Source organism: Lissotriton vulgaris, chromosome 3_1 (genome assembly GCF_964263255.1).
Source record: "Lissotriton vulgaris chromosome 3_1, aLisVul1.2, whole genome shotgun sequence".
Classification (NCBI taxonomy): Eukaryota; Metazoa; Chordata; class Amphibia; order Caudata; family Salamandridae; genus Lissotriton; species Lissotriton vulgaris.
In genome coordinates this window covers 481,278,991-481,351,079 of record NC_141689.1, presented here as the reverse complement: position 1 = coordinate 481,351,079, position 72,089 = coordinate 481,278,991, and positions in this window count along the sequence as shown.

Below are 72,089 nucleotides of genomic sequence, written 5' to 3'. Positions count from 1 at the left end.
AGGTATGTAGCCTTTCAATTTTGAGTTTTCTCTACTAATACTTTCCATTGCAACCACTGGCAGCAAAGGGTTGAAAAAATGTTTACAAATATGCTTCCGATATATAAAATTAAGACCAGGGAAATCTGTTCTTAAACAGACGAAACAAGACAAAATGCATTATTTCTCGCCATATTTGCTGTTTCCATGAGTGCTGCGTTGTGCATTGATTGTTTATGTGCAGGAAGGTGTCCCTTACTGCACATAAACAATGACGTTTTGCAGCATCTATGTATGTTGCATTAAGCAGCACACACAGAAGTTACAAAGTGCCATTACTGATTGTTTATGTGCATGAAGGGACACCTTCTTGCACATAAACAATCATTCCCCTGCAAAGCAGACACCCTTGCAATAGTGCAAGGGTGCCTGCCTTGGCTCTAGGCAGCTAAATTAGCACCAGGGCAGGGGGAAATGCAGGGCTGCACCGTATTCTTGTAAATAAGGTACAGCCCTGCTTTTCAGAAGTGGAGGAGCTCGGCGTTCAGCCAAGGAGTCTAACGCCACACTTCACCACTTTTCTCCTAAATATGCCGCTAAAATCCATTTAGCATACTATTGGTGCTAGACAATAAATTATAGTTCCAACTTCAAAACGAAATGGATACATCAAAGCTTGTATGGACTGTTTTTTTTTGGTGTAGGGGTTGTTTAGCTGGCGAGCTTTTCAGCTGCTTTTGGGCACCCCCATTTCATAAAAAGTTGTACCCATTCCTTGCCTGAGACCCAAAGATCATTAGGCTGGAACCGCTCTGTCCTCGTGTTTGGAGGTTTCACTAAACGTTCGAGTGGTGGCACGTTGAGTTCCCCAGGAACTTCTGTTCTTTTCATTTGGCCTCAGCTCAGGGCAGATGCCCCTGCCACGCATCCACTTCAGCGGGAATGTGGAAATATTCCACGGTCTTGAACTATGTGAGCTATAGTCTTGGAATGATCCAGCGGGGAAAAAAAATAAACAGCAGCCTCTCGTTAAAAGTGCCAGGGATCCGATTGCCAGTGTTCACATTGTGTCAATGGCTTTTGGTGAGTGTCTCGTGTTCGTGTAAGCTCTTGCACAAACGGCACCCCTGGTGTCGTGCAGGGGGCCGGCAGCGCTCCTGGACCACAGCAGAGCTTCACCAGAGGACAGTGGAAAATGGTCATTCAGCCTCTGGTGATATATGATGCTGCAGACGTTTTTACTGCGTTTACTTTTGACGCAGCATCGCGGAACATATTTTGGAATGCGGAGATGCCTACATTCGATGCATTCTGGCACTTCTGTTAAAAAGTCAAGCAGCGTTCCGGGAAAGAGCAGGGCTTTTGAAAGCCTCATGTCCGGGAAACCTAAACTTGCACGTCTGTTGTGAAAATGATGTCATACAGGGCCGGACTGGGAACCAAAACCGACCCTGGCAAAGTGCTTGGCTGCCCCCCCTCCCCACTCGGGGTGGGTGGGGGAGATGGGGTAGGGGGGGTCGGAGGTGCGGCCGAGCGCTTTGCTAGAGCCGGGTTTCGGCCTATTTTGTTGCAGGGCCAATTTTGCAGCTATGCTGCAAAAAAGGCCCTGTAACAAAATCGGCCCCCAGGGGCACAAAACCGGCCCCCACCCTTGCGGCGCACCGGGGGATTGCCCGGTGGCCGCTATGGCCAGTCCTGGCCTGATGTCATAGTATAGTAGGTCACAGGGAGGGAGAGATTGGATCGCGCAATAAATCCACTCCACTCTGTATGTTTAGCGTAAAAGGCCATTTATTAGGACAAGGTTGTCAACACAGTATTTAACCAACATCATTGAAGGTGTAATGTAAGTGTGTGTGTGAGCTAGCGGCTTTCGGTTTATGGATTACAGTGTTGTCTTTACTGCTGATCAGGGGAAGATGTGTCCTGGGGATTATTGGGGGAGTGGTGAAGTCCAGGTGACTGCTGGCCTATTTGTGGGCTGTTCTACCGTTATAGGTACTCCAAGGTATGTAGCCGGCCATTTTATGCTCTCCCGGCACCATTTTTGATTAGTGACCCATAGGTTGAAGCTGTAGGCAGTGAAGTTGTGGAAGATTTGGTGTTCAGGTGGATTTGCAGCAAGTTGCGATGGCGGATGAGCGCGCAATGCAAGCAATGGGCTTGGTGCAGGAGGCGGGGAGGATGGGTCTGACCTGAATGAGTTATGGCACGTCTGGCACACTGGGCATCCAAAGGGGTTTGCGCAGTAGTTTTGCAGTGCTCGCCACGGCGCCGGAAACCTGTCAATGGGAAGAAAGTGCATGTAGGGGAAAGGGGCCCGCTCCAGGCTACAGCAGGTGACCACCTTGTCATTGTGCAGAGCTTGTGGCACGGATTCCTGCACTGCAATTTGTGGAGGCGAGAGAGGTGACAAGAGGGCAGGTCACTCTGCATGGGCCAGCTCAGTGGAAGCGGGTGGCAAAGCGAGTCAGGGGGAGGAGGGAAAGGCTTCGCCCCATTCCATGAGCAGCGCTGTCAGGCCTACGGGTTCAGGGGGCAAAAAACGACAAGCACTGACATAACCAAACTTGAGGGGGGCCCCTGCAAGGTACATGGAGGGTCCACCTCTGGACTCAATCTGGCCAGAGTACTGTGCTGAGGAGGCCGCCTGGAGCTTTGGCCCCCGCACAACGGGGCTGCAGGGGCCTGTGTCATGCCACTGACCACTGGTAGACTTATGTGGGAGGGTAGAGGGCCGACAGGTGAGCCATGAGGCATCGGGGTAGGTTGCCTGGTGAGAGTGAAGCGGGAGGATCACAGTCAGGGGCTACCTCTGACAGGAGGCTATTTTAGGTATTGCAGCAAAAGAGAAAAGTGCAGAGCCCACAGACCAGAGTTAATTCACAAAATTCCTAAAAGTAAGCCAGGGCGGGTAACTACACTCCGCCAATGGAGTTTACATAGTTTTGCATACTCCGTGTTCTGTTGCAAACATGGAGTTTAGGCACAACTACGGCACCGTGGTGGAGCGTAGTTGGCTGGCACCTTCACCCTTCCAAGGTAATTATAAAGTAAGAAAAAAGGAACTTACCAGCCGTGGCTGCCGCCTCCTCACCATGGCCGCTCTCCTTCCTCGTCCTCATCGTCCTTCTTCTTTGATAACCCCTACATTGTACATCCTGAGAGTGCGCATGCAGAGGAGGCAATGGAGGGGGGGGTGAAGAAACCTGCATATATTGATAAGGGCAGGAGAAAGCATGAATTTCATTTGGGAGTAGCCTGAGGTTGCAGCCTCCGAGTGTTGACTGCTACTCTTGGCATTTTCTTTGCAACCCCTGGCCTCGGAAATTCAAAAATTTGCTTCCTCTGGGTTTTGGGGGGCAACTGTCCAGAGGGAGATGCACCCCCCAGGGTTATTAGGGTAGTGATGCAGTTTAGGTGACTGCTGGGCTATTTGTGGGCTATACTACCATTAACGGCAGCTCAAGGTATATACCTGGCAATTTTGTGCCCCCAGCACCAATTTGGGATTGGGAACCCAAAGGTTGGAACTGTAGGCAGCACATTTTCGCTCCTATTCTTCCCCTTTCCATTAGTCTGGATCCCATTTGATTTCCTTTTCCTTGCCTTCGTCTGGCTTTCATTGGATCCAGGTGCACAGGGTTTGGATATGTTATATCTCTTTAGCTTGAAGCAGGTGCACGGTGGTTGGCTGATAAGTTTGCATGGGTTTGGATAAGGGTATTGCTGTTGCCAACTGTGAACCAATTAAAAGGGAGGGTGTCAACAAGTTCACATTTGGATGAGGCAGTAAGTTAAAAGTTATGTTGTTGGAAATTAAGTTAGCTAGATGTTAATAGATGCAGAGTAAGTGGCAGGGGAAGTTAAAGGTCACAATTTCAGAAGTGCAGCGGGTAGGTGTTGGACATTTGCAGGATAACTATGTGGGGTGGGCACAACCTTTAGGGGTGAGGGGTCAGTAACCGTAAGCAGCACATTGTATAGTGAGGCTTTAGTTTTGTAAGGCGGAGGCTGAGCGATTTTTAATGATGTGCACCTGTAAAGTGGGATTTTTCACACAAAAATGCAGCAGTGGTCTGTGCTGCTACCCTCTCACCAAAATGAGAGTCCTGAACAGAGAAGGCCCTGGCAGACCTACAGATGAGACTCCACAATTAGCAATAGAGAAGCAGCTCACAAGCACATACATTCGATACAGGAAGAAAACTCCTGAAAATATGACATTAGGCGGAAAAAAACAAAAACACTAACAGCGTAACATCACACACTGCTTGCAGCATGGGTCATATACGATAAAAATGAAAAAATCATAAAGTTTATTAACTATGAAAAAAGAACCATGCTTCACTGTACGCAGATCATACTAGGCACAATGCTTAATTTGAGCCGGTGGCTGACAGTGGGGGCCACCAGCACTTATTTTTGGAGATCTGCATTTATTTCCCCGCATCAGATATTTACTGAGTGCAAGATGGTGACAAACACACAAATCCGAAATCGGAGGAAGAGAAAGGTGGCAAAACTGTCACAAAGAGAGAAAGCAGGATCCTGCAAGCATGAGAAAAAGAAGCATTGTGGATTAAAGACTACCAGCTTTGGTATTCTGTGCCAATGTCAGTCGTCTGCTTTTGAGCAAAGCTTTGGGCACCGGCACTCTAGCTTTCACAAATTAAGCACCTACTAGGCATTCTGGGAAAACAATTAATACAAATACAAATCATGTATTTTTAGAAGAGGCTTCCAATTGAAGCAGAGGCTTCAGCAAGTAAATCATCAGTTCAACCATGTACGGTTAACATTGGTTCTCTTCCACACTTACAGGAGCACAGTATTTAATCTGTTTCATCCCTCAACTACCAGCTACCATCCTTCTTACATTCATATCGCAATTACTGTTCTACCATAGAACCTACCCCACAGTCTAACTTTTACCAAATACAATGTATACAAACACACCACTACTTTATTCTACGTCAGAGACAGGGATACTGAGCATAAGACCTTTATTTAAGGCCAAGAATTAAATGTACACTGCGGCTGGCAGGTAAGTTTCTACAAAGAAGTGAACTAGAAGATGAAGCAAAATGATTACACTCAATCTGTACCACATTGAAAGTGCATTAATCTAGGGGAACTTAAAAGACTCACCAATTTAAGCATGAATTTCTAAAGCAATTAAAGGCAATGGAAGAAGTAAAAGTTCAGAAGATAGAATGTGGTTGTAACAGAAATAGCCCCAATCCTCAGAGAAAAAAGAATTCAGAACACACTAAAATGACAGTTTAAATGCAATGAGTGCAACTTAAACAATCCAAACAAGGCAAACATAGTTGAATGCTTACAATCTTTATTAAAGTATTGACATTAGTCCACACATTCACCTATCTGACAAATAAACACCGGAGTAATTCTGCAGCAAAATAGAAGGGTCGCAAATATGAAAGATCCAGCACAGTCGCCCACTTAACTACAAATGATATAAAACATAGCAGAAAGCGATGGATAAAAACCTTCAACAACCAACAGAACAAAAAGAAAATTCGGGCCCGATTCACAAAGGTAAACTTAGACGTTTGGTCTAAACTTAGACCAAGTGTCTAAGTTTACGACTTTTGAAATTGGCAAAGGGCATTTACGAGTACTGTCTTTATGTTAACATTCGGGCCGGATCTCCACCCGAGTGCGGACGCAAAGATAGTACTTGTAAATGCCCTTTATGAATTCCTAAAGCCGTAAACTTAAACGTTTGGTCTAAGTTTAGGTCAATATTTTAAGTTTACCTTAGTGAATCAGGCCCTTGATGTTTATTTATTAACAAATGCATGCAAGCACTAGAGCTAACCAGTATGGACTTTACAACCATGTTAAAGAAAGTTGCCAACCTGTTGATAACCACAAAATGCCTACAAAAATAGAAACAAGAAACCTCAAAATACATTAACACGTATTCACAAAACCATCTGAAGTACATCAACGTGTACTACTTTACATACCTTGAAATTAGATTCATTTACCTTTGGATGAAGGTATCTGCCTACACTTCTCCTATCTTTCTAAACAGAGATCTCAGCGCACACAGAAATAGTTTTTGTAGTAAATGTGGGAGGGACAAGGGGCAGTTGTGGGAAAATGGGGATTAATGACTAGAAATGGGTTTTTGGATAATTTAAGGAGGGGTGTAAGATGGGACATGTAAATACAAAACATACTTACAAAATAGGAAGAAAGTGTTAATCACAAAATAAACTTCTATTTCTACTACTGATAAAACAGGCACAAATGTACTCCAGACAAGCGTTGAAGTAAGTAAAGCAGCACACATAGCCAATCACTGGTACTAAAACACACTCTGATGGTAATTAGTGAAGACGAGAATCAACATCATATGGAAACATAGGAACATGTTTTTAAACAGCTTCACCATATTTTATTAAAATATTCATCAATGTATAGTTTTCACATAACCACACACCTGCTAATGAAAGGCAGGAGGAGTGAATAGTCAGGACTCTGCCACCCATTCACAGGTGTAACTCTTTACAATAGAAACCAACCACATGCAGGATGACAACATAAGAAATTAAGCAAAATACCAAAAACATTATGACTCACTATGTCGGTAAATTTATTTGTAACTTTGACCCTCATTTTGAGGATCAATTAATAGAGGAGGAGGGAGATAGTTTATGGATAAAATCTGTGGCATGTCCAAAGAAGGAGCCGTTACCAGATACTGCTTCTCACTAGAATTGATTCTTGACTTGGTGCAGACTAGAAGAAGGAGCTTGCAACAGGTCCGGAGATGAGTCAGTAGTAGAATGCACCAGTTTATTCCAGTGGGTGGCAATGGTGTTCACAATGCCATTGCAGATTTCCATCAGGCATTAGGTGCCACTGATTGCACCCAGGTGAAACCTCAGAAACCCCAATACAACTAGCACAATTTCAGCAAAAAATACTGCTGCTGCTTTTCTGTCAAGGTACAAGTTGTCTGTGATATAAGCAGTGGATTCACTCATGTGTAGACTGCCTTTCATGAAAGCACACCACATCTACCATGTACATTTCTTGCATGTCAGATGGTTGCTGGAGGCTTTGGTGACATGTGGCTAATTTGAAAGTTATAACAACTGTGAGAAATTCGGTTTCTGGTTGGCAGAGGTAGGCAATCTATCCAAGCAGAAACCACAATCCTAGTTAGGGTAAGTCAGGGTAAGTCACAACGCACCCTAATTCATCCTGTGCTCACACTCTGGTAGCTTGGCACAGAGAAGTCAGTCTTAACTTAAAAGGCAAAGTAAAAAGAATTTATTTGCGCAACACTTCAAACAGTGACACAGTGAAAACAAAAATATTTGAAGCCAGTTTAGAAATATAGAGTTTAATTTTATTAAGAAAACAAGACCAAAGGACAGAAACCCATCAAGCAGAAGTAGATATATTTTTAAACAACCAATGTAGAGTAGCGCTTACAAGCAATAAGCGCTTAAAGGGGGTTATTTGGTCGCATTGGACGGAAGCAAAGGTCAAAGTTCAGGCATACTGCGATGGCGTGCGAGCCAGGTACAGGGACCCACCTATCCCTGCTGAACCAATGTACCTTGATCCCTGGTTGCTTCGGCATAGTAGAAGATGTGAGGTGCAGCCATAGTGATGCGTCGGTGTCGAACCACGAAGTGAGCGAGATGCATCGACTTTCTACAAGCAATGGTGATAATACGTTGGTTTCAAGTGTGAGGCACCAGTAGATGCATTGATTCCAAAGACAATGTGCTAGTTCCAGGTACGATGCACCATCTCCATTCCCTGCTTCAATGAGGATACGTCGATTCCGACACATGCAAGGCGAAGATGCACTGGCTTCAATCCATGCAAAGGCGAAGATGTGCAGATTCTGATGAGGATGCATGGGTTCTAGTTGTAGGAGCACCTTAGGCCTCACCTCCAAGGATCAAAGACTGGGATGGCACCACTTGGCAGGGCAAACTCACAGCTTGTAGAGTCTAGATGCAGGTAGAGAAGTCTTTGATATCCCTGGGACTTAGAATGGAAGGCTAGCCAGCAAGCCCTTGGAGTCACTCTGGGTTCAAGTGATGCAGGTCCATTCTTCTCACCCAGGCAGGAGAACGCAGGCAGCAGGGCAGCTCAGCAAGGAAAGAGCACAGCAAGGCAAGAGCACAGCAAAGCAAAAGTCCAGCAAAGCAGCAGTTCAGCACAGTGGCGGTCTGTTCAGCAGAACAGAAGTTCTTCTTCCTGGCAGCGTGGTTACAGGCCCCAAAGTGTTCTAAAGATATGGTGGCAGAGGTCCAGTACCTATACCCAGTTGTGCCTTTGAGGTGGGGGAGACTTCAAAGAATGCGTTGAAGTGCAGAGAAGTCCTCCCTTCCTGCTCTGTCTCCAGACTCACTACAGGGAGGTATGCAGCCCTTTGTGTATGGGCAGGGCACAGCCTAATCAGGTGCAAGCTCCTCCCTCCCATCTCCAAGGAAGGTCGATGAAGACACACACACCCTTTGTGAGCGGCTGTCTAGAGGCAATACACAAAGCCCAGCTGTCACCCAACCCAGACTGAACAGAAACATGCAGCAGGCACCAAATGGCAAAAGTAAGTAACTTTATAAAACCATTCGTAAGGGAGGGTCCGAGGGAGGTGTTTAGTGACAAAACAGGCTAATACCCCCTGTGTGAACTACTTATATAACAACAAAGCCTGTAAGTCAATTGTGCTGAGGTATGATGGTTAACACTGGTGATGTTGTATAAAAAGTGAATCAAGAGAACGACTAGCAACAATGGCTGATTAAGTCCTATCAGCCCACCAGATGGCGGAGCCTCATCATGTAGGACTCCGATACCAAGGAAGGAGTGCAGTCGCCCAGTTGTAAATTGGCGACGCAACCCCAAACCATGGTATGGTCACCAGAGTTGTAAGACCAAAATTGAGGCTGATATGTGCAGTGCAAAAAACTAAATAAGGTGAAGTGTATTAAAATGGCTATCAAGGCAAACAAAGACCTTTATTCGCGTTTGCCTGGACGTCAGGTAAAAATAGTGAATTAACAGTGTGAAAGAATCACTGTTTGGCTTGCTTAGTAGAAGACAAAGTGATATATATAGAGGGCCAACATGTTTCTGCCATAACGTGAGAAGTCACTGGCATTCGTCAGGGCCTATGTCAAAAAAACTGCTACTGCAAGAACACTATGATATGTGCAAAACTTATAAGAAATTAAATTACAGGACCATCCTACCACATCTTCTCAGTATTTGTTCAGGTGATGCGGTAGGTCTTTCCCAGCTGTGTGTGGGAAGTGAACCTCACCTCACCCGGCAACTGCTCGGACGGATAAGGCACCGCTCTGTCCGTCGGTACCTTGAGGCTCGATCTCAAGGTACCGACGGACAGAGCGGTGCCTTATCCGTCCGAGCAGTTGCCGGGTGAGGTGAGGTTCACTTCCCACACACAGCTGGGAAAGACCTACCGCATCACCTGAACAAATACTGAGAAGATGTGGTAGGATGGTCCTGTAATTTAATTTCTTATAAGTTTTGCACATATCATAGTGTTCTTGCAGTAGCAGTTTTTTTGACATAGGCCCTGACGAATGCCAGTGACTTCTCACGTTATGGCAGAAACATGTTGGCCCTCTATATATATCACTTTGTCTTCTACTAAGCAAGCCAAACAGTGATTCTTTCACACTGTTAATTCACTATTTTTACCTGACGTCCAGGCAAACGCGAATAAAGGTCTTTGTTTGCCTTGATAGCCATTTTAATACACTTCACCTTATTTAGTTTTTTGCACTGCACATATCAGCCTCAATTTTGGTCTTACAACTCTGGTGACCATACCATGGTTTGGGGTTGCGTCGCCAATTTACAACTGGGCGACTGCACTCCTTCCTTGGTATCGGAGTCCTACATGATGAGGCTCCGCCATCTGGTGGGCTGATAGGACTTAATCAGCCATTGTTGCTAGTCGTTCTCTTGATTCACTTTTTATACAACATCACCAGTGTTAACCATCATACCTCAGCACAATTGACTTACAGGCTTTGTTGTTATATAAAAAGTAAGTAACTACCAACTTTCTAAAACTGGCATCTTCTAAACTGCAATTTAAAATCCAACTTTTCCAGAAGTTGTGATTTTAAATTGGGAGTCCAGTGACGCCAAACTTGAAAAGTCTATCTCTTCACAATTGTGAATTATACCTAAATTGTGAATTATGCCTAAAAGAAGTAATTAGACAATCCCAATGAGAGACACAGGCCTTACAGTAGAGAAAAAAAAATTGGGAGTTTTTCACTACCAAGACATTTTACACTTAAAATGCATGTCTTGCCTTTTAAATATATTGCTTCCTACCCTGTGGTTAGTCAGGGCCTACCTTAGGGATGACATATATGTATAAAAAAGGAAGGTTTATGCTTGGAAAAAAGATAATCTTTCCAGGTCGAAGTGGCAGTGTAAACTGCTCATACAGGCTTTTTAGTGGCATATAAAAACTTCCACAATGACACTATTGTCACCAACAAAACATCAACGGATGAACAAATATAGCGTAAAATGCTGTAAAATACCTTTTTTTCTAACACACATTTTCGAACACATAGCAGGTATTGATATGGGGGCTACGTTTTTTGTTTGAAAGATTTAGCAAACTCATATGATAATTAAAGGGGTCCATTATGATGTCGGGCGGATTGCCTCCGCCAGGCTGGCGGTAGCCACCGCCGGCCTGGCGGGGGCAATCCGCCCGACATCCATTGCCAAATGCCCCCCCGCCATATTAGGATGGCGGGGGAGACCGCTGCGGTAAAAAACACAGCCCGGCTGTTTTCCGCCCCGGTCGCCTTGCGGCCGGGGCGGAATATGTTCAATATGATGGCGGTGTCTGTGAGACACCGCCAGCCATATTACAATTGGCATTCTAAGGAGCCTTTCCGTGGCGGCAATGCCGCCACGGAAAGGCAGGCGGTCCTAGGTTTGGGGGCCCACTGTGGGCCCCCTGGTGATGGCCGAGGTGTACCGTGCAATGGGGGGGTACCTATGGTACCCCCCCGCATTTGCATACACCAAGCAGCAGGCACCGCAGGGTGCCTGCCGATTCGTGTATGCAAATGCGTGCATTTGCTGTGCAGATTGTGGCGGGCGGTGTAGTGAGCACCGCCCGCCACAATGATAAAATGAGGATTGCGCCCGCCACTGTGGCGGGCGCATCCTAATGCACATTTCGGGACCCCCGCCCTCGAGGCGGGCGGTCCCGTTTCCCGATAGGGTGGTGGGCGGGCAAAGCCCGCCCGCCATCCTAATGGCCCCCTTAGTGTCACACTGGTAAAGCAAGCAAAATTTGTAAAACAAAACATTTTTTAGGTCTTACCTAGGCATTGCATGCACGCTGTCTCTTCTAAACATGCTGTATCTATGATATGGGATACAAGTACCAAACATCTTTTTAATTGGTCCCTTTTACTGTTGTTCGTAAATTCCTGCTTTTGTTTGGTAAATATGCTTAGCAGTCCCTCCGTTTTTACTTTTGTAATCTCCCATGAGCACTGACTGCCCCTGTTACATGTGCTGTTACTCTTCATGTTATTTATTAGAGTTGGTGAGTGCTCTTTTTAAAAAAAATGTGCTTGCATTGGCTCATGCTCAGTTGGATTGTTGAGTACAAGTTTTTGCCACAGCTTCCCAAATGTACAAAATACTTATTTGCATTTCTAATTTTTTTTCCTTTTACTAATGATTGTCATGTATTTACATTCTATTTTTTTTGGAAGGCACAGTTTTACCGATGCTGAGATCGAACCCATTTCACCAGTTCCAAAGTCAGCAGCTCTGGAGATTATGCCACAGCCTCTCTCCTGCTGGGCACAGGCTTCAGTGCCTTTGCCTTGGACTTTCGTAATTTATTTTGTACTCACTTGTTGAAAAAGATGTTATTAATGTTTTCATATCCATGATTTTACTCCGGAAATGGAAGACAGGCTAGAATGACAACCCGCTTTCTGCATTGCATAAACATGATGGACATTTAATGAGATTGTCAATGGCTGTGTATAGTTAGAACTCCTTGCTATAGCCTCGATATTAGTGAACTAGCACGAAGATGAGGCTAACCTGTAGGCTAGTGCTGTCGTGGGTCAAGCAATGCGAGCTAGAGAGCGTGAGAATACTGAACTGCTAGGGCAGCCCATTGAGCGACATCTTCTCAAGTTCTGTGCTTCGGCATTGAAAAATGTGGCTAGGATAAAACTGCCTTCCGCTATATTTATATTATAAATTATAAAATAAATATACACTTTTCACACTTATACTAACATATAAAACACTAAAAAAAAATGATATTATTAAAAATTCGATATATTTCATACCTATATTATATACTTCGATATTTTGACTTTCTATATTTATGAAAATCGGTATTAAATTACCTTATTGTTGTTGACTATATTCTGTCCATTCGATATTTTGTCCATTCTATATTTTCACTTCTATATTTTTCTATATTTTTGATTCGATATTTTGTCTGTATACCATATGTAAATATCGAATGGACAGAATATAGTCAACAACAATAAGGTAATTTAATATCAATTTTCATAAATATAGAAAGTCAAAATATCAAAGTATATAATATAGGTATTAAATATATCGAATTTTTAATAATATAATTTTTTTTAGTGTTTTAAATGTTAGTATATGTGTGAAAAGTGCATATTTATTTTATAATTTATTTTAAGTAATAAATTTTATGTTATTTAATTTTTGCGTAATTAAATTCTGTAGCGGGGTGTGGGTTTATTGGGGAATAGGGTGGGAAGTAATTTAATTATAATTAATTAAATATTTAAATGTATTTATTGGTATTTATTTTGAATTAATTGTTAATTAATTTTTAAATGGTAAATAATTAAATTTTAATTGGCAATTAATTTTACTTAATTGATTAATTGATTATTATGTTAAATTAATTTCCGTAGTGGGTTGTGGGTTTATAGGGGAATAGGGTGGGAAGTAATTTAGTTATAATTAATTAAATATTTAAATTTATTAATTGGTATTTATCTTGAATTAATAGTAAAATAATTTTTAATTGGTAATTAATTAAATTTTAATTAGTAATGAATGCATTAATATATGATTAATTGATAATTATGTTAATTTTATAAATTTATTTCCCATAGCGGTTGTGGGTTTATAGGGGAATAGGGTGGGAAGTCATTTAATTGTAATTAATTCAATATTTTAATTTATTTATTGGTATTTATTTTGAATTAATGTTTGATTAATTTTTAATTGCTAATTAATTAATTGTTAATTGCTAATTAATTTGTATTAATAGGTAATGAATTTTAATAATTAATTTTTCTTCGTATTTTTAATTGATTAATTATTATATCATATTAAATTGGTAATTACTTTTAATACATTTTTTATTGGTATCAATATTTAATTTATTTTTATTAATATATGAAGTATTTACTTTCCCTACTGTTGCACTCACTGCTTTCCCTACTCTCTGGAGTGGGAATAGTCATTTTTACCCCTACGCTATCCAACGCTTTCCCTACTGTTGCACTCTCTATAGTGGGAATAGTAATTTTTACCCCTGCGCTATCCAACGCTTTCCCTAAGATTGCACTCTCTGGAGTGGGAATAGTAATTTTTACCCTCCCATTATCCAACGCTTTCCCTACTGTTGAACTCTCTGGAGTGGGAACAGTAATTTTTACCCTGTCGTTATCTAACACTTTCCCCACTGTTGCACTTTCTGGAGTGGGAATAGTAATTTTTACCCCTACGCTATCCAACGCTTTCCCTACTATTTACTGTCTGGAGTGGCAATAGTAATTTTTACCCCTACGCTATCCAATGCTTTCCCTACTGTTGCACTCACTGGAGTGGGAATAGTAATTTTTACCCCTACGCTATCCAATGCTTTCCCTACTGTTGCCCTCTCTGGAGTGGGAATAGTATTTTTTACCCTCCCATTATCGAACACTTTCCCCACTGTTGCACTTTCTGGATTGGGAATAGTAATTTCTACCCCTACGCTATCCAACGCTTTCCCTACTGTTTACTGTCTGGAGTGGGAATAGTAATTTTAACCCTACGCTATCCAACGCTCTCCCTACTGTTGCACTCACTGGAGTGGGAATAGTAATTTTTACCCCTACGCTATCCAACGCTTTCCCTACTGTTGCACTCACTGGAGTGGGAATAGTAAATTTTACCCCTACGCTATCCAACGTTTTCCCTACTGTTGCACTCACTGGAGTGGGAATAGTAATATTTACCCCTACGCTATCCAACGTTTACCCTACTGTTGCAGTTGCTGGAGTGGTAATAGTACTTTTTACCCTCCCGCTATCCTACAGTAAAAATATTGTATATTATTAATTAATAATATGTTAATATATATATATATGTGTTAAAAAATTAAATTGTATGTTTATTTAACTTAAATTAATTATTTAATACTTTTAAAATAATGTAAGTATTTTTAAGTTTTTTTTGTTAATTATAGTTATTATTTCATTAATTTTAAATTACTTTTAAGACATTTAAAAAAAATCGATATTTTGACTAACTATATATATTTTTTTGCTATTTTTGATTCAATATTTTTGTACTTACCTGTTTGTAGATAGGACTTCGATATTTTTGCTTTCTATATTTTTATTTCGATATTTTTTGTATTCTATATTTTTGTATTCTATATTTTGTCAGTGATCCGCAAGCAGAGTATATTTTTGAATGGTGGGCGGGGAGTGATACTAAGCCTGTATACTGAATGAAATGTACGACGGGTGCCTCAGTGTCACCACAACACAGTTCCTGAGGCATCCCTCTTTCACCTTCTGTAGTCCCCCCTTCTCGTCCTCCAGAAGCCAATTTGCCAATAAGAGCCATTGGGCGCTACTGACATAATCATCACTAATATGTGTCACAAACAATCTATTTAAATAAGGAGTTTCCTAACTTACGAATTCCAGCGCCCACGTGGAATTCTAAACTTTTTATCTTGTTGTAAACATTTCATCTTTTTGTTCTGGAAGGTGTGGTAGGACTTGTAGGTGTTAGGCGGCTGGTGAAGCTGCATCCACGGCAGGTGAAGGGTCCGTGGGTGAGCTTTGGTGTGGCCTGGAAGCAGTTGGGTGATTGTCCGGCATTGAGTGCGTGGAGGTAGTTGGCATCGTAGTGGCGTCGGGAGTTGTGACTCTCGCAAGGGCCAGGGTTTCTGGTGCTGCGCGCGGTCCAGGTGCAGATGGGCCCATACGGGCTTGCCTCAGGCGCGCCCGCTGTTCGCGTATGCTGCGTGACTGAGCAGCGGTCACCATAAGTAGGGGAGGGGGCCGGAGCGGGGCTCTGACGGCTTGGGAGAGGCCGCAGGGGCAGCAGCAGCAGGTAAACCTACAGGAAAGGGGGAAGAGGGATCAGCAGTAGTAAAGGCACAATAAGGGCACTACAATCGGTGCAACAAAAACAAAACAGTAGCTGAAGGCACAATAAGGGCACAACAATCAGGCACACCACTCTAAGACGCAGTTAATGGATACCAGCAGAGGTAGCGAGGGCAGCAGGAGTCTCCTGGAGACTGGCAGGAGACTGGCGGTCCGCAGGCACTAACCCTGAGCTGTGGATGACTCGAGGCTGCGGTAGTGAGGCAGAGCTGTTGGGGAGAGTGTTACCTGGACCGGAGCAGCAGACAGACACTAGGGGATAATCAACATATGCCAGATTCTGAGCGCTGTCTGAGGTGGTGCTGAGTGATGCTGAGGTGGTGCTGAGGTGGTGGTGTGCTGGTGCAGAGGTGATGCTCATGTGACATTGAATGATACTCAGGTGGTGCTGCATGATGCTGAGGTTGTGCTCAGGTGGTGGTGTGCACCTCAGATGCATACTACTCAACACCTGCTCCATCCACAAGCATGCACTCGAACTCTGGGACCTGCTCGACTCAGCCTCCCCGGACGTCGTCTTCCTAACAGAGACCTGGATGAAGTCCTCCTCGGCACCCGACATCGCAATAGCCCTCCCTGATGGATACAATATGCACCAGAAGGGAGCGCACCAACAAACCAGGGGGAGGAATCGCCATTTTCTACAGAAACACCCTTAGAGTCTCGACCAGCACAACAGACACCTCCAAGACCATCGAACACCTGTACTTCCAGATCCACACGGACCCCAACACCACCCTCAGAGGAACACTTGTCTACAGTCCTGCAGGACCCCGACCACAGTTCATTGACGCCGTCGCCGACATCGTCAGCACACACGCTCTTGCCTCCACAGACTATATTCTCCTTGGAGACCTGAATTTCCCCCTCGAGATCACCAACGACAGCAACTCCGTCACTCTGCTCGACAACCTCGGACTCAAACAGCTCATCATGACCCCCACCCACACAGTCGGACACACGCTCGACCCCATCCTCTCCGCCTGCAACCATGTCTCCTTCTGCAAAACCACCAAACTCCACTGGGCCGACCATCACTGCGTCCACTTCATCTTCAAAATACCCTGTCGCTCCACCAACCACAAAAAATCCCCTACCGCAGCTGGAACAAGATCCCTGAAGAACAACTCATCACCACCCTCGCCCAATACCCACCAACGGACACCACTGACACCAACGCAGCCGCCCACAACCTCAGGCAATGGATCGAAGACTGCGCCAACACCCTCGCCCTGAACAAAAAATCCTTAAACAGACACACACCTCCAGGAATCCAAGCGGATCCGCCCAAGAATCGCTGAACAACGCAGTCCTAAAGAACGCCAACAGCAAGCACCACCAACTCATTCGAGCCACCAAAAGGACCTCCTTCAAGGAACGCATTGACAACAACGCACACAACAGCAAAGAGCTCTTCAACATCGTGAAGGAACTCTCCAACCCCAACTCCAATGACATGCTGCTGTCACAAGACCTCTGCGACTCCCTAGCCACTTATTTTCACTGCAAGATTGCTGACATCCACAACTGCTTCAACGCCCAGACCCTCCCTGCTGTCACCGACACTGCAGAATCACCGCCCCTCAGCCTCACCAGCTGCCTGCTCTCCTGGACACACATCAATGACGACAACACCATCAAGACCATGAACACCATCCACGCCGGCTCACCATCTGACCCCTGCCTTCAGCACATCTTCAACAAAGCAAACCACATCATCGCACCCCAACAGCAAGCACCACCAACTCATTTGAGCCACCAAAAGGACATCCTTCAAGGAACGCATTGACAACAACGCACACAACAGCAAAGAGCTCTTCAACATTGTGAAGGAACTCTCCAACCCCAGCTCCAATGACATCCTGTTGTCACAAGACCTCTGCGACTCCCTAGCCACTTATTTTCACCGCAAGATTTCTGACATCCACAACTGCTTCAACGCGCAGACCCTCCCTGCTGTCGCCTACACTGCAGAATCACCGCCCCTTAGCCTCACCAGCTGCCTGCTCTCCTGGACGCCCATCAATGACGACGACACCATCAAGACCATGAACACCATCCACGCCGGCTCACCATCTGACCCCTGCCTTCACCACATCTTCAACAAAGAAAACCACATCATCGCACCCCAACTCCGAAAGGTCATCACACCCTATGCACATGCCTACACGACGCAGGAATACATGACAAAGTCCTGAACTGGACCACCTCTTTCCTCACCAACAGAACTCAGAGGGCTTGCCTCCCCTGTTCCATTCCAACGCCACCAAGATCATCTGGGGTGTACCCCAATGCCCATCCCTCAGCCTGACCCTTTTCAACATCTACATGGCACCGTTCGCCAACATCGTCCACGCACACAACCTCAACATAGTCTCCTATGCCGACGACACCCAGCTGATCCTCTCACTCATCAAGAACCCCGCCACCGCCAAAACCAACCTCCGTGAAGGAATGAAGGCAATCTCCCACTGGATGCAGATCAGCCGCCTGAAACTCAACTAAGACAAGACAGAGGTCCTCATCCTGGACTCCCCCCCTCCGCCTGGGCCGACTCATGTTGGCCAGCAGTCCTGGGAGCCGCACCCACCCCCACCAACCACGCACGCAACCTGGGGGTCACCCAGCTCATCGCTCTCAATGGCCCAGCAAGTCAACGCCGTCTCCACCTCTGCTTCAACACCCTTCACATGCTCCACAAGATCTACAGAGGGATCCCCATCAGAACTAGAAGAACGGTCACTCAGGCCCTCGTCAGCAGCAGCCTGGACTACGGCAACGCCCTCTATGCAGGAACCACGGTCAAACTCCAGAAAAGACTCCAGCGCATACAAAACACCTCCGCACGCCTCATCCTCGACATACCCCGCGACACCCACATCACTGCCCACCTGAAAGATCTGCACTGGCTTCCTGTCACCAAAAGGATCCCCTTCAAGCTCCTCACCCACCCTAACAAAGCACTCCACAATGCCAGACCAGCATACCTCAACAAACGTCTCACCTTCTACAACCCGAACCGCCAGCTCCGTTTGGCCAACCTCGCCCTTTCTGCAGTCCCAAGCATCCACAGGACCTCCACCGGCGGCAGATCCTTCTCCTACCTCGCCGCCAAGACATGGAACACCCTACCCACACAGCTGCACCAGACCCAGGACCTGCTGACCTTCAGGAGACTCCTCAAGGCCTGGCTTTTCAAGCAGTAGCTGCACACCCCCCACCCTCAGCTCCTTGAGACTCTTAAGGGTGAATAGTGCGCTTAACTAATGCTTGATTGATTGATTGATTTATTGTAATTTAGGAACTATTTCCCCAACTCCACTTTCATGTTATTTTCTTGGTTACATATAAGGTAACAAAAATGCTTAGAACACTTTTTTATTACACCGTTTTAAAATGTCGCGCAGCAGCCACAATGCTCTACAACATAGTTTAAAAACATTGGCAAAACCCAATAGTTCTGGCTAAACACATATAAGGTCCCAAAGGTGGGACCTACAGGCTATGCCAATGCTTGTTTACTTCATGTACGAAAGACAGACCATATTAGTCTCTACATCTTAAAGATACTTTTAAAATGGTTTGTGTATGACACAGAAATCCTGCTCCTTTACATTTATAAATTAAAAAATACCAAGTCATTTACAGTGCTTAGCAACAACAGAAAGGTGATATATAGTTGTATGTATTAAACTTTTAATTTCCTATAGATGTATCATGAGTGGAATGCCATGCTAACATCAAAACCAGAATGCTAAAACTTCCCAGTCCAGTTTAAGATGAAACAAAAATCCTATGTTTAGTGATCAAACTGCATTGAAAATGTGGTTTACCTTGCATGCTGAGGTCGAAGATGGTGGGCAGTAGTACTGCTAATGTGTTCTTTAGCCTATGATTGGGGTACTGGGATCAGCCCAGCACCAAAAAGATTTCCAACGGTTTTGTTTGGCTGTGGAGCTTAGCATAGTTTTTTGTCCCATCTTTCCGCTTGAAGTCGATGGTGAGTGCTGGGCTGAGCGTATTCCCGGTGAAAGTGCAGATGGCGTGCAGACATTGTATAAAAAAACCTAGCCAACAAGCACGGTTGAAATGCATGGAGACAAGGGGATATTGATTTAGTAAACAAGCGCCCTACAAGTGCTGTGCAGGGGAGAATGTTGGCCAAAAAAAAAACCAACAACAAACATGCTTGGAATGCGTGCAACCAGGGGAGTATTATTAAGAAAACGCTGTGCAGGGGTGAATATTTAAACAAGCACAGCGCAAGTGCTGTGCAGGGAAAACATTTTAAAAAAAGCAGATGGAAATAATACTTGGGCGATGGAACACTGACAAGAGAAGCACACGATGAAGAACACAACGAAGACCAGGAATCATCATGCTACAGCCAATAGAAACAGAGGAAAAGTAAGTGGCAAGCAAATGAGCCAATAAAAAATAAAGGGGCAGGATGTTAACTTCTTTTAAGATTTTTATTGAATACAATAGATTTCACAAGCACAGCACAAGCTCTCTGCAGGCGTAATCTAAAAATATCTGTTTGTTTATGCCAACATTGAACACATTTTCAACATCCTCTCATATGGAATTCATTTTTGCCAATATAAATAATTCATGTAAAACTGGCACTGTATCCATTATTTTCCCAATATTACATACAATGGTGGGGCTCTGCTTTAGTTAGCAACATATCAATTAAAGCACACACAAGTGAACAGTAGGTGCTATCAAGTTTAATTCACAAAGATGCTTACAGGAAAGAGCATTAAAATAGATGATTTGTGAATGATGATTATATAATGATTGCAAAATGTGTCTTGAAGTGAGTAAGGGGCTGTGAGAGAACTGTAGTGATTCCTGGACTGATGTTAACATCCCTTGAGGGATGAAAGGTACCATTTTATTCATGAGAAATGTGGAATAGCTGGGTGAAAGGTAGTTTGTGGATGCCAAGAATGCTGAAACCTTTCCCCACAGATATCTCTGATTTTATCCAACCTTTGAGGTATGTAGGGAATCCTGGGTAAGAAAATCTAACAAGATCCATGCATCTTTCACTGCCCTGGACTGCCCTGTAAGTCTAGTTTCCAGAAATGTCTAGCGTTAGCCAAACGCTTGATGCCTCCGCATTGCATTTTGAGTCCTTCCCTATCTTGGGTGCTTCGCCCAGTCACACAGGTGGGAAACCGTTTCAAAGTTTTAGGTTTGCTCATCACTCTGGACTATTTTATGTATCTAATTTTCAGAAAGGTATGGGTTTTGTAGTTTTTCAGGGTGGCTACCGTGCCTGACCTCAAGCAATGAACACTGCCAAAATGGGCCACTTTTCAAGATAAAATGTTGATATCTCATCGATTTGGGGCCTAGGTACAGCCACACAAGTGGAGTAACAGTTTTATAGGGAGAAATGTGGAAATTCTCGATGGTAGGATTTGTGTGGCTCCTTGCAGATTCCTGAAGTTACCCCCACAGGAATGTGAAGCAAATGCACAATTTTACCCATTTAATTTGCAGGGAATTCTGGGTAAGAAAAGGTAGTTGGATTTTTTAGGCATGTCTGGATTTGGTAGCTTTCCTTGGAAGGGAGCCAAGCCGAAACCCAAATACTACAGCTACCTACATCACCAAAATGGGCCACTTGTACAGACAAAAGCTTGATGCCTTTCCATTGTATGCTGGTGCTTTTTCTGTCACAGACACTGGGCCCAACCATACATGCGGGTACTCTTCGATCATGAAAAAAATTGGTATGCTGGGTTGTAGAACTTCTGTGGATACTCAGGTTTCAGGAACTTTCCCAAAATATGTGAGGAAAATGTGTGATTTCAGCCAAAGTTTAAAGTTTTCAGGACATCCTGGATAGGAAAACATTGAGGGATCCACTTAAGTCACTCCACCATGGACTGTCCGGGCTATCTAGTTTTCTGAGTTGTCAAGGTTTGGCAGGTTTCTGTTGCATTTAGACTCCTTCTAGTCTTTCTCACGAGACACATGGCATGAAGCAATGATCTGCGCTGAGTGTGTTGAAGAGATTTGAAAAGCAACGGAGTGAGGTTATGGCCGGTTGAAGAGATGGCTGTCAGCTCCTTCCTGAGGTTTGCATTAATAATAAAACTACTCACATGCTTATCGTGATCCGGTGCATCTTTACAATGGCGACAAGATTGGCTATATCAGGAGGAGAGCACCCTCAGGGGCCAGCAGAATAGGATGGGTTGGTGCTGATAAACAGGAAAAAAAAGTCACTTCATCACAGCATTGAAATTTCAGTGGTGAATAAAGTAACTTTTACTTCTGAGGATTTAGTTGTGCTCTGTTACTGGTAGAGTGTGATTTGGCACAAAAACAACGTTGTATTTGCACATGAGCTGGAGGCACAGGCTAGTGCGCTGACTGATTTGCTACAGCAGCTTTTTTGGAAGGTCTTCAGTTGTTGGCTTGGCATAAAACAAGCCCTATGCGCACAGGAAAAGGCATGCACGGCACATTAGGTGGCCATTTTGAAAGGTTGAAAAGATTCCCATTTAAAATCAGTAAAGATGTGGTCCCATTTTGAGTGGATTGCTGTGTCTTATTAAAGTAACTGCTGGAGTGCGGTGCTTGTTACATTTTACGGTGACAGGCACCCCTGATACTTTTTATTGAGTTTTGCGGGTTTGGTATATTAGATGCTTATTTTGGCATTATGGTGTCAAGCACACCTGAAGCTGGATATTTATATTGGCCTGTCCACTGCACTTCACCTGGTCATACTGACAGAATTACCTGGATTTCAGTGACAGGTACACTATTGGCATGCTTTATAAAAAATAATTGAGGGAAAATAATACATATACAACATGTGCCATTAAGATGTGCTCATCTGCGGTGATTCACACACCTCTTCTTTAAGTTGTTTTCTTTTAACCAATGTTATCCTTATATTGGTGTGTAGGGTTCTAGGAAGGGGGTAAATCTTTGCTATGAATGAAGGATTAATGACACCATCGTCAATTCTGAACTTACCTGGAGAACTGAATGCCATTTGGGATGATTGGAAGGGGTTGTCAAGCGTATGTGGAGACTTTATCGCATCATGGAAATTGGCCATGCTCAAAATGGCCTGGGGACGGAAGGACGAAGCATTTTAAAATACTTGCCTTCTTTACCTGATGAAGGTGATGAAGATTTAGAAGAAGATGACTATCAGGTGACAATGCAGAAGTTACATCTACACACTGGAAGAAAAAGAATGAGGTGGTGGAGGTGTGTTGATTTAAAAATAAACACAGTTGACAGGAGAGTCAGTAGACAAACGAGTTGCAGTACTTAGGATGTTGGCAACTACAAGGAGTTTCTGGATGAAATGTTGAGAGACCAGTTAGTATAGAAGTTGAGAGACAAGAGAGTTCAAGAGAGGTTATTGAACACAGTGAGTTTGAGTTTACAGAAAGCTATTGAAATAGCAAAAAAGACTGAGAGAACGGAAGAAGGGATAAAGGAGATGGTGACAGGTAATGTGAAGAAAATGGATGGTGTTCAAGATGTAGTGTATAAAACATCCGGAAAAAAGAAGTAAGCAACGGATTCCCCCAATGAAAAACGCTTGGGGTGGGCAGAAAAACGATTTGCTACAAATACGAATGGAGGGGGCATGTAGCAACTGATCCTACTTGCCCAGCTGTGGGTCAAGTGTGCAGGACATTTAAAATGAAGGGACATTTTGCACGAGTGTGTAAAGGAAAGGGGTTTCAGGCCAATTCATCTACAGACAAGAAAAGTATTAATGTGTTTCATCATGAGAAAAAAGTGCAGGATATGCAGGAAAAATTTCTGCTGGAAGTGAATGATGTTGGAGACTTTGGGGTGAGAGATCATCTCTTTTGTGGTATCACCATCGATGTAGTGAAAGTGCGCATGATGGCAGATTCGGAGGCACGCTACAAATTAGTTGGGGAAGAGTGGGGTAGAAAATTTCCTGGAAAATAATTTTCTGCTCCCAACATCAAGTTAGTGGCATATGGGAAAACGCCCATTGACCTGGTTGGTTATTGGGTGGGTACACTGGAGTTTAAAGTTACAAAGACATTCTCTGAAATGTATGAGTTAAATTTGTTGGGGTGTCCAAAGCAGAGAGAACTCAAAATCAGATTGGACCCAATCATCCTGATCAAGTGTTGGGGGCATTGACCGATGTGAATGCAGTTGGGGGGACCAAGTGGGAAAGTGAATTTCCGGGGGTCTTCCGGGAGAAACTAGGCTTGTTAAAGGGAATGCACACAAACTTATTTTGTTTCAGAATCTTTTAATTTAATTTTATATCAATACAAGAAAAACATGGCAGACATATTCAGTACAACAACCAGGTCAAGTGTTACAGATGGCTACCAGGTATAAACAGCTTGTTAACGAGGACTCAACCCAATCTAAACCTTCAGCATTACCTGGTGTTTCCCTTGTTCAATTGCCCTGTTACGGGACCTCCGCTCAGGTGTACTGAAGTGTCATGTCTGAACTGTGAGCCCAAAGCTGGGATTTAAAAGAAGACCAGCTAGAAAACCAGAAATGAAAAATAGAAAAATAAGAAAGAGAAAAGGAAGAAAACAGAATAGCTAAGAATAAACCAAACAGGTGTACCATGGTGAGTGTATTCCAGTGGGGGAATCTGTGTAGGATGGTCGTGTGGCCTGGGGCCAGGGATGGGCGCCCCCTCGTCTATGTATCCCTGTTGGGCTCTCAATTTGGTTAAATATGGAATAGGTGGAATGCCTGCAGGCTAGGGCTACATGCAAATAGGGGTAACCCCTATGACAGATATTCCACCAACGGTGACCAGATATAGTCAAACTTCTTCCTTGTACCCTTTGTAGTATCCGTCAAGCGTTTCAGCGCTAATGCTCGCCAAAGTCTAGCGTGCCATGGTCTTTGTCCAGGCCACTGCGATGGCCATCTTGGCAGCACCTAGGCACAGCTACATGATGGCTTGGTCGCCAGATGTTTGTCTTTTCAGTTGCGGGTCTCGAAGCCCCAGGAGGGTGTATTTGATGGTCTACAGGATAGAGTACCCTAGTATCTGTTTTATCTGCGAGAGAATTTCTTTCCAAAATGGCTTGATCAAGGGGCAGACCATCATATATTTTGGAAGTCTCCCAACAGTGCAACCCCTCCAGCATCTGTTAGGGAATATTTTATGGAGTTATGTGGGTACAAGTACCAATTGTTCATTATTTTATAGTGAGCCTCTCTTAGGTGCATGGAACGGTTGTGTTTGGCAATGTCTTGGTGTAAACGGCTCCATTGCTTCTTCTCCACTGGTCTAGCTAGGGTAGAGTCCAAAAAAACCCTGTGCCTCGGCAGCGCTTGTGGGCATACCGCAGTAATGAGGGAGTAGAGAACGGAGACAGATCCCTTGATGCATATCAAGTCTTCTGTCTATATTCCTCATAGCAATGGGCATGTGGAAAGGTGGAATAGAACTTTAAAAGAGGGCTTACCACTGGTGTTGAGCCAGGGTCATCAGTGGGAAAGGGCAGTGGAGAAGTTTGTGTGGGCTCATTGCACCACGCCCAACAATGTTACTGGAGAGGTGCCATTCATAGTTATGCGAGGAAGAAAAGTGAGGGGGTTGATGTCCAAAGGAGTGGAAATATAGAAATGGGTTGAGAAGGTTGAAGGACTGGGAAAGGGTTTAAAAATTGGAAGGAAAATTGTTGCCTGTAAGGAAAGGACGTAAAGAGGTTAAAGACTAGGCTACATTTTTTGACCCCTTAAAGGTTAGGAAGATGTATCTGTACACCATATTGCTGAGTGATGAAAATTGCAGACTGTTTGTTGAAAGGCAAAACGGAAGATGGTATTGATGAAGATTAAAAACTTTTCGTGCAGAATGAGGGAAGGCAAATAGGAAGGAATTACAGAGTGACTGTGAACTTACTCATACATGTAGAGGAAGGGGTGGAAGCTTATTTTCATTTTCATTTTCATTTATAAAGTTTTATATAGCGCGAACTTGATCCCGAAGTATATCAGAGCACTTTACAGTTAGACGAAGGAAAAAGATTACAACAAGACTAAAATGGTGAAACAATATGCATAGAAACATATGGTGCAAACATGACAGATCCTATCTAATTCAGGATTAACGCAGAGTGGGCTAGTCAATGATAAGATGACATCAAGGGAGTGATGATACATGATGATGTAAGGGGGCGAATACAATTGTAATAAACAGAATTATTAGCCAATGCTGTAGTATTTACAGAGCGATTGGGGTCCATCGTGTTAAGGTAAGAACTTGTTCATGAGGAATCTTTTTGCTTCCACTTTGAAGGCAACCTTGGAGGAGATTCTACGAATTTCGGGTGGAAGAAAGTTCCAAATTTTTGGTGCAGCGCCAGAGAAGGCTTGTTGGCATATTCTCTTTTTGCGGAAGATCTGAGGTAGAGGAGGGAGTTAGCACTCCTAGATGGTCTAGCCCCTCCTGATAGTACTAGTTTTTGCGCAAGGTAGTTGGGGGTTTTGAAGTGGAGGGCTTTGTGGGATAGTCAGGCAATCTTCAGTTGAATTCTAGCTTCAAAGGGCTGCCAGTTTAGAGATTTTATGACCGGGGAGACGTGGGCATTTTGCTTGGTGTTCGTGATCAATCTGGCCGCCGCGTTCAGTGATGCCTTTAGGGGGGCCAGAGTGTATTTGGGGAGGCCACATAACTTAGCACTGTCATAGTCCAACTTCGGCAGAACGAGCGCTTGGACCACTTGCTTGAAGTCAGATTGAGGTAGGAAGGGTTTGAGATTCCAGAGTGTTCCCAACACGTGGTTAGTACCCTTGCACACATTGCTAATATGGGTCTTCATATTCAGATGCTTGTCCAGGGTGATTCCTAGAGATTCAATAATGCGGGGGAGCAGTTAAAAGCGGTGAGTTGGTTCATCCAGAGGTCTATTTAGGAGTGTGTTTCGGGGGAGAAATGAGGTGGAATTCTGTTTTGGATGTATTTAACAGGAGGTGGTTCTCCGTTAACCAGTTTTGGGTAGTCAGTAGGGTGGAGTTCAGTGAAGTGATGACATCCGGGGAGGAGATTTTTAGATAGAGTTGGGTGTTGTCTGCATATATGTGGAAGCGAATGTCCAAGGATTTTAGAACATTAGCTAAGGGTTCAAGGAAAAAAATTAAGAGAATGGGAGATAGGGAGGACTCTTGGGGAACCCCCATGTTGACTGGGGATGGCAGAGGATGTTATGGAACCCTTGCACTTCAAATAAACTGTAGACAGGCTTTACCTTTGCAGTGGTAGATTCATCACTCTTCAGCATAACAGAGGTTATATCTTCTAACAAGTCATTCCTAGCTCCACAAAGCGAGCTCTGTGTAGCAAAGATCTAAACAGGTCATTTTATACGTTTTATTCTCTCTCCTCAACAGATTTTTTTTTTAGAAGTTGCTGTATCAATTCTGGAAGCCTGGAGTGATGTCAGTCTGCTGGTTTAGAGAGAACCGTGCTTGGCATGGAAAATATGTATTGTGTTGAGGCAACACTGGTCAGAATATAATTTCTGGACAGTTTGTATTTTATTTGTTCTAGTTTTAGTTGAAAATGTGCAGTGATACTAATAGAAAAATATATAGTATACTTGGAAAATACTGACTGGGGGACGCAGTGTTTGTGCACATTGAAAATGTATAGCTTTACTTGAAAAAGACACTCAACTGTGGTTGTATTATGTTATGTACATATAGACTTTGCTTTTGTTCTTCCTTTTTGCTGTTTTATTATTTTGTTGTTGTGTTATTACTTTCTAGTCTTACAAAGATGTAAGGACTGATATAGGAGGGACATGTGTTGCTTATAGTGATTGATCAAGCCAGGCAGAGGGCGCTTCCTATCTCAAGAGAAGAGTTGCTCAAAAGTAGAACGCGGCCAACGGAGCAACGCATCACGAGCGTTAGCAAATATTCGAATATGAGCATACATTACAAAGAAAATTGTGAAAAGACACTGGCAGATTCTCAAATTAGAACCCGATGTCAAAGGCATATTCGCTAAGGAAGCAATGTTTGCATACACTCGTGCGAAGAACTTGGGAGAACTGTTAAAAGAACCAAACAAAGTCAAGCCTCCAAGGAATTTCGAGGGACTTTACCTTGTTTAAACTGCAGCGGATGTCACAACATCATGAAAGGGAACATAGTATCCCACCCAATGAAAAGCAATCCCATACAGTTGAAAGTAAACGCCACATGCGACTCAATGAATTTGATTTACATGTTGAAATGCCCCTGCAGGTCAGTATATGTGGGCCACATGGAGAGAAAGCTAAAAGTACGTTTAAGTGAACATAAAAGCAACATCAGAACTTTAGCTAAAAAATCCACAGTGGCAATGCACTTTCAAGAACAACTACATCATATTAGCCAGTTGAAGGTATGTGTATTGGAAATGGTTCCCAAAAAAAAAGGTTCAACAAACAAAAGAAATCTACTCATGAGAGAAAATCATTGGATTTATTTTATGAACAGCCTGAAGCCTCACGGACTGAACAATAGGACTGAGTTTTTGTGCTACCTGTGATCAAACACCATTGATTAACACACAGTATATCCAGTATATCAGTATGTGGACAATTAACCCGTATACTACCAAGTAGTGGTAGCAGATCATATGCACTGGCATCTCCAGGTTGATGTTATTTAGATGCAATTTAATTCATAATATATGTTGTACAATATCAAGCTTGATGTAGAGCAGGTCTAACCTCTTAGAAGTACATTTAGGTGACCGTATTAAAGGTCGCAATAAAGCATTCGCGATTTCAACTAGGAATAGGAACACTACTCAACACGCGCATGCGCAGGAAGTATCGATATTAACATCCCGATTAGCTGACAGGAAACACTGTTTGGAAAGCAAAGAGACAGAGGAATACGCGCGCTAACGCCGTCACCGAAGGTAAGGAACACGCCATTAAATCAGCGGGACCCCCGCAGTAGGCAACAGCAATGCGTAATATGCAGGATCAGGAAAGTATGCCCAGAGTAGATACAACGTAGAAGAGGGGTATTTTAACGCTCCGAACGGGGAGAATGTCATAACGCACGGCGCTTTAACCACGAGTACGTAGAACGCCATAACATGGTGAGGAACCTATGAGACATAGCAATAGCATATAACGTAACAGAGAGTTAGATACGGCCACATTCGAGTTGTTAACACGAGAGTAGAAATTCGGAACAAAGGGTTGTTTACAGGAATTTTTAAATTTGCAACAAGTATTGTTATATAGCATGTAATCAGAGAGGAAACAGCAACATTCTAATATGCACTTTGATTTAATATTTGTTTATAGATAATCCCTGATGAAGGCGCATTATATCGCCAAAATGCATTGGATCATGTATAATGTATTGGGATGAAAAAATGAAAACAAGTGAAAAGTAAACTTGAAATGAAACATTGGAATAAAACTCACAAACAAGAGTAAAACAGAAATTGAGTTCAGAGAATTATTTATTTGAATCACGGCAGCTGAAGGACATTCAGCAGAACACTGGTGCCTCAGGTGACAATCTTACAGGCTGTAGAATTGCAACTCGTTCAGTCCTATACAATTCCCCTACTGCCAGGATAAGGGTGGGGGACTCGGTAACTGCCCCTATCAAGATATCCAGAAGGACTCGTAAGGGGTGCCCTTTATCGCCTCTGCTGTATGATATAGTGGCGGAGTCTCAGGCGTGTGCCCTCAGACAATATCATAGGAATAGAGGGATTCGCGTCCCGTTATATAACCTAATAGTATCTACTGATGTAGACAACATGCTTTTGTATATCAGAGACTCTGAGTCTAATTTTTTGTCACCGGTGCTGAGCGAAGTGGTGCGAAATGGCAAATTCTCTGGCCTCAAAATATACTGGACAAAGGCTACGATTCTGCCACTGACTCTGGCCATGGAGGCTATCAAATTTTATTTCCCACTATTCTGGTCCAACAAGCAGGTGCGCTCTCTGGGCGTATAAATTCACACGAACTCTTAGATGGTATTCAGAGTGAATTACAGCAAAGCAATCGCTAAATCAGAGGAGGATGTGGAACGCCGGATCCGTTTACCACTGTCACTTTTGGGTCTCATATCCCTGATGAAAATCCTATTCTTGTTTCTAAAGGTACCGATGGTGCTCCCTGCACACTACTTCAGGGCTGTTAGATCATTATTGGTGAGATTAGCTTGGGCTGGTAAGCAATCCCTCGCCAAATGGGATATACTCAAACTCCCTTACTCTATGGGGGACTTGGGGCACCAGATTTAGAGATTTACTATCCGGTGGCGCAATGCTCACATGCTTACCATTGGGTTCACCAGCAAATTGGCCTACCTCATCTGCAGATCGAAAAGGTGGTGGAAGCACCCTCGCCCCTCTCAACGCTGCTATTTCAGGCTCCATCCCGGCAGGACGGTATCCTAGATTCTGTTAACGTTACTGTGCACGCATGGGAGAACTTGTTGAGGAGGCAAGTGGGCAGCATTCTATACTCCACCTTGACTCTGATAGAGTGGTGCCAATGGTTGCCGGTATGCAGCGAGAGGGAGGTGGTTCACGCGTTGTCGGCTCTCAAAATCACCAAAATCAAGGACTTGTTTTTGGAAGGTGGGGCTCGTGGGTGGGCTGAAATTGAGGACCAGAACATAAGGTCACTCCTCTCGTGAGGTTTCACATCAACAGAGTGGGACATGCTCGTCGTGGGTTGTTCAGGGGTGCCATGTTGGAGCCACCTGAGGTTGCTGCTTTCTCCTTACTGCTGCGCATAGATTCCCCCAACAAGATAGTCTCCAGCATTTACAGCATAGCGCAGGATTATTGTAGGAATTTTTTCACCAGGGCCAGACTGGAGTTGCTCAATGACCTTGGGGAGGCCCTTGATAACACCACTTGGCATTATTGCTGTGAAGCCACTCAACACGTATCGCTGAATGGACGACATTGCCTCATTCATTTCAAGATCCTCAATAGAATTTATTATACTCCGGCTCGGCTGCATAGATATGGTTCTGTCTCATGCAGAGTATGAGCTATGTAGAGCCAATCCAGCTGGGTTTATGCATGTAGCCTAGTTATGTCCCAATATAGCTAATTACTGGAGATTAATATTTCAGACGCTGAGCACCATTACAGGGTTGCCACTGCCACTGGACCCCTGTTGGCCCTCAAAGATGCACGTTTTTAGTTTATGTGGGTTTACTGATAGCAAAGTGCAGAAGTGTGGCTCAATGGTTAGAGGCGGCAGACCCGGAGGCAGAGGTCGGCCCGGGACCAGGGTTCAATTCCTGACGCGGCCGGGTGCAGGACCAATGTCAGCGGGCCTGATAAATCTCGCCTCGGTGCCACTCTAACCATAGGGTCCCACGCTGCAACTATGGGCAATAGCTTGCTTTATCTCCACTCTGGCCCCATCACCGCCGGGGATGCCTGGCTTCACCTTGGGGATGCCCAGTAAAGGGACCATCTCACAGGGAAAGGCAGGACGGGTTCCCCAGTGGTACAGCGCAGGGATGCTTCTGGGTAACCACGCGCGCTATAAATCTAACAATCATTCATTCATAGCGATGTGATGGGCCGGGGGCCAGCGCCCACTATTACAGATTGGTCTAAAGCCATGATATATTGTAACACGCAGTCTGGATTGTATAGTGAATTACTCCCCCCTCAGAATCACCGCAAAATCTTTTGGGGCCTGTATCAAAGTTACTTAGCCGAAAAGGCGACGAGCGCGTCTGAGTGAAGGGGACTGACCTGAGGAGATTGACAGGGTCATGGACATGCACTCTGGGCCCCTTTTTGCACAACTACCTGTTATTTGTAGTATATGTTATCACTTTGTAGGCTCCTTGCCTAGACTGTGTATGATTTAGAACCTATAGCTGTCCATGCATGGGTATATATTGTACCGGATGGAGTATATGATGCTTTACTGTTGTTTAATCCTAAAGATTTGAACTTTGTATTAACATAGCTTGACCATCATTCATGTAACACTGTGACTTTTTTTGTCTTCTGCTTTTGTTTCATTGTTTACAGCAAAATTCAATAAATAAAAAGTATGTTATTAGAAAATAATTGTATATTAAAACGGTTGAACTCTTCTTGTTCCAATATATTGAAAAAGAAAAAGAGTTGCAATACTGCACAGTAGTTGGGAAGAAGAATAGGTTCATTACAGTATTTTTGTTTTTATTCGAGGTAGTACTACTTCAGATTTTAAGCATTAGACTTAGGTGACTGATAGGAGGGAATGGTTAAATAGAGAGGAGAGGCAAAGGTTTCTTCACGTTACACCACCTTCCTTGACGATAGAATCTCTGCTTTAGGATTCTTGTACTATCTGTATGCTAGCAACACAAAACCTTTTTTGGTACTTTTTGCCTCTTTAACTCGCTCATCTCTAATTTGTGGATTAAAGGAATCAGATAACATACATGATTGATTTGCCAATTTTAGGAGAGGAAAGAGTTATTTAGGTGAAGTGATGGAAAGGTTGAAGAATACAGCTGAGTGAGGAAGCGGGTAAATTGAGATAAAGAAGGTTTCTGATAGCAGGTATTTTTGTGGATAAGTAGATTGAAAAATTCTTTACAGAGAGAGAAGAGTGACTGATAGAATTGTGTTATGGGGATATTAATTTGATGAATGCAAGCGCTAGACACTGAACAAGCTGCTGCATTAATGTAATAACTTTTTGAAAATATGTGGATTTTGCATTGTCGTAAACTAGCAATATTTTATTCATGACTCATCTGGAGTGGTCAAGATTATCTGGAGTCTTTAGTTTGCACCCTTTGCATAGCAGCATCCTCATTCTTGTTTCAAGTACACCAATTTCAGGTGCGATCCCTTTCAGTTTTAATACTGAATGATTTGTGTTTGGCCATGTGGCCGTTCTCAGTAATTAACCCAAATTGAAATCATAATAGTGTTATTAAAAAAGAATAGGAAAAATATAAATGAAATGCATTATTCCACAAAAGGACATGAAGTGTATGTTTTAAACTTCCCTTTTCCCAAGATATGATCAAACCAGTATACTTGATCATTGTGTATTAAATGTTAACAGACCGGCCAGGACCCATATGTATTAGATAGTACAGTCACAATACAGATAGTGATTGGTAAATCTTGAGATCCGGGTTACCACTGAACTGTCATTCAAGTGGGGTCCTATTTGAAGAACCAGACAAAGACAAGGTACTTCAACTGAATGTATCTTTGGTTTCTCAAACCTAAAAGCATTTTCTGATAGATTGCAGATTACAACAATACTTGATGAGGGTTACCTTATTTTTCGTAGATTTTATTACTATCCATAAGACAAAGACAGAATGTTGGGTTGCCACTATGTCATTCAGGTGTAGGATTGTTCACCCAAGTTAATTGTTGGAAATCACTCTGTCTTTGTGGGATATATTTTAGGGTCGTCACCCGCAGGTACCACCTATGGCTTGCTTCATCATCAGACACTCATCCTGATCACCTAGTGTGGGGGGGGGGGGGACGGGCTCAACACGTTGGTAAGTGAAGTTCTTTGGCTACGTGGTTTTATGAATTGTGAGAGGAAATTAAAATTGCCTGCCGGATACTATTTCTTAGTGGGTCGGTCGGCATTTCTCAGGACCTTGGGGCCTATTAGCAAGAAATAGCGATATTTATCGATAAACGTGATTAGTGACTTTTTTTTATCGCTGGCTATCACTGGATATTTTAGCGGAGAAAACATGCTATTAGCAACGTTTTTCTCCATTGTGCTAAAATATCCAGCGATGGCGGCGAAATGCGAGAATATTGCTGGAAATCCAGCGATATTCTCGCATTAACGCCAATGAGGGCTTAATCAGATAATCCACCCCCCATTGACTATGCAGGTAAGTCAACTATTTAGAAGATGTTCGTTTATAGCGATAATCGCGGTAAGCAAACATTTTTTAGCGCTTCGCTTGCCCTGCTAATAGGCGATAGCTGTGATAGCGACTGTTTTCAGTCGCTAACAGTTTGGGTACGCACACTTTGCATGTCATTAGCGATAAATATCGCTGACATGCAAAGTGTGCCCCAAACCTGTAGCTATCGCCTAAAAGCTGTCGCTAACTGCTGTTAGCGACAGCTGGCTAATAGGGCGATAAAAATATTGCCGCTTTAGCGGGAAAAAGTCCCGCTAAAGCGGCGATATTACGCTTGCTTATATGCCCCCTTATTTTTTGCGCTAATCCCTATAAGTGTGACTGGCCTTTAACAGAGTGTATATCTGTCTTTTAAAAAAAAAGTTTTTAGAAAAGTATGCACGCAAATCATACAGACCAGTATTTTGGACTTTTTTCTTTTTGCTTTGGTCTGATATGGCCTATTTAGTCAATAAGATTCATAGGGTTATTCTGAGGTGGGAGGTGCTCCTTACAGTCACGCTTTCATCAAAGGGCAACGCCTGTATCTTTAACTCTTCAGCTCCCTGCACCCTGTATCCGGTATACAGGGTACAGGGTGCCAAATAGGTAAAGACGAGGGCATGGAAACATGTCCTGTGTGAGCTGTAATGTATATTTACACCACCCACATATTGTTGCAAGCCACTCACCTGAAATTTCAGGTTGTTCTCAAGAGGCGATGACTTGCCGCCATGACTGCGGAGTTTTCTTTAATTTGGGAAATTTAGTGTGTGGTGTTATTTACTTTAGAACCATTGATACTTTCTGAGCTTAGCATGCACTTCACAGGGGATTGTCTGATGCGTATGCCAGTTCTACTAGGGCTTGTGCAAAGGTTCAATCAAGATTGTATTTTGACCTGATCAGAGTGGGATTATTGAGTTGGTATGGATGTCCCCTCTTTCCAATTTAATAACTCAATTTCTGACAACGAAGCTGGAGGGGGTGGACTAACAAAATGTCTAGATGGGGGATTGAAATGCTTGGGACAGACAAATATATCATACCTAATAATGCCTGGTCTGATTTTAAAATGTTGTTGAGTTTTTTTGGTCACCTTGTTGCAAGTAAGTGAGACCCCTGAGTTAGAAATATAGTGGTAGCAATCCATGCACATTTCATTCAGATGGGTGATAGTTCTGTACAACTCTGAAGACTGGCTGAAAGGAGGGCTGGGAGCATGGAGAATATCATTGTTTCTATTTAAGCTAGAAAGGGATTTATCTAGTGCATTTTGAATAACAAATTCAACGTATGAATCAAGGTGCATTTAGTTGGCTTCTTCACAGTTGGTCAATGAAAACATCTTACAGCCATGCTGGAACTGCAAGGGTGCTAACAGTGAGAAGAAATGACGAGGAATAGTACTCCAAAAAAGTTGATTAAACATGTATATCACTAAAGCTGGTACATGTACGGCCTTTCCTGTAACTCCATTGCTCTTGCTTATGTCTTCAATCCCTTTGTTTCTCATTCTTTTTTACTTTAACTAATTAGTTACTTACCATAGTAAAAGGTAGTCGAATGTTTGTGGTCCAGCTAAAACACTTTTACAGTGCCATTGTTATCTTCTAGCTAAAACCACATTGTGCTTCAGTTGCCAGAGCATACCTATCTTTTTGAGGGATTTAAAAAATACTGATCTAAGATGATCACCAATTCTTGACAAGATGGCTGTGATGAAACCTTGGAGCTCTCATGATCGTGGCAGGCCAAGAAGAAAAGCAGGGTGGAAGAATGGACAGGAATCCAAGATGTTGATATTGAACCAAGAGGAACAAGGGAACGTATGCTACAAACAAGGGCACGGGGCACATTGGCAAAGTAAAAGTGGAAAAGGGAAAACCACATATGACCTAGAGCATGGTCAGCCATGATCATATAACAATGAAAAAATGGCTGGCGTTCAGTAGCGGCTGCTACCAGATGGGGGAGTGAGGCGAGGGAGAGGAAAGTAATAACACCAAACATTAAAAATGCAATAGGTCTCGCCTTTCATTAAGTTAAAGTCATTTGCTTTGCTGTACGATACCACTAGCAAAGCAAATGGCTTTAACTTAATCAAAGGCGAGACCTATTGCATTTTCAAAACTGCACAAGGGATGACTTTTTAGGCACAAGTGCACATTGTGCAGGATAAAAATGCTGCCACTTGGAGAGGAATGCCAATGGTGGACTCCGTGCTCCATAGCATGCTGTGGTATGTGGAACAAAAATGTAAATGTAACACTAACTGTAAGCCCATTTACATATACACACACACACATATGTACAGACACACACACACAGACATATATACACACATACACACACACATATATACACACACACAAATGTACACACATATACACACACACAAACACACCCACACACACACACACACATACGCACACACATGTACACATACACATATACACACACATATACACATATTAACACACATACATACATATATACACACACATACATATATGTATACATACATACACACACGTATATATTTAATTAAAATCAAAAGGACCCGTCCCACGCCATACCTTAAAAATGTCTCCCAGATGCACAGCATCCTTCCTCAATAAACGTGTGGTGGCGATCATCTCAAATACCACATTCGCCCTCGCACCTGGGATTCCGGAGTGATGCACACATGTCTGCACCAACACGTGTACACAGGAGCAGGTTGCCAAGTGCAGATCGCAGAGCCCAGACAGGGCCTGGCCTTCCCCACCTCCTGCACAATTGCGTCTTTGGCTTGACCTGGAGGATTGTGTTTGTTTGGCCCGTCGCTCCTGAGCACCCCCACCCCAACAATAACACGGCTTCCCGGGGACTGAAAGTCAAGGTGCGCCCACGTTCAGCTACGCCTAGTGTAAGAACTCGGGTAATGCTCGGCATGTTCATGCGAATACTTTTAACCGTTGTAAGTACTCATCAAGAGATTTCTCGACAGGTGTTAGTTAATGCGTCCTGACATAACCTGACCATAAATCCAAAACATCCACAAGGGTTTAAAAAAAAAAACGAGTAGAGTGTAGTGCTTATTTTGTGCTGGAGGTGGGTGCCGGCACTCATTTTTCTGTGTTGTCGGGACAGTTTTCACCATCAGTCTCGAACCAATATTAATAAGAGGGGGGGAGAAGAAAGATTATGGAGTAAGATAAAGATAGGTAAGCAGCGAAGAAGGGAGAAAGAATATGGGGTTCGGGCCACATACGCAGACTGTGAAACTGGGAAACCTTGTTTGGGGCGTCGGATCAACATCTTGTAATTCTGTGCAAATCAAGTAAACGTCCTGACCTAAAAAAAAATGAATATGACCCTTGTGCAATGTAACGGATGCTCATGGAAAGCGCACCAATACTTTCAGGTCAAGTTCGCATTATAAAACAAGAGCTATCCCAAAAGTGAAAGAGGACTGTGCTGCAGCCGGAGCATGGGGATCTCTTGTCTTTATGGGGCCATGCGTTTCTATTAGAAACACATGGCCCCATGAAGATAAGAAAGTGCTTTGCAACAGCAGCAAAGCAGGCGAGCCAATCCGGCTCGCAGGCGAAAGGGCGTGAACCAAAAACCCTCATTTCAAATGGCATGCCACCGTTTAGCATAAACGGTGACTCCAGCTAATGGGAATGAGGCAGGGGGCTTCAAGCCCTCTACTGAAACTCCTTGTTTAAAATAAATCTCGCTGAGGTGAGCCCCGCTTTGCGCTGCAACGCCACATGAGACCTAAGAAAGGGACTTGCCTGAAATAGACAGCCACCGCCTCTTCTCTATCCTCATCCTCTTCATTCTTTCTGTCTGGGCCGGCAGTAGGAAGCACCCGGGCACACAGGGTGCCTGGAGCCAATCACAATGTTGCAATGCAACGTTGTGATTGGTCTGAGTGCCGTGGTTCAGCACTCAGACAGAACAGGGAGCCTGTGCATGGTCCTCCCAAGGCTGTGTAATGCAGCCTGGTGGGAACATGCAAAGTGCACATGAACTGTTTGAGTCGGCCCGAAAGGGCCGGCCAAACAGTTCATGTTCACTTAGGGAGTGCACAACACTCCTACCCCTGCTCTGGCTAGCCCCACCATGCCCACCACTGGCTGCAATAAGAAAAATAAAATGATAATAACGATTTGTTATTATCATCTTATTTTTTCTTTTGAGCAGTGGGGTGACGCTTCTCCCCCTTCGTGGAGGGGCCGCCACTGCTGGAGCTATCACACAAGCATAGGTAAGTTGATAACTCAGAGCCAACCAAATGGAAGAGTTAAAGAGATAAACACTTTGAGAGAGCTGAGCAATGTAAAATGATGTTTTCTGTGAACAAATCCCACTTCAACTTTTTTTCCTTGGTGACATCTTTTTCTGGGTTATTATCAGTTCTTTTTTTAAAGTCTATGTCTTGCTGAGCTAAGTTGCATTAAAAGAGTGATGCAAAATGTTAGCCTGTGTAGATTCAATTAAAAACCATGGCAGCAAACCTATTCTCCCTCTTTCTAAACAAACTGGCAAAATCCTAATCCACAGAGGACCTAAATGCTTTTTGAGGCTTGGACATGTCGGGAAATAGCCCTGGTGTTGGGTCTTTTGGGCGTTTCTCCTACACATGCTCTTCACACAAGCCACACTTAGATGTAAAACTTATCAGGATCCTACTAGGATCCCTAATCCAAAGTCTGCTTTGTCAAGGCACTATTGGAAAAGAGGGAGATTCATTTATTTATCAGTGCCTGAGGAGGGTCACTGTGCTTAGGAATGCCACTGTTGTCCTTCTCTGTGCAGAGTGATGGAGCAATTTCCATGTCGACACAGTAACATCACCAGCTATACACACGAGGCCCATGGAAGGATGGTGGGAATGGTACTGATGCCGCTAAAAGTAGCTACTTTTCAGGAAGGATTGAGAAGGCGGATAACAATGCCAGAGAAGTCTTTGCCATTGTTCAGAGCTTCCTCTCACCATGCGCTGTCTCCCCAGCTCTCCCGGCCTCCGACTTGTGGTGTGAGGAACTTTCATGTTTCTTTGATAATAAGATCAAAAAAATTCAAGAGGAGCTTTTAAACTCTGACAGTCCTCCTCTGCCCTCTCCACCTAATACTGCTATGGATGCGGAGCAACATGTTAGTCAATTTTCCACTTTTGAGCCTGCTCAGCAAGCTGATGTGCTGTCCATTTTGGAGTCGCTAAAGTCTGGCTCACCCTCTGACCCGTGCCCTGCTAGGGTTCTGGGGGGAGCGGCCAGTCTGGTGTATCAGGAGGTTACCCAGGTTGTTAACATGTCTCTGGCCTCTGCCTCAGTGCCTCTTTGTTGGAAACAGGCGAAGCTTCTTCCCCTGCTGAAGAAACCTAGCCTGGACCCCCTGTCTACCGCTAGCTATCGTCCGATATCTCTGCTCCCGGCTCTAGCAAAAGTGACCGAAAAAGTAGTTTTTAGGCAATTGAATGCTTTCATCGAGTCCTCTCATGCCCTGCACCCGGCTCAATCAGGGTTCAGGGCTGCTTTCAGCACTGAAACGGCTCTGGTGGAAGTCTCAGAGGCCATTAGGGAGTGTCTTGACGGAGGCGGCAGAGCGGTCTTGGTTTTGCTGGACTTATCTGCCGCCTTCGACACGGTGCCCCATGCCCAGCTGCTGACTAGGCTGGCAGAGGTGGGGCTGTCGGGTGCGGTTCTGGCCTGGCTGTCCTCATTTCTGTCTGAGCGGTCGCAGCAGGTATGGTTGCCTCCTTTCTCTTCATCACCCAAGAGGCTCACCACCGGGGTACCACAGGGCTCGACGTTGAGCCCACTGCTGTTCAACGTTTACATGACTCCGCTGATTTATCTGGCTGAGCAGTGGGGAGCCAAAATAATGTCATACGCTGACGACACGCAGCTGTTGTTCACCTGGCCTAAGGACTGCTTAGACGCTCAGACAGTCCGTTCCTGTCTGACCAATGTCTTCCGTTGGCTTGTCTCAGCCCAGCTTAAATGCAACGAGGGCAAGTCTGAGCTACTATTCTATGGCAATTTTCCGGCCAATTTCAGAGAGCTTATTTGGCCGACAGATTTTGCATGCCCTAGCTACCATGGAGGCCCGGCTAAAAACCTGGGGGTCTGGTTTGGGCAGGATCTTAAGTTTGAAGCCCATCTAAAAAAACTTACTGCAACCTGTTTTGCCACCTTAAAGTCACTCAAGCGATTCCTTCCACTCCTCCATAGGGAGGCGAAGGAGACTGTTCTGCGTGCTCTTATTCTGTCTAGGCTTGACTATGCCAATGCTCTCTATTGAGGTAATATAAATTTTATGGTCATGTTGTGTTCCCTAGCAAGTACCCCACCGACTCCATGTACGAGTTAAAGGTGCATGTAACTTCCCTCCTGTATCAGCTATGAAGACGCAAATACATTTGCGTCCAACGTTAACTTGTCCTCTTTCAGACCCACCATGAATGGGTTTGATGGTCCGTTCCTAAGTATGCGATGCCAACGTCTTTTTGAAGTGTACTCCTACGTTTTTCAGCCTGGCTGAAAGTAGGCCCTGAATCTCTGCCATCGAGCCTCTTTTTCTGGCTTCTGACTGCGAGGGCCTCTGCCCAAGCAGCCCCCGTACCCGTGAACTCTGACTTACTTCTAGCGCGGCCCTCCGTGCTCAGCTCAGCCTGCTGCCTGCCAAGATTGACTATAACCTTCGAGTTATCTGTTTTCCTCCCCGAAGATACATTCCAGCCTGCTAGCTTCAGTAAACATCCCTCCCCAGCTACAGGGCTAAAGGGCCGACCTGTCTTTATGCAAGTAATTCATAGCCTCTGTTGCCATGCTTCCATGGAAGGCCCCATGCCCCCACGCTTCTCATACAGACATTCAGGCGCTTATACACGCACTCACAGCAAGTATAGAATAGCTTCTGCTCTAGAGACCTTTCTGCCCAGATAGCTTAGTTCCTAAACATCAGATATCAGATATGATAGAAGCACAAGTTGATCTGACATGTCAGACTCCTGTCTCTTTCCGTCAGTGTAAATGTCAAGTCCCCTGCACCCCGTCTATCACACGTCATGCAGCTGCGCGCGCATCCAAGCTCCCGATTTCTGCTGACATTGCAACATTCTGTTGGCACCACTCCTTGATGCCACCCACTTGCGTCACCTATCAGTGACGTTTCTAGCACACACCCTCGTTCACGCCTAGTTTACGCCTCTTGATGATGTACTAGCACCACGTGTATACTGTTATCTTGTCTTCTCTCAGCTGTTACGCCTCTTACATTGAACACTATGATGTAAATCAAGTATATAAGCTATGTATTGTCAATAAACGATGGCGCGCTCATCTATCCCTTCTGACACCCTGTGTGGTGGTCAGAACATGATATCCTGATTCCTTTATGAGGAATAAAACCCTTAGAAACTCTTACACCACGGACTCTGTTTTTCTTCATTTCGATTGAGTTATTATTGATTAAGTACTTACCTGCATAGAAATTAAGAGAGTAAATTAATTATTTACATCATTTTGGCGCCCGAATAGGGACCCCTCCCCCACCTCACGCGCCGGAAGGTGCGTTGCAGTCCGTGTCCCCTGCCATCAGTTAGACGGACAACACGTGTACTGGCAGGATTTCCTGCATCCCCCTCTGACACACGGAGGTGACGAAGACTGCGATCAGTGCCCAGACGAGGCGGTGAGGAGTGCGGAGGATCCCGACCAGAGCCCAGCCGAAGGAAGCAAGGTCCGAGGTGTGAAGAGGCCCACCAGTTTTCCGAAGTTTTCCGAAGTTTTCCGAAGTTTCCCGAAGTTTTCCGAAGTTCCGAGTCGAGTCCAGTCGAGTTTTCCGAGGCCTTCTGTTTTCCGTGCTTCCCGGTGAGTACCATTGCTGGGTCGTATCTAGACGGGTTTGGGTACGCAAGTCCGGTCTGCACTGTTTTTAGGCAGTGTATCTGTACTGTTTAGCAGTATATAAAGTATTCCGAATTTCTGCACTGTTACAGCAGTGTATCTGTATCGTTGAGCGGTACATTCAGAGTAAGGGGAAATTAGCTATGTCTTTAAATGTTTCATGTAATTAATGTCGTGGTATGAATGTGATTGTTTTTGTGCATTATTGTGTTTTTGTATAAATAGTTACAGTTGACATTAAGTATCAAGGATCAAGCATTCCAGTATCAAGTAGGCACAATGCCGTTTTTCAACAAATTAAAGCAGATAGGAACTAGGAAAGGGATGTTAGAGGAAGAGATTCCGATCCCCCCTAGGGACACTCCAGGTAATTTTATGTACAATAAACATGGCATAGACGCCATCCTGTATCTAGAGTTATGGACCGATTATACCAAGCACTTAGAGGAAAGATACCGATGGCCAGTTAACGGAACATGGGATGCCGAGTGCATCATAAAAGTAGAAGAAATATTACGGAAAAAGAAAGCTAGACAATCTCAGAAAGACGCCATAGAATTTTGGCGTAAGGAATCACGTAAGCGTGCTGATAGAACACTCCGTAGAGAAGACAGGCTTAAAGAATCAGAAAAGGCCCAAGAAAATGAATTAGTTACTGAGGGAATTCGAGTAAAAGTAGAACAAATAGATCGTATCCAAAATAGCAAAGTGAACAACATGTATCTTTTGGCCGATGGTACCCCTGACGCCATTTCAGAAATACCGAAAAATTTGCCGTCACCATTAGTTCCAACTAAAGTAATACATAAGACTACTAAAGACATATTCCTAAATTCATATCTCGAAGATGTAGCGCCAGCTTACACCAATCTGCCTGTTCGTGCCCTGCCTACCGACAGGGCCGGGGGTGGTACTGCCCCCCAAGATCACTCTCAGCCGACACCGAAAAAGACTAGTCCCGTTCCGCCAGCTCCGCCACTTCCCTCACCTAAAACTGATCTGCCGAAACCACTTCAATCAGATCCTACTAAAAGACAAATTCAGATACTGACTACACACAGAGATAATGCCCAAGCTTCCGCTTCAGGAGGTGCGACCGCGGGTCTACAGACCCCGCCACCGACTCACAGATTAAATCTCAGAGGTCTGCAGAGTCCTCTTACGCACAGATCCCCCCGTTCTTCTAATTCATCCCGTCTTGATGCACTAAAAGAAAATATGTCAGTTTGTAGATATGATCCAGAACCTGGACAGGACGACTTAATGGTATTAGCGTCTTTACGGTTAAGATCTGCTACTGATAGTTTGTTATGTTATGCAGGAATGAAGGAGCACCTAGATAGAATATATGAGTTCGTTCAAATGGGAAAGGACCCCGACAGTATTAAGGATGCCCTGGAGAAACAGAAAGTTACCATGCAAGCACTGATACTACGATTTTTCATAAATTGTCTAATAAGAGAACGAGACAGGCCCGGAACAGAGCAGAGTGAATTAGATGCATTGAACAAGTGGGGTCAAAATATAGCCGATGGAAAACATGACAGACAAAATTGCATAGAGGCCATGTATAAAAAGATTAAGAAAGCAGTGATAGCAGTACACGAGAAAGAGAAAGAAAAGGCTCCCTCCGAGGAGGAAGAAGAATCTGAAGAACCAGAACCAACTACAAGCACTATAGCATATGTAGGTAGGGGAAACTACCTTAGGAAAGGTGTCCGTCCGGAAAGCAAGAGAGTTTTCTTCTCTGCCTTAACGAATCCGAATTCTGCTGAACATCAGTTCCAGGAAACTGATAAACGGCTTCGAGATCGAGTTGGGTACCATGTACTCAATTCTATGGATGAACAAGAATTAGCCCGATCAGCGGTATCATGGGCCGAAAATGCAGACATATATAATGATGACACCGTAGCACAGACATTTCTGAACCTCTCCCCCGACGAACAGAAATTAGCAGGGGTATATATGATTCAGCACCTTCTCATTAAGTACAGAAAACATTATTCCGATCCAGGTCCCTTACATGAGACACTAGAAGCACTACTGATGGATAGATGGAGAGGCCTAAGCACTAAATTAGTTCAAATAATTCTAGAACAACGACGCAGATATGACACCTTTGTAAGTCCTGAATATGTTCCCGCCCCACCTCCAGAAAGGAAAATGTACCATATGCAGTGCAGGGGTATTGAAAGTCAGAACCCCTTACGAGAAGTGCACCCTGTTATGGGTGAGGATAAAACATTGAAACGCGTGTATGTACACACGCCTCTAACTAAATTAGAACTGTTAGAAATGAAGAAACTAGTACCGTGCCATGATAAAGACCCTGCAGGTTTTCATAGAGAGCTCAAAGACATGTTACTGATGGGGGACTACACATATGATGATATCATGAAAATGTTGAAAGTATTATTGCCTACGGGTATATTCGAGAAATTAAAGGAAAAGGACTGGGAGGTGGGAGACGCAAAGATTGCCTGGGCAGAAATAGAGGATGAAGAAAAGAAACGGGTTCCAGGGTTAGGCCTTGGGGACAAAACTAAAGCATTACCAGGTTTAATAGTACAGGTCCTGCCCAGATTATTGACAACTAGAAAGGAGGATTGGGATGCAATCTCGTCCTGTAAACAGAAACATGATGAAGATACTAGCGACTTTTATTCAAGATTCGAGAAATGTTTTATTATCAATAGTGGCCTCCAGCCAAGTAGCGAGTCGTACCCACATCTTTTTGTATCAAAGTTAGTCGAGAATTCCCTACCGTTAGTTAAAAATAGAGTGTATAAAGTCGAGAGTACATGGCAAGCAAATACGCCATCCCAGATGTTACAAATGTTACAATATCACCAGAATAGAATTAGGGAAGAACAAGATCAGGAACAGAAGCGCATGAAAGACACGAAAATGAAAATGTTAGTAGCCCAGACGGTCCCATCCGACAGTCACAGGAAAGGTACGACCCAGACAAGTCACGCTGCAGCTCCTGTTAAAGGGACATGCAATTATTGCAAGCAGCCAGGTCACTACGTTCACGAATGTGCAGTTCTGAAACATAACATAGCGACAGGTAAAACTAAAGAGAGACCGCATCCGCCTAGACAAGACCATAACCAGCATCAGTCTACCCCGAATACACAGCCCATGCATGCATCCGCACAGACGGCACAGACCGTAGCAGTACCACAGCCACAGCCCATTGCTGCAACTCAGCAAGTCTCACAACAGATGTACCAGTATGCCCAGTCTGCTTACCCCGAATATTCCCGATATACATGAAACAGCCTAGAGAGGGAAGGTGGCTTGCCTCTTATCGAGATTCCTGTAGATCAAGAAGGTCCTTATGTACACAGTCAGGTATTGGGGAAAGATAGAAAGTTTTTAATTGACACAGGGGCAAGTCGCACTACAATAAGTCATGACGAAGTTCCAGGGGCACCCCTCTCAGGCTCACAAAATGTTTCCCTTGGTTTTTCAGGACAACCTATTGTAAATGAAGTATCAGAACCAGTTCCCCTGGCTGTGGGTCCATTATCACGCGTTACAGACCTGTTACTAACAAAATCATGTCCGGAAAATCTGTTAGGAATTAAAACACTGAAGGCTCTAGGAGCTATAATATGCTGCTCCCCGGAGGGAGTTAGACTCTTTCTGCGGGATTTCAAGGGTCATTACGTCCTTCGTGAGTTTGACGTCAGATTGAAAAATGTACCTGATTACTTGTGGGCAAAAGGCCCAACTGATGTAGGATGTATGCACATTACACCATACCGCGTTACTCTCAAGGCAGGTGTTGTATTACCCAGAATCAGACAATACAAGTTACCACCCGATGCTGTAGCGGCTTTACTGAAAATCGTTGAAGAGCTCATTGCCCAAGGAGTGGTCGTCGAGACCGACTCCAATATCTGTAATTCACCCATCATTCCGATTCTTAAACGTACTGATCCCAATGCACCGCCAGTATATCGGCTGGTGATTGATCTTCGAGAATTGAATAAATGCATTATCCCACAGTATCCTGTGGTCCCCGATATATCATCTCTCTTGACTGCTATTGATTCAGAAGCAACGTTCTTTACTGTAATTGATCTCAAGAACGCCTTCTTCAGCGTGCCTATTGATCCCGAGAGCCAATATCTCTTCGGATTCTGTTTAAATGGACGCAGTTTCAAATTTTCGCGCGCACCTCAAGGATTTACAGAAAGCCCCAGCATCTATAGTCAAGCACTGAAAAGACAACTAGATTGTATTCAAATGCCAGTTAACACCGCTTTACTACAATACGTCGATGATCTGCTGATCACCGCACGAAGTGAGCCCGAATGTGAAAAAGCATCACTGACAGTTTTACATTTCCTGGCTGACAAGGGACACAAGGTGTCTCCTTCGAAGCTACAATTCTGTGCTCAGCAAGTTGTGTACTTGGGTCACTTACTGTCCAAAGTGGGGAGACAGCTCACTCCCGATCGCATTCAGTTAATTGTGAACATGCCGCAACCCAAGACACAAAAGGAAGTGCGGGCCTTCATAGGCCTCACCTCGTACTGCAGACAATGGATTCCCCAGTGTGCATTCTTAGCTAAACCACTCATCCAGTTAACGACACAGGAGGCAGCGACTTCGACTGTCCTCCCTTGGACTCAGGAACACACACAAGCTTTTGAAGAATTAAAGAAAGTTTTATGCCAAGCACCAGTTTTAGCGACACCATGTTACAGCAAACCGTTTACACTTTTTGTTACAGAACGTGATGGCACAGCGTTGTCTGTCCTCACTCAAGACCAAGCAGGTTCACATAAGCCGTGTGCTTATTTTTCTAGTACATTGGATTCAGTAGCTCAAGCACTCCCTGCGTGCTTAAAGTCAGTAGCAGCAACAGCGTTAGCAATAAGACAAAGTGATTCAATTGTTTTAGGTCATCAGTTAACAGTTCAAGTACCACATTCTGTAGAGGTTTTGTTAAACAGAACCCAGACTCAACACTTAACTATAGCACGACTGACAGGTTATGAATTAACACTATTCCAGCCACACATAGAAATCAGACGTTGCAGCATCCTGAACCCCGCAACACTGTTACCTACAGTTATGACAGATCCAGCTCCGCATGATTGTATAGAAATAATTAATGCAGTAACTAAGCCAAGACGAGACTTAACAGATGTCCCATTGACAAATCCAGACCTGACGCTTTATGTGGACGGTTCATGCATGAGAACAAGTACAGGAGAATTAGTGGCCGCGTACGCCGTGACCACTGAAACTGAAATTAAAGAAACACATCGTATTGACACCCTGTCTGCTCAAGCAGCAGAGCTCATCGCTCTGACCCGAGCTTGTATTCTAGCCAAGAACAGAAATGTTAACATATACACAGATTCCCGCTATGCCTTCGGAGTTGTACACGACTTCGGAGTCCTCTGGCAAGAACGAGGTTTTCTGACTTCTCATGGGGCCAAGATACAACATGGCCCCCTCATTCAAGCACTGTTAGAAGCAATACATTTGCCCTCGGGCATATCAGTCATGAAGTGTAAGGCACATACTAAAGTCACAGATTCTGTTTCCCAGGGTAACGACCTGGCAGACCAGACAGCAAAACATACAGCATTGACTTACACCCAGACTACTGATGTGACAAAGACAATAGTACAAACACAGTGTATGACAGTTAGAGATCCCGCCCTAGATGTAATTGACATCCAGACACATGCTACTCCAGAGGAAATAAAGAAATGGACTGAACTAGGAGGGATTCAGACAGATTAAGGTTGGGTGACGAAGGGAAAATCTATATGGTTTCTCCCCGACTCAATGGTTCAAGTCATGATAAATACAGCACATAGTCCTGCCCATCTTGGAGAGAAAGCCATGTTAGACAGTTTACAGAATCTCTGGTACAACAAACACTTACGAGCAGCAGCAAAACAGAAAGTGCGTACTTGCATGATCTGTTGTCAGTTCAATCCAGGTAAAAGCGTCCCTGTTGAGCAAGGTGGATTCCATCCTCCCGATCACCCTTTTGAAGTCCTCCAGATGGATTATATCCAGATGAATAGCTGTAGAGGATTTAAGTATGTCCTTGTAATTGTTTGTGCTCTGTCCCGCTGGACCGAAGCATACCCAGTCCCAGACTACACTGCTCCGACCACTGCCAGACAGTTGGTTCGTGAATTCTTCCCACGGTACGGTTTGCCCCGTGTCGTGTACTCAGATAACGGACAGCCGTTCTCGTCCGAGTTGATGAAACAAGTTTCCCTCTTGCTAGGATATCAGTGGAGGTTCCACTGTGTCCGACATCCCGAAGCAGCTGGCCTTGTAGAAAGGCATAATCAGACACTAAAGATCCGTCTTGCCAAGATCTGTCAGGAAAAAGGGGTCGACTGGATAGTCGCCCTGCCCGTGGCACTATTCTACATGAGAATGGTCGCCCACTCGAGATCAGGGCTATCCCCGTACGAAGTGGTCTTTGGCAGACCACCGAATATGTGGGGGACGCCCGTTCCGAAAAAGATCACTGATATTGATTGTAACATGTTGACAGATTACCTTGCCTCCTTGATGTCTGCACTCCAATCATGTCGTTCACAGGTTGCCGCAGCCTTCCCTGACAACACCGATGTAAAGGCGCATGAGGTCCGTCCAGGTGACCTGGTAGTCGTCCGGAATTTCGACCGGAAAAGTCCGCTGGAGCCCCGCTGGAAGTCTCCAAAGACCGTTCTGCTTACCACCAGGACCGCCGTGAAAATCGAGGGGAGAAAGGGGTGGGTCCACACGAGTCACATCAAGCTATGCAATGAACTAAAAAACGGACTGAAACAGGACTCTGACTCGTCCACCCCCACCAAAGACTGTGTTGAAGCACAAGACGTTACTGTGCCTAAAAGAGAAAAGACTCCTCAAGAACTTTACCGAATGAAGCTTCGATCTAGCAAGTCAGACAGTTTAATTGTTTAAGTCCTCCCCTAGGTGAATCGGTTAAATAGTTTCTGACATGTCCCTAGATCGAGTTAGAGAGAGAGAGGAAAAGAGAAGAACATATTGCAAATCACTTCGTAGTCACTGCATAGTGACACTAATAATCATGTTTATTCTGAGTATTCTAATTATTATTGCCAGCATTCTGCTTCCTATGTACTGGCCTATTTTCAGGCGTGAACAATCTGCTTACAATGTCTCTGCTGAACACACTTTTAGTGAACTTCCTGCACATGAACTCTCTTACAGACTTGCGCTGCGCAACAATACATTCATTAGTATGTTACACCATTCCCATCAGACAAATAATGCTACAGACTGTTGGATATGTGGCCGACTCCCTCCCTACCAGAATTACAAGGGAGCTCTGCCTCTCTTTCCGTACCCATTCACTCACAATGGCTCCTGTGGAGCATGGTTTAAAATAATTAATTCTTTAGATCCTGATATTGCTGTTTTCGATGGGGGCTGGGTTTGGGGAAACCTGAACTTAGTCCTGCTCGACGTCTGTTATCCTGATAAAGAGGGACTTCCCACTCGAATAGGAACTGATCTAGAAAATGAAGTATATGGATTAGGTAATTACACAATTAGCCTTATGATCCTCACTGTTGAATCTGAAACTGCTCCAGTTTTGCCCCATATGTTAGTACTACCAGTTACAGGTGAATTATGTGTTAGCAAGAAAGGTTCAATACACGTAGGTCATAGTAAATGCACTACTGTGGTCGAGTTCAGTGACCATGGTAAATCGTCCTTTAAAGCTACCAGTCATTCCTACTTTGTTTGTGGTCATACCGCATACATACGTTTGCCCCCAGATTGGGATGGTACCTGTTACATTGCATTCCTTCTGCCACCTGTTTTTCTAGCTCCTCCTGATTACCATAGAAATACGAATCTAGCACCGAATAGACCCAAAAGAGATATTCCCCTTGTCGACTACACAGAAACGGCATGGGAACAGTACACTGATTTCAATAAAGGATTCTTTTTCTTCCTAGGGCCTGTCCAAAACAGTAAATTAATACGCAGATTAACGAGAACTCTTGAAGCAGTAGTGAACGAAACTGCCTCCGCTCTAGGTAACTTAACAGAGGAGCAGTCTGCTATACGGACTGTTGTCCTTCAAAACCGTCTTGTGATTGACGTCATCTTGGCAGATAGAGGTGGAGCTTGTAAGGTCATCGGGTCAAGTTGCTGTGTTTTCATTCCACAAAACGCACCATCTGTCTATCAAGCTATCACCCGTTTACATAAAATTGCAAATCAGATACATCAGAATCCAGGCACCTGGACTTGGTCCGGTTGGTTCTGGACTACGTTAACAGCTTGGGGATGGAAGATCTTATCCTTCCTAGGCATTGGCCTTGTTATAGTATTCAGTTGTTGCCTATGCCTGCAGTGTGGGCCAGCGATATGTGGACTGTGTGCCACATCCTGCATTGAGCATTCCAGTTGCCTCTCAAACAGTCAAAGAAAGAAAGACGAACATATGATGTTACAAGAACAAACCGATCGATTTATGAGGATCGATATATCATGAAGGGTCCGTAGGGAACAAGGAGGGAATGAGGTAATATAAATTTTATGGTCATGTTGTGTTCCCTAGCAAGTACCCCACCGACTCCATGTACGAGTTAAAGGTGCATGTAACTTCCCTCCTGTATCAGCTATGAAGACGCAAATACATTTGCGTCCAACGTTAACTTGTCCTCTTTCAGACCCACCATGAATGGGTTTGATGGTCCGTTCCTAAGTATGCGATGCCAACGTCTTTTTGAAGTGTACTCCTACGTTTTTCAGCCTGGCTGAAAGTAGGCCCTGAATCTCTGCCATCGAGCCTCTTTTTCTGGCTTCTGACTGCGAGGGCCTCTGCCCAAGCAGCCCCCGTACCCGTGAACTCTGACTTACTTCTAGCGCGGCCCTCCGTGCTCAGCTCAGCCTGCTGCCTGCCAAGATTGACTATAACCTTCGAGTTATCTGTTTTCCTCCCCGAAGATACATTCCAGCCTGCTAGCTTCAGTAAACATCCCTCCCCAGCTACAGGGCTAAAGGGCCGACCTGTCTTTATGCAAGTAATTCATAGCCTCTGTTGCCATGCTTCCATGGAAGGCCCCATGCCCCCACGCTTCTCATACAGACATTCAGGCGCTTATACACGCACTCACAGCAAGTATAGAATAGCTTCTGCTCTAGAGACCTTTCTGCCCAGATAGCTTAGTTCCTAAACATCAGATATCAGATATGATAGAAGCACAAGTTGATCTGACATGTCAGACTCCTGTCTCTTTCCGTCAGTGTAAATGTCAAGTCCCCTGCACCCCGTCTATCACACGTCATGCAGCTGCGCGCGCATCCAAGCTCCCGATTTCTGCTGACATTGCAACATTCTGTTGGCACCACTCCTTGATGCCACCCACTTGCGTCACCTATCAGTGACGTTTCTAGCACACACCCTCGTTCACGCCTAGTTTACGCCTCTTGATGATGTACTAGCACCACGTGTATACTGTTATCTTGTCTTCTCTCAGCTGTTACGCCTCTTACATTGAACACTATGATGTAAATCAAGTATATAAGCTATGTATTGTCAATAAACGATGGCGCGCTCATCTATCCCTTCTGACACCCTGTGTGGTGGTCAGAACATGATATCCTGATTCCTTTATGAGGAATAAAACCCTTAGAAACTCTTACACCACGGACTCTGTTTTTCTTCATTTCGATTGAGTTATTATTGATTAAGTACTTACCTGCATAGAAATTAAGAGAGTAAATTAATTATTTACATCACTATAGTGGTCTCCCCAAATACCTTGTCAAGCGAATGCAGGTTATACAGAATGCGGCCGTACGACTTCTGTTCCATCTTCCTCGAAGAACCAGTGCGCGTGCCCATCTTCGTGAGCTTCACTGGCTCCCTGTGGCGCATCGCATTATGTTTAAATCATTGGTTCTGGCCTTTCGGGCCCTGCATCAGCAAGGCCCACAATATTTGCACAAGAGGTTTTCCTTTTACACGCCTCATCGTGCTCTTCGATCGGCCAATCTTCGTCTGATGTCCATGCCTAAAATCAGATATGCGAGACTGGGCGGTCAGTCAATTTCAGTCCAAACAGCACGGGCCTGGAATGCCTTGCCGTTCTCTCTGCGATCAGCAACCACATTGGCAGGATTTAAGAAAGGGCTAAAAACCCATCTTTTTAATCTTAGTATCTAGTTTTATGCTTCTTTCTTTTTGGACTGGGTCAGTTTAGTGCCTACATATCGCGCCAGGATACTTTGTAGTAGCAGAGCGCGTAATAAAATATTTTATAACATAACATAACATAACATAACATTCTGGGTGGTGTGAAGTGGGAAGGGCAGAGTTGATGTCAGGGCATGATTCCACCTCCACAACTTCTGCATCCAAAATAGAGATCTGGGGACCTTGGGGTTTTCACTACCTCACACAACTGGTTAAAGAGTAAAGTGTGCATTCTGTGAAGAAGAAGTGGTTCAGGTTTCTTCCATCCTCAATTCTGATTTCATCACTTGGAAACACTCATGAAGAATCCCCTCTGTATCCATCCATTTTGGTTGTAGAATTATGTTTATTGAAACATTGGAATGTAATTAGATATTGATTTGCATTTGATTTAAATGGCATTAGGAGATATTGAGCATCTACTCTAAAACGAAATATTGTTCTCAGCATTTTACTAAAGTTGTATTGCTCATTTTTCATACCTGTTTTTATAATTTGAGCAATTTATGTGGGTAATGGATGCACAACTGTTTAACCTCATATTCTCTTTGTTTCGTTCTCCTTTTCCAAGAATGCGTGCCCACCGGTATGTGTCTTGCCCAACTGACACTTCATTTGGACATCAACTTCTTAATGTGGGGCGTCATCTCACCCCAATGCCGCACTGCTTAGTTACGCTAATCTAGCAATTCATTTTTACCATCATCTTTCTTCTTCTAATCCATGTAATCCTTTATTTAAAGCCATATTTAAGTCAACACTTTAAAGAGACACCTTTTCTATCCACAAGCAGGAATATATGCCATATCCAAAAGCTTCTCATGGTAATGTCGTGCCCATCCGGACCTCGTACTAAAACACGAACAAATGCATAATTCGCCCAGGCAGAATTTATTTGAAACCCAATGCATTTCAGGCTACCAGAGCCCTTCTTTAGGGGTAACTATAAATGACAATAAAAAATGAAAACATTTACCAATACCGCTTTTACATGATTTTCGCAGACTGTCAATAATCATTATAATGCTTCTTTAATCACTCACTACTGGCCATGCATTATACATATGCTCATAACACAATAGTTTTCACTTGAACATGTGTTTAACTCGACTGGTAAAGTTGTCCTTCTCTGATGCAGAGTGCAGGCGCAATTTCCATGTCGAGACAGTAACATCACCAGCTATACACAAGAGGCCCATGGAAGGATGGTGGGAGTGATACAGATGCCATTCTGGGAGTGAAGTGGGAAGGGCAGAGTTGATGTTAGGGCATGATTCCGCCTCCGCAACTTCTGCATCCAAAATAGAGATCTGTGGACCTTGGGGTATTCACGTCCTCACACAACTGGTTAAAGAGTAAAGTGTGAAGAAGAAGTGGTTCAGGTTTCTTCCATCCTCAATTCTGATTTCATTACTTGGTAACACTCATGAAGAATCCCCTCTTCATCCATCCATTTTGGTTGTAGAATTATGTTTATTGAAACATTCAAATGTAATTAAATATGGATTTGCATTTGATTTAAATGGCATTAGGAGATATTGGTACAAAAGGGGGTGGTGATGGACAGAGCATCTGAATCAATCAAACACTCACACCCAGTGAAAAGATCTGGGTTTAATCCATCACCGTTCTTTAGCCCACTCTGCCGCCCCAGTTCAGACATGGCTATATGCAAATCAGTCTGACCCTGTGCCTCATGGGAACAGTCCAGCCCGAACTGGCAAGCCATGTCTTCCCTGGACCAGAAACAAGCTTCCGAGGACCGGTTTCTGGCATTCCAGCCGTCTTCAGCCCGGCTTGCTTGAATCCAGAGGCAAAGTGAGCAAGGGACTCACGTCTGATCATACCCTGCCACACTTATGGTGGCCAAAAGGGGTACAAAAGGGGGTGGTGATGGACGGAGCATCTGAATCAATCAAACACTCACACCCAGTGAAAAGATCTGGGTTTAATCCGTCACCGGTCTTTAGCCCACTCTGCCGCCCCAGTTCAGACATGGCTATATGCAAATCAGTCTGACCCTGAGCCTCATGGGAACAGTCCAGCCCGAACTGCCAAGCCATGTCTTCCCTGGACTGGAAACAAACTTCCAAGGACTGGTTTCTGGCATTCCAGCCATCTTCAGCCCGGCTTGCTTAAATCCAGTGGCAAAGTGAGCAAGGGACTCACGTCTGAGCATACCCTGCCACACTTATGGTTGCCAAAAGCGGTACAAAAAGGGGTGGTGATGGACGGAGCATCTAAATCAATCAAACACTCACACCCAGTGAAAAGATCTGGGTTTAATGCATCACCGTTCTTTAGCCCACTCTGCCGCCCCAGTTCAGACATGGCTATATGCAAATCAGTCTGACCCTGTGTCTCATGGGAACAGTCCAGCCCGAACTGCCAAGCCATGTCTTCCCTGGACCGGAAACAAGCTTCCGAGGACCGGTTTCTGGCATTCCAGCCGTCTTCAGCCCGGCTTGCTTGAATCCAGTGGCAAAGTGAGCAAGGCACTCACGTCTGAGCATACCCTGCCACAATTATGGTGGCCAAAAGCGGTACAAAAGGGGGTGGTGATGGACGGAGCATCTGAATCAATCAAACACTCACACCCAGTGAAAAGATCTGGGTTTAATCCATCACCATTCTTTAGCCCACTCTGCCGCCCCAGTTCAGACATGGCCATATGCAAATCAGTCTGACCCTGTGCCTCATGGGAACAGTCCAGCCCGAACTGCCAAGCCATGTCTTCCCTGGACCGGAAACAAGCTTCCGAGTACGTTTTCTTGCATTCCAGCCGTCTTCAGCCTAGCTTGCTTGAATCCAGTGGCAAAGTGAGCAAGGGACTCACGTCTGAGCATACCCTGCCACACTTATGGTGGCCAAAAGCGGTACAAAAGGGGGTGGTGATGGACGGAGCATCTGAAGCAATCAAACACTCACAACCAGTGAAAAGATCTGGGTTTAATCCATTACCGTTCTTTAGCCCACTCTGCCGCCCCAGTTCAGACATGGCTTTATGCAAATCAGTCTGACCCTGTGCCTCATGGGAACAGTCCAGCCCGAACTGCCAAGCCATGTCTTCCCTGGACTGGAAACAAGCTTCCGAGGACCGGTTTCTGGCATTCCAGCTGTCTTCAGCCCGGCTTGCTTGAATCCAGTGGGAGAGTGAGCAAGGGACTCACGTCTGAGCATACCCTGCCACACTTATGGTGGCCAAAAGCGGTACAAAAGGGGGTGGTGATGGACGGAGCATCTGAATCAATCAAACACTCACACCCAGTGAAAGATCTGGGTTTAATCCATCACCGTTCTTTAGCCCACTCTGCCCCCCCAGTTCAGACATGGCTATATGCAAATCAGTCTGACCCTGTGCCTCATGGGAACAGTTCAGCCCGAACTGCCAAGCCATGTCTTCCCTGGCCCGGAAACAAGCTTCCGAGGACCGGTTTCTGGCATTCCAGCCGTCTTCAGCCCGGCTTGCTGGAATCCAGTGGCAAAGTGAGCAAGGGACTCACGTCTGAGCATACCCTGCCACTTTTATGGTGGCCAAAAGCTGTACAAAAGGGGGTGGTGATAGACGGAGCATCTGAATTAATCAAACACTCACACCCAGTGAAAAGATCTGGGTTTAATCCATCACCGTTCTTTAGCCCACTCTGCCGCCCCAGTTCAGACATGGCTATATGCAAATCAGTCTGACCCTGTGCCTCATGGGAACAGTCCAGCCCGAACTGCCAAGCCATGTCTTCCCTGGAACGGAAACAAGCTTCCGAGGACCGGTTTCTGGCATTCCAGCCGTCTTCAGCCCGGCTTGCTTGAATCCAGTGGCAAAGTGAGCAAGGGACTCACGTCTGAGCATACCCTGCCACACTTATGGTGGCCAAAAGCGGTACAAAAGGGGGTGGTTATGGACGGAGCATCTAAATCAATCAAACACTCACACCCAGTGAAAAGAGCTGGGTTTAATCCATCACTGTACTTTAGCCCACTCTGCCGCCCCAGTTCAGACCTGGCTATATGCAAATCAGTCTGACCCTGTGCCTCATGGGAACAGTCCAGCCCGAACTGCCAAGCCATGTCTTCCCTGGACCGGAAACAAGCTTCCGAGGACCGGTTTCTGGCATTCCAGCCGTCCTCAGCCCGGCTTGATTGAATCCAGTGGCAAAGAGAGCAAGGGACTCACGTCTGAGCATACACTGCCACACTTATGGTAGCCAAAAGCGGCATAAAAGGGGGTGGTGATGGACGGAGCATCTGAATCAATCAAACACTCACACCCAGTGAAAAGATCTGGGTTTAATCCATCACCGTTCTTTAGCCCACTCTGCCGCCCCAGTTCAGACATGGCTATATGCAAATCAGTCTGACCCTGTGCCTCATGGGAACAGTCCAACCCGAACTGCCAAGCCATGTCTTCCCTGGACCGGAAACAAGCTTCCGAGGACCGGTTTCTGGCATTCCAGCCGTCTTCAGTCCGGCTTGCTTGAACCCAGTGGCAAAGTGAGCAAGGGACTCACGTCTGAGCATACCCTGCCACACTTATGGTGGCCAAAAGGGGTACAAAAGGGGGTGGTGATAGACGAAGCATCTGAATCAATCAAACACTCACACCCAGTGAAAAGATCTGGGTTTAATCCATCACCGTTCTTTAGCCCACTCTGCCGTCCCTTGTTCACTTTGCCACTGGATTCAAGCAAGCCGGGCTGAAGACGGCTGGAATGCCAGAAACCGGTCCTCGGAAGCTTGGTTCCGGTCCAGGGAAGACATGGCTTGGCAGTTCGGGCTGGACTGTTCCCATGAGGCACAGGGTCAGACTGATTTGCATATAGCCATGTCTGAACTGGGGTGGCAGAGTGGGCTAAAGAACGGTGATGGATTAAACCCAGATCTTTTGATTGGGTGTGAGTGTTTGATTGATTCAGATGCTCCGTCCATCACCACCCCCTTTTGTACCGCATTAAGAGATATTGAGCATCTATTCTAAAAAGAAACATTGTTGTCAGCATTTTACTTAAAGTTGTAATGCTTATATTTAAATCTGTTTTTATAATTTGTGCATCATGCCACAATGCATCATAAGAAATATAGAAAAGGACATCTAGAACGCACAGATTCCATACAAAAAGTATTTTAAATATAACAGCCAATTTAAAGTTACAAAATGGCCAAAAGTATCAAATAATGTAGTTAACTCTGATGCAAATGCCTGGTTATGCAGGGACTGAAAATCCAAGTTCTAGGAAGCATATCGCAAGGCGTTATTACCAGGTACCAAAACCTTACAAGCCAAACCTGCCTGAACATACCCGAAAAAAAGTCCAGTAAATACTGTGACATAGATTTCTTTAGAAAGCATCAAATCTGCATATTATGCTCACTCCATTTTGAAGGTCAAAACTGAATTTTAGAGGAAATTATTGCGCCCAATTTCCTGATTAAATGGATAGAAATCTGTCATCTTTTGAACCTATTCATAAAGGCTTTTTCGAGCATGTAAATTAATACTCCTGTAGTTCTCTTTTACAAACTCTTACATGCCTTTGTGACTTGGCCCCAAATTATCTAAAATGGGCAGAAATTAAGACTGTTCTGGGGGCATTCATATACATTTAGTACAAACAGAAAGGACTGTCCACACTTTGAAGTTTTGCTAATGGGGAGTTGTACGTTTCAGAGATGATTCACAAAGGCGTATCAAAGTACATAAAAGAGTACTCCTGTAACACTACTTCAATACTCATAAATGTGTTTCTGTATGAGCCGTAGTTTGTGGGCTCTTGAGTCTTGATATTTTGATGGGAAACCTGAGCGCCGAGGATCAACTCACACCCCAAATATGCTTTCTCACACATTCAAGCTTGAATGATGTAGTACAGTTTATTTTCAAGATGCTTGTTGCTTCTTTAAGGAGTACTGTGTAGGTTATGGTAATTGAATAATGGAATTTTTCACCAGTCAAATATAAAATATTGCAATAATAACGTTGGCTCGTGGTTGAAATGTAGAGTGCCAGTATTGTATTGGTGGCCGATTTGTTTTCCACCTCTGGCCCTAGGAGGTCAACATGACGCAAAAAACAACAGATTGAGTTGGATCGCCGCTGGCTGCAACTCAATCTACTAAAGAATCAATAGCTCTCCGAAGAAAGTGCTTTTAACGTCCTCTCTTTCACACTATGAAACGCGTACTGTGCAACCTACAATTCAATTTTGTATTTTCAGCTCTGGGCGCAGGCTTCGAAAATGTAATTTCAACGTCTCAGGTGGAAAATCAGCAAATATCCTCTCAATAAAAAACACTTTGCCTTTGGGGGAGAAACATTAAACCATTGCCTCTTTTTTAACCTCTAAAAAATCATTAAATCATTGCCTATTTTGTTCATTTTACAAGTTTAAAATTTGACTGCACTTTAAATGTCTCCAGTCTTGTTAGTATCCGCTTAAGGCTCTAAGAGGTAGGTCTGCCTATCGACCTTGTTCAGAGCATTGCTAGTGTTTGGGGCCATGGAAAAACCAGCAGTGTCGTGAAGATAGAGCCGGGAGTCGAGGGGTTTGCAAACTAGCAGCTGTGTTTTGACATGAACTTCTTTTTGGGTAAAAGCCCAGGCTGTTCCTCGAGGGCAGCAAACGGGCTGCCATGTAGGTGATCCAGAATAAATATTCACGAGGTCATGGTAGCTACCATTTTTTCCCTTTAGGGACTGTTTACATAATCGTTTCATATTCCAAAGTCACAAGTGGTTTACAGTTTCGCGGAATAAAGTGTGCTCGCCCCTCTTAGTCTGTAGTGCACCAAAGATGGGAAAAACAAACACACACAAGCGCACATACATTGACACGTGGGCAATTTGAAGAAAAAACAAGCCTTTGCAATGCAATAGGTCTCGCATTACTAAAAGTTTGATTTATTGGCATTGCTTTATTATTAGCAATGCCAATAGCGCAAACTTTCAGTAATGCAAGATCTATTGCATTGCAAAGGCTTGTTATTATAGGCATGTGGAGATTAAGTGATATGCCCAAAATCTGATGATGTTGAGCCGACACCAAGACGCAAACCTAGTTCCCTAGCTTCAAAGTCAGCAGTTCTGGCCGCTACGCCACATCAGCTCCCCTGGTGTCATGTGGCACTTGCTGATGATGGTCTTAATTCTTGACTCAGATGAAGGCAATTTATCATTATATTGGTCTAACTTTTATGGCATTATTATGACTATTAATTGATTTTAATTAATTAATTAATTGTGGGTTTGTAATGCGCTAGAATCGACTCCTGAAGGAGTATCTCTGCGCAGTAGACCGCTGGGGAACCCGTCCTGGCTTTCCCTGTGAGATGGTCCCTACTGGGTATCTCCAAGGTGAAACCAGGCATCCCCGGCGTATGTAGGGGGCCGTTGTGGAGATGAGACAAGCTAATGCCCAGAGTTGCCGAGTGTGATCCCTGGTTAGAGTAGACACCAAGATGAGAATTATCGAGTCCGCTGACCCTGGTCCACGACCCTGCTGCGTCAGGAATTGAACCCTGGTCCCGCGCCGTCCGGGTCTGCCGCCTCTAACCAGTGAGCCACACCACTCCACTATTGCTATCTGAGGTCTAAGCCTGTAACATTGGTGTTACCTAATGCACTTCTGTTGCCTATAGCTATAAGGTCTCTGCAGCCTGAGTGGTATCTCTTTTTACTGGGCCTGTCAAGTAGTTCTAACCTAGTGCATAGCTTCCCTTACTATACAGCGTGAGATTGTGAAAACTGTGCTGCTCCAAACCTGGTGCTCCCAAGTTGCTTCTCAGCCAACTGAATGGCTAAGAACCTACTTGGAAGAGACTGGAAAGAAAATATTGAAGTATACAGAAAGCAAAAGTGAACAAAATTCAGCAAAATGCCAGAGGTAGTGGCAGTTAAATCATGAATCATGAATGCTGTGACCACCACCGATTATATCAATGGGTTGACCAGTTTCCCCACTTTGAGACATTCAGCAATCTCTTTTTTGCAAATGATGTTATATAGAAAGTCAAGGAGGGAAAACTAGACAAAGTAAATACAGCTACTAGAGCGTTGTTTTTATTTTCTGTTCCTGTTCCTGTCTTCTTGACGTCTGAGAGCAGGGGTAGTAAGAGAAATGGTAGATTTTACAAAGTCTAGCCATACCTTATTGATGTCCATAGCAAGGAATAATGCTAAATTACGTGTTTAGACTATCTCAGCGTGTTGTGAAACTTGTAGCATTTTAGACACTTCTTTAAAAATTGTTCGGTAAATAGTAGGATTCGACTCTGTCAAAAATCCGGAATTTGGAAAACATTTCCCCACTTGCACCACAAGAGATATTGGGATTACTTCCTAGTCACCGCCACATTTTAGTAATTGGCATAACCGACATTAAGAACAACTTCAACTCATGTTCGGGGAACAAGGGGCTTCCTTAGAAATTTGGCAAAGCACCTATTTGCAGGAAAGAGATCCCTGCATTATGATGACTTTGTCATGCATGTAGCAAGGGAAACACTCTCTGGCAGTCCAGTGATGTGTTCTGCTAACTTTCTACCCTGTAGTCTACAGTCTTGTTAATCCCCTCACAAAGCCAAAAGGTCAATTTGTAACAAACACTGGCAAAGCTAATAGGCCTATTGCCTATGTTTAGACTTTGCTCATTCTGTAGAGCATCTGCTGTACAGCATGAACAAAAGTAAAAAAAAAAAAATAAGAAACAGTGACACAGCCACTAGTGGTCATTTAATTTTTTAGACATGCATCACGTCTATTTTATTTCGAAAGCAATGGACCGCCAGCAATTTGCTGGCTCTCTCTAAAACAAATGTTACAATATAATGTTAAATAAAACAAACTGGATTGTGGAGGTGGAGGTGGAGGGCAACAGAGAAGTCTGTGGGGGCATGGACAGGGCAGTAGGTAAAAGCTTCACTCAAGGGAGAGCAACACAGGGAAAAGGGAGAAAAGACAAGTCAGATACAGCAACACGGAGCGCAGGGGAGAGAAACACATGGGTGAGACACAACATGTCTCGCAGGAGTAGAGAAGCACATGAGGGAGACTACTGGGAAATACATGCACTCTCATGGAGTGAATAAGCAAAAAGAAGAAATGTGTTCAATAAACGTGAGCAGTGGAAGGACACGAGTAAAGAGTCTGTGCTTCAGGGCAGGTACAAACACAAGATGACCAAGCCAAGACATCAAATAAGAAGCAAGCAAATGAGAGTGAAAACATAGTCATCAAATGGTAAGCAATGGGTGAGCTTTAAGCTCACTGTTAGTTCTTGGTAAGCTGACCAGAGGAGGAGGGAGGGAACATCTGCGCAAGGTCTCTGATGTCATCACCAACACCTGGGAAAGGATAGAGGGGGAGGTGATGCGGGTGGGAGGGTTTATGAAGGTCACATATGCAATCGATAACCACAAGGAAGTACAGCTCCTGTTCCTTCTGACGCCATGTTTGATTATTATTTGTCTGGCACAGGACATTATGAAATCCCTGATGCCCATGTACAGTCATCTAAAGGCTGCAACATGCCACTACTGAAAATGCAGTTGGCTGCATGCATATATCCATACATACATTCATACACCTACTAGAGCGAATGTCGAGGGCTTCAATGACCTTCAGGAGGGAACGGTATGTGAGACCTATGAAATAGTACAATATATAGGCTGCCAAGGACTCATGAGAGCAGTGTCCAGAATAAGCAGATTTACTCATTCTTCTGCCATGGAAAAAGAATGAATTGCAGGAATCATGGAAATTACCATTATAGAGCACTTTAACATTTATCTAAGTCACAAAAGGAAAAAGAAATATTTGGTTCTTTCCGATTGGGATTCTTAGCAATGGGTCCATGTGACCTTTTAGTGTGAAATAACATGCGTTGTACATGTTCACTTCTGGCAAGGAACCCCATTAGAGTGGGAGGGGTGTTTTTGGACTGCAGAGGCGGACATATGGTGAGTAGAATAATTTAGTATTTTTTTCTCACGGAAACACTCACTCCTCAGGAAATCCCTGGCTGTTAAAATATATTAAATATGAATGAGAGCTAGCTATTGGGTAGGAGCTAGAGACCTATGTCTGGGAGATAAAACACTTGTTTTTTTATGAAGACCCTCACCCACCCAACCTAGTTGGTGACATGCTTCATCATCGGGTCCCACCCAAGGTGCCGAGTGCACCTTGGTTGTGTTGCGACGCCTGACTACAGCGGAGCAGGTTTTTGTGAGGTGAGAGTGCAGTGAAGTGGGTAAGCGTGGGTTTAAAAACTGTCAAGTGGGTCCCGAAGAAGTAGAGAAATTTAATAATGGGCCCTTGGCAGTGTTATAAAGAGAGAGCGGATATATGTGGGGATGAAATTATGTCTCCAATATCCTGTGAGATCTACATGTTTCAGTCAGATTATTAAGTCTAATGGCTTTCGTCAAGACCTATGACCTAAAGTAAGCATGGGCGAAATTTGCGAATTCGCAAATTTTCCCGCGAAATCGTGGATTGTTTTGCAATTTGCCCTGGAGTACTCTCTACTGGCTAATCCAGTAAGTGCTCCCTCATTAGGTACCGTAAATGTATAGTGCTTTTACTACACTGCAGCTGTGTAAAGGGCCAGAAAACGTGTCTCCAGTGACCATGTGTGCCTGTAGCACAGGCACAGGCACACATGGTCACTGGAGACACATCTTCTGGCCCTTTACGCAGCTACAGTGTAGTAAAAGCACTATGGGGGCAGGTGCGTCACTTTTGTGATGCAGCGGCAGCACAAAAGATGCGCCATGGTGCTGGGTATTAACAACGTGACGCAGCAAATTATGAACTGAATGATAGTGAGCACTTCCGCTTCCGCCAGGTTCGACATGCTCTGATGGCCCGAGTCCCGAGGGGTGAGGTGCCCCCTGAGGCATTGCCTCTTGAAGACCGGGTGCTCGATGGCCACCTCCCAGAAAAAAACTGTTTCCCTAATATATAGGAAGCTCCTAAATCACATGGATGATCCTTTAAGGAGGCTACGTGAAAAGTGGGGCGAGGATGGTCTGATATTGGATGATGAAGATTGGGTTGAAGCTGTTTCCTCCCTAAAGGTGGTAGCCATCCAGATGAGACTCCGGTTGGTTCAAATCTCGCACTGGTGGAACCCGATTTTCTGTTCTTGCTCCCCGGTTCTGGAACTCCCTTCCTCTTTCTATGCGTTCGATCCCTATTTTTTCACACTTCCGTAAAGCGCTGAAAACTTTCCTGTTTGCCCTGGCCTACCCCCGCTAAACCTCCTGGCCCTGTCTGTTCTGTTCTTTAGAGCTCTCAGCGCCAGGAAGCCGTTTTGGCCACAGTGCGCTCTACAAATAATTTCATTCATTCATTCATTCAATTAAAAATCTTACACCGGATCTACATCACTGGGCCTCGATTGGTGAAGATGGGGCGGGGAAAGAGTGGTGATTGTAGGAGAGGTTGCGGTGAGCTGGGAACCTTCCTCCATGTACTGTGGCACTGTGAGTATCTAAGTGTTAAGCATGGGCGAATTTTGCGAATCTCGCGTTCGTGAATTTTGCGGATTTGCGAACTCGCAATTCGCAAAATCCGCGAATTCTCGCGAATTTGCGGATTTTTTTTTGTGTGTTCGCGCGGGTTTCTGCCAGTTCGCGAGGGTTTTGTACAATTTCGCAAACGCGAACTTACCTGTCGGCTCGCAAGTTTTGCGAACTTGTTGTTTCTACGTGTCCAGCCTGTTTGGGACACTCTTCTTCATCACTGCCACTCTCTGTCACCACTGCCACTCTCTGACTACTCATGCCACCCTCTGGCCCACCCATGCCACCCTCTGTTTCATCACAGCACCCTCTGGTTGTCCAGTCAGTGTACATTATTGTGGCAAAGCAAAGCACACCTTCCCTGCCTCAAGTGACCTGAATTAATTTGGGGCTGATTAATGTGTCACAGAATATTTTTTTAGCTGGCACCTGCTTCCTTAGTGCTTCCTGATTAGTGATCTTTTGCACTTGCTAAGTGCTTTCATTGTTGCAAAATTAGTTACAACACCTGCCCTGCCACAACTGACAATAATGAATTAGGGGCTGATTAATGGATTTGAACTTCCAGCCTGGCTCCTGCCTGTCTCCCTTAGCTGTAATTCAGGACCTTTGTGGCATATGTGTAACTATTCTGAGGTTCAGAGCAGGGTCACATAATAGTTGCAAGTAGGCAACTGAACTCTGGAGGGGCCCCTCAGGAAGCACTACAGGAAATGGCTACTAATGATGAGCCTGAACTTTTGAACCTGGTAAGTAGTTTCAGTTTTGCTAAGATCGTATTTCTGCAATTTAGCGCTTATTCGCGGGGCGCGAAGTTGTACTGGGAAGCCGCGAACTCACGCGAACAGTGCGAGCAAAATCAGCTGCTCGCGGATTTGCGGATTTTGCGGGTGATTCGCAAATCTCGCGGATTGCGAATTTACCGAAAATCTGCAAAATCCGCGAGCGAAACGGATTTTCCGCCCATGCTTAGTAAGTGTGTATTGGCTTAAGATCCATGAGGTAATGACAGAGGTGATGGGAATAGATATTCCTCTAGGAGCCCGTAGATGCTTGTTGAATGTGTGGGAGCCAACTGACCTGAACTCTTCACAGAAGCAGTGGGTACCCTGGCATGTATGGTGGCAAAATGGAATATAGCACAACTGTGGGGGGGCCACTCGGGCTCCAAACCTCACCAAGTGGTCTGAGGACCTGGATTGGTGCATGATGCGTGAAAAGAATGTGTATGTAGCCAGGGGTTGCCCTGGCAAGTGAGGGAAGGTCTGGGGGCTCTGGAATACATACAGGGGTGGCCTTTGCGAACCACCGACAATCGTACCCACATTGGAAATGTCTGACTCCTCATTGTCCTAACTGTGATTTTTACTGTAATGTATCCTGTGACGCGACGAAAAACCCTCATGCTATGTAACTCACCCGGCGTGCACAGAATGTTAATGTATGTTTTCTTTTGTTTCATAAAAACATTATTTAAAAAAAAACAACGTGACACATCTTAGAGATGCATCACGTTGTAAAGCCCTGCGCCATCAGGAGGCGTTCCGGCGCAGGGGAGGGCGTTCCTGCGCAGGAACGCCTCCTAAAAGTGGCTAAGTGAAATCTACAAGATTTCACTCAGTCACTTTTAGGCCAATGCTTCGTCAAAACCCTGCGCCTGCTTGAAGCAGGCGCAAGGCTTGACGCAGCATTGGGGAGATAGGGCCCCCAGAGCATTGCTGGAGCTGTGTCGCGCTTGCGACGCAGCTCCTGCAATGCGCTGCTTTTACGGCACAGATGCCTGACGCATCTGTGCCGTTTTTGCCACATGGTGCGCGGCATTGTAAATGCGGCGGACCATGGGTGGCGGAGCTACGGCGCACAATAACTGGCGCATCCCTGGGGATGCACCAGTTATTGTAAATCCGCCCCTATACGTTTAGCCAACGAGGGAGCACTTACTGATTAGACAGTAGAAAGTACTCCAGTTGAGTAGAGGTATTGCAAAAAACGGTGACATCTTTGTGGACAAACATGCAGGGCGGGATTCATTCTGCCCCCTGTTAGACTCGTTTTTGTGCCCTTCTGCCCTCTGTTAAACTCATTTTTTGTGCCCTTCTGCCCCCTGTTAGACTCATTTTTTGTGCCCTTCTGCCCTCTGTTAGACTCTTTCTTCCCTTGTTTTTCTGCCCTTCTGCCCTCTGTTAGACTCATTTTTGTGCCCTTCTGCCCTCTGTTAAACTCATTTTTTGTGCCCTTCTGCCCCCTGTTAGACTCGTCTTTTCTGCCCTTCTGCCCTCTGTTAGACTCGTTTTTAGTGCCTTTCTGCCCCCTGTTAGACTCGTTTTTTGTGCCCTTCTGCCCTCTGTTAGACTCGTTTTTCCCTTGTTTTTTTGCCCTTCTGTCCTCTGTTAGACTGTTTTTTTTGTGCCCTTCTGCCCTCCATTAGACTCGTTTTTCCCTTGTTTTTCTGCTCTTCTGCCCTTTGTTAGACTGCTTTTTGTGCCTTTCTGCCCTCTGCATCACCACATCATCACTCAGCCAAGTCTTAAAATTAGGATTTTTCTCAATTTAGTAGTAGTAAAGTAAGGAGTCCTAACTTTACTACTACTAAATTGAGAAAAATCCAAATTTTAAGACTTTTGGTATTCACAGAAGGCATTTATTAGTCCTAAAGTTAGTAGTGCTAACTTTACTACTACTAAATTGAGAAAAATCGTACTTTTAGGACTTTCGGTATTCACAGAAGGCATTTAGGAGTCCTAAAGTTAGGAGTCCTAACTTTACTACTACTAAATTGAGAAAATCCTAATTATAAGACTTTCGGTATTCACAGAAGGCATTTAGGAGTCCTAAAGTTAGTAGTCCTAACTTTACTACTACTAAATTGAGAAAAATCGTAATTTTAGGACTTTCGGTATTCACAGAAGGTATGTAGGAGTCCTAAAGTTAGGAGTCCTAACTTTACTACTACTAAATTGAGAAAAATCCTAATTTTAAGACTTTCGGTATTCACAGAAGGCATTTAGCAGTCCTAAAGTTAGGAGTCCTAACTTCTGTGAATACTGAAATGAGTAAGTTCATTCTGTGAATACCAAAATTAGTAAGTGCATTCTGTGAATGCCAAAAGTAGTAAGTTCATTCTGTGAATACCAAAAGTAGTAAGTGCAATCTGTGAATACCAAAACAGTAGTAAGTTTAGGATTGAGTCTTAAGTTCATTCTTTGAATCGGGCCCTAAGTTTGGAATAACAGGGCTTGGTTGAGAGAGTTGGGATATGAACTTCTGTCATGCACACGACAGGTATCAACAACAGGAGAAGTTGCTATTTTAAAGAAATACAGATGGGGTGAGTGTAAACGGGTGAAGGCAGATCAACATGGGCGGTGGGTGATTATTGAGCTCAGGATCGATAGTTTTTTAGTTACAATATGCTCCTTATATGGTACCAATATGGACGATCTTGATATGCTCAATGACATTAGCATTGAATTGGCATCTTGGGCGTCACCCCTAATCCTTTGTGGAGATTTTAATTTACACACACGTGGAGACTTCGACATCCGAAATAACACTTGCTATGTAGGTTAAAAAAATAAGGTTTTTAAAGCTACTAAGGGTCTTCCTAGAGAGTTTGGACTAGTGGACGCTTGGTGGTTAAAAAACCCAGAAGACCCTGGGTACACATTCTACTCTGCTCCACATCAAAAACATGTGTGCATTGATAATTTTTTTGCCTCTCCTGAATTGTTAACTAATGCTAAAATTTATATTTTTCCTAAAATAATATCTGACCCTAATCCAATTATCTTGAAACTTGAAATTGAAAGATTGTCTGGACCAAGTAGAAAAGTCTGGACATTTGAGCGTCAGCATTTGGTCGATCAGGCCTATTTAGAACATATGGTTAAATGGATACCCGAGTTCTTTGAGTTTAATGCTGGCTCTGCTCCAGTGAGCAGGGTTTGGGATGCGTTTAACGCTGGTGTCCAGGGCGAGACACTTAGCTTTTCCATAAATAAGCAACGTAGGACAAGGATAGAGCAAGACAAGGAGTTGAGTAAACTGCGTGGTTTAGAGATTGGGTTCTTAAAGACTGCTAGCACTAGTCAAGAATATGAACGGAAGGCTGCAGGCCTCGCTATTCAAAAAACAAAAATATATCAAAACTATGCAGATAAATTAGCGGCACAAATATCGGTACATCGTGCTGATTTATTTGAGGTGGGAGAACACTCTGGATGGTTATTAGCCAAAAGGCTCAGGCAGAGGGAGGTGGCTAGGAGAGTGGAAGCGATCCAAGATCCACAAGGACAAATATATACAGATCCTGTGGAAGTTTTGGGAATCTTTAATAAGTTTTATAGTCAACTCTATTCAAATGAGGATCCCACTGAAATAACAGAGAGGCTTGTGGAATTCTTGGGGGTCCAGTAGTTTTCTAAGCTTACTTTGACTCAGAGGGAAGAACTAGAGGCTGACTTTACTCTAGAGGAAATTGAGGCAGCAATCCTATCATTAGCGGTAGTGAAGGTAGTAGGCCCAAATGGGATTTTTCATTCCTTTTTTGCGGTTCTAAAGGAACAATTTCTGGAGCTGTGCCTGAACACACAAAAGGTATTTCCCCCGAGTTCCTGGCGAAAATCAACAATAACAGTGTTTTTAAAAAAAGACAAACCTCCACTCTCACCGTCTTCTTATAGGCCAATTTCATTAATTAATGTGGATAGCGAGGTCTATTCTAAAATCTTAGCCACTCGCCTCTCTAGGATTATTTCCACCTTAGTGTCACCTTTACAACACAGCTTTATACCTGGCCAAGACACAACCGACCACGTGCGACGTGTCATTGCCCTAATCGACTGGTCTGAGGCTACGAAGACTCCTATAGGTGTCACCCTGTTGGATGCCGAGAAGGCATTTGACAGGGTGGCCTGGTCTTACCTATGGGAGGTACTACGCTCGAAAGGATTCGGACCTGGAATCCTCCAAGCAATAAAATCTTTATATCAATCTCCCATGGCATCAATTCGCTTGGTGGGTAAAGAGTCTGAGCCCTTTCCGATTTTATGTGGCACAAGACAAGGTTGTCCCAGCTCACCTTTATTGTTTGCTATATATATTCATTTTTTTCTTTTGAAATTGAATCGATCAATAAATATCAAACCATTGAAAGTATGTAACATTGAATATAGAGCTCTTGCTTACGCAGATGATATTGTTGTCGTGACTACCGATCTGCCTCTGGCCCTCTCAACAATTGAAGATCTCACATCCCACTTTGGTTCCTTTTCTGGGTATAAGTTAAATTTAACTAAGACACAGATTCTTTATGTTGGGGGTAATCTCCCGCGGGACATTGTTATGGTATTGGAGGCAACCTATCTTGGGATCAAGATTACGTCACCAATCGGTTAGATTCCTGAAATTAATATGAATCCAGTCTCGGATAAAGTTAACTCTACTCTAGAGCGACTTAACCATCTTCATCTTCCGCTCTATGGAAGATCGAATGTTTTAAAGATGTTGGTGCTCCCTAAATGTATTTATTTATTTAGAGCCGTCCCTTTAGAATTTCCATTAACCTGTTCTAAAAGGCTTGAAAATATTATTTCCAGATTTTTATGGGTCTATAAATGGAATAGAAGGGCCTATAAAAAGATGGTACTCCCCAGACCCAGAGGGGGCTGGGGTGTACCCTATTTTATATTTTACTACTGGGCTGCAGTGCTGCAATTTATTTCCCCCTTAATAGTCGGGGAGAAAGCCAGGTTATTATCTTGTCATAACCCTTCAATAGATAAAATCGGGATAGGTGAAGAAGCCAATAGTTGTTTTCTGAAAATTGTGGAGCCAAGTTACTATAAAAAAATGAAGTTTAACATTTTGAAAACAGCACACTCAATTTTGAGACGGTTTAAGCTGCATTTAGGATTACTTAATGTCAATTGTTGTACTCCCTTCGAAGCGGCTGGTATTTTTCCAATTATTTTCCGTGACCAAACAACAATGAAGTGGCGCCAGAAAGGGATTTGGTGTTTGGGGGATCTATTGCTAGATTCACAACTCTTGTATTTTACAGATCTACAGTTTAAATATGGTTTACCTAAGCAGGATTTTTTTAAATACTTGCAAATCCGCAGTTTCTATAATACATTAGGGCGAAATTTTACTCAGCTCAGGAAATTTCCTTTAATTGAGGGGATGGGAAAAAAAATGTCGTTAGGTTTTTTCTATTCTAATTTAATACAGATATTACCAGACGATATAGATCAGTGTCAGGATAAATGGATTAGGAATTTAGATACAGAGGGAATTGATTTAAATGTTTCTATAGTCCTAGCAAACGAGATCTTGATTGCAGGTAGGATGCGTGCACAACATTACATCGCCTTGTACGATTTATATTATACTTCCCGAAAATTTTTTAAATGGAGTACTGGAGTTGGAGCTAATTGTAGCAGATGTAGCCTTTTTGCAGCAGATGCTCTGCATATGTTCTATTCCTGTCCCAAATTGATAGATTTTTTTATTGTCAATTCAACATTCTCTGGAAGAAGTATTGGGTTCTCCAGTGTGTATTACCAGGGAGTTGTTATTGCTGGGAGTTGAATCTAATGTACAAAACAGATCTAAATCAAAGGCGTCTTTTCCTTTTATCTGTATGGCTATCCTGTGTGCCTGCATTACCAAGGATTGGATCTCTCTAGATCCTCGGCTATTTTCTTCTTGGAGGGCTCAGCTTTTGGCTATGTACAATCTAGAGTCTGCAATCTATAAAACCAAGAATAGTTGAAAGAGGAAAAGAGGGTTAAAAATATGTGCCCCTAGAGCAGATTGGATTTAATGATTTAACAAATCATAGACGAGCCCGGTTCTCTTGCCAGTATCTGTTTTTCTGTATTGTTATTATTGTATATCTATTTATTAATGCATCACCATTTTCTTATTTTTTTAAATCTTTTGTTTATTACCTGTTTCATCTTCTTTTTTCCCGATGATGAACTCTGTAGAATCTTGCCTTCTTTCTGATGCTGTTTTGATACATTTACTTTACTCTGGTACCACCTTCTGTTCCTTGCATAAAAAATAAAAATTCCAATTAAAAAATAAAATAAAATGAAAGACAGCTTGATTATGCACCATATTTTCTGGAGAGCGGGCATGATAATAAAATGACAAAGGGCGAGGCATGCGAAGGATGCAAACATCAGTTGTGTGTATAATTAAAGCATGTTTTGGAGACTCAAACAATTCTGGATGGATTTGCAATAGGTCGGGAGTGTCTAGAAAGGTGATATCTCTGATTTCATGTTATGTCCTCACTTGCAAGTATCCGGCATGGGCTGACCATTAACTCAATAACACAAATGCCCAATTGGCTGCTGCATTAAATGTTTTGAGGCTTAACCGCTGCTTGTTTAGTCCTAATTCCCTGACAAAGACTTCTTAACTATAGGTATTCATATTCCTTATTATTGGCATATCTGCAAAGGAAAACCTATGCAAATGTGTTTCTAAAACTGCTTTCTCAAGACGCTTTTTTGTACTTCAGCTCTCCCCCAGTCAACTTGTACACAATGCCTGACCCTGGTAGGAATTTCTGCAAACTTCATGCTCACAGTATAGAGGACTGTCTGAGGGACATGCCATGAGTACACTTGAGGCTTCCAGCTTGCACATTCTGTGATGTATCTGACAATTACCCATGAACGCGTGCAAGGTACTCAGTACTTCCACATTTTCTCAATTTCCTTTCAGGACCCAACTCTTTTTTGGGAATTATCAAATACAAAATATACAATTAGTCATTTTCCATCAACACCAATAATTGGCAGATATACCTAAGTTTGGCCCTTTTATATAAGAAGTATCATACACAGAATCGTTAGTGAAATGTTTGCTGCCTTATCATGTGTACTTTGAAGGCGAACCAGAGTTCTGAGTCACACATGAAAGATTTTTTTGCCGAGTTTTACACCAAATGTCTGTGTTGCCTAATGAATGAGCCAGGCAAATCGCAGTATCTTTCGGGTTGTGTCCTGTATTAGCAGCACCTTCATCCTGGATATATAGTACCTACAAATAGTGCCTTTGTTTCTTTTGATAGAGCACGCAGGTCACCCGACTATAATTTTACCAATACTCACCTGGGCCCATAATTCAAAAATACACATTTACTTAGTCAGGTAACCCACACTCTACTACCAGTTTATTTTATTTCCACTAATTCCTAAACCATGGACTTACCAATCCTCGTCACTTAGTACCTATGACCACAATGGATCAAGGAGTTAGATGAAATTAGGTAACCAATAACATTTGCACTCATATAATAACCACAGACTCAGGGTAGGTTTAAACTCTTTATCTAATCATCATCAAAAGTCATGAGCCACAGATTAAAAGTGATTAAACTATCAATAACTAAAATTAGAAACAGTGTATAGCTATGCAAAAGATAGATTATGCCAACCATTTAGCAAGTTTGTAATAAAGGGAAGGTAAAACAAAGAACATACTATTCTCAGACACAGGCTTTCGCAATTTGACTAAAGGCGGGTAAAGAAGAGAAACATACTAAGTCAACAGTTTTACAATTATTAGTGGTTTGGGGAAAAATACAATGTGCACTAACGAAACTCAAATTTAGCATATAACTATAAGGACGGTAAGAATTGGAAATACTATAAATCACAGTTAAATAGGAGGGTAAAGAAAAGAAACATTTATGCAATCATGAAAAACGTTTTGCATTCAACTAAAGGAGGGGAAAAAATGGAACACGCTATTAAACAGCAAAACCATGAATTTATTATTTACCAAAGGGAGGGTAAGAAAAGGAACATATGCATTCAAAAGCTTTAGCACATTTAGGGAGGGCAAAGAAAAGGACGCAATTTATACTGACAATTACCCACACAGATTTATATTTACCTAGAATGGTGTGAAGACCAACACTGGCCACGGGTCAGTTGGAAAGGTAAACATCATTTACAACACAGTGTTTACACCGCAGTGCCTTTACAACGCAAGTCCTTATTACGACTTGCGCTGGATGGCGCTGTTGGACAAGGAATGTTGTAATTTTAT